This window comes from Enoplosus armatus, chromosome 8 (assembly GCF_043641665.1).
Source record: "Enoplosus armatus isolate fEnoArm2 chromosome 8, fEnoArm2.hap1, whole genome shotgun sequence".
Taxonomy (NCBI): Eukaryota; Metazoa; Chordata; class Actinopteri; order Centrarchiformes; family Enoplosidae; genus Enoplosus; species Enoplosus armatus.
The window spans coordinates 15,977,413-16,049,501 of record NC_092187.1 but is presented as its reverse complement, the minus strand read 5'-3'; the positions used below and the strand labels follow the sequence as shown (position 1 = coordinate 16,049,501).

The window sequence follows — 72,089 nt, the reverse complement described above, 5'->3', positions numbered from 1 at the left end:
AGCGATGCTTGTAAAATATGGTTGCAGTGTAATTTTTGTCCCTTTTATGTTTTGAAATCAAAAGACTGTTGAGAAAACTAATAGAACCACATGCTACGCACAACTAACCAAGCACTATATACAGATTATGACTTTATTGAAGGACTGCAACATCTCCTGAGTGATCTCATGCAACTTTATGTGTTGTCAGATAAGCCCAAGTAGCTCATAGCAATGTATTTCAAGTAGGACTGCAATGATTAGTCGATTAATCAATTCAACTCGCTTGACTGAAAATTTATCTGCAACTATTTTGATAATCAAATAACCGGTTTAGTAATTGTTCAAGCAAAAATGCCAAACATTCGCAGGTTCTAGCTGCTCTAATGTGAGGATTCAAAGCTTCTGAATATCTTTTTTACACAAAGCATTTAAACAAGAAAATAATTGACAGGTTAATCAATAGTTGCAGCCCTAAATCCAAGTCCATAGCTATACGTGCATGTACAATATATACGTACATGGACATATAGCTAGTGAGTTTAATAATAATAATAATTTATATGAACAGCTAGATGCTGATGTTAGCCTGACCAAAGGAAGCAACATGATTTTTAAGTTCAATTATCTAGTTGTTTCCACGTTTTTTTTTAGGTCTGGTGCAGAAGATGATGTTAAAGCCTGCTGTTGAGTTGAATTAACTGCTGAAAATTACAAAAAGCTTATCCACCACTCATGCCTTGCTGTTGAGTTCAACAATGGCAACAAAAAAAATATCTCCCCCTGCTTGAATCTGGTTTGAACAGTTTTGAGACTGTTAGCATTGTCAGTGAGAAATAGTGAGCTCTAACAAACTACCAAGAGCATTGAGACTGAGTAGCATCACACTGACAGTCAGTCCAACCACAGTAATTATGCCATTCTTAATATTTAACATCACTCAACCAGGCAAATCATGAAACTTATATTATGGCTTTCAGCGTTAAACGCCACCTATCATTTTCAGTGCAGCAGCAGGCATTCAGCTCGATCAAATTAGTCATCTGCGACTTTTCTACAGAGTCAGAGGCTGCGAGTAGCGTAATGGATGAGCAGGCGTAGTAACTTGGCAGTGGCTGCGCTAGAGTGGAGGTGTGAGGTAGGTGGCCTTGGACAAGAAGTGTAAAGAAAGGCAGCATGACTCACCTAGAGAGGAGCCTGCATACTCCATTGAGAAGCAACCCACAGAGCTCTCTCTCTCTCTCTCATGTCTCCGCTCCATCTGTGGTGCTATGTAGGATAGTCAGAGAGAAAGAGAGGGAGAGTGATGGCAAACATGCATGTAGGTTAACATTTCAGAATTCACCTGGGGTAATGGCTTTTCCATAAGCCGCCATTGTTGAGGCTGACCTGGCTTTTAAGACTGAATAAAATCGATGGCTTCTCTGTCTGAGGCTGGGAGGAGCAGGGCAGCCTCTTTCTGTCTGCACAGCCACGATAACACTGCTCAATGGGCACTAACCACCTTTCAAATGGAAATGGAATATCCAGTGAAAATTAGACACAGTCATCTGGATGGTACTTAGTGCTGGGCCCATGAATGGGAGATGGTAGCGTGACGGTTGAGGGGTGTGTCGCACTTTGTCTTTGTTGTGTCAGAGCTTAGCTTTTACAGAGAAATTGAGGTTGATGTTGTGCTTTTTTTTTCAGGGTTTGCTAACATTTACACACCCAAACGCACTGTGTTGCATATCAGGGGCTTGTAAGATTGGATGCAAGCTTGCAAGTACAAAGAGTGACTCACCCAAAACCATGGGGGCGTGTGTTACAGACAGTATGCTAACTTACAGTATACACTCATCACAGTGCCAGTTCGTTCTTCCTGTGTCTCCCCGTCTCTCTCTCTCTCTGTCTCTCTCTCTCCACCTCTCACTCCATCCCTCATTAGCTTGCTTGCAAACACACATGCACACCCAGACAAACTCAGGCTAAGGGGGAGGATTCATAAATTGCTGACATAGAAAGCGAACGCTGTGATCAGATTGAGTACTGGCTCGGTCCCGTAAAACCCCTGGGGAATGGTTTAAAATAAATCACTCATGGATTCTGCCTGCCTTAAAGATTAAAGTGGAGGGAAGTGTGTGTGAATGCATGTGTATGTAAAGTGAGACAGCTAAGTTAGTCTGTGTGTGTGTCCTTGTGTTTGTGTGAATTTACAGCACATGTACACAGTCTGTGTGTGTCTGTGTGAGAGTTACAGACTGTAAAGCCGATGAAAAGAGCCACTGGGTGGGTGTGCTGTGGTAAATGGTTGCATGGAAGTGTCGACATGTGTAACTGCTCCAATTGGCTCCTCAGAGTCGTCCTCAGGGAAATAAGGGCAGCGGCACAAGCAGAGATAGACTGCCACTGAAAAAGAGTTATGGGTCTGTCGTGTATGTGCACGTTTTCACTTGTTTCAAGTCAAAGATTGATGTCAGGAGACGCAACAAATGTGCAAAATGTGCAGATATAGAAATAAAATTCTTCCTATAAATTCTGTTTGTGCGCATGTGTCTGTGTATGTGCATGTAACTAGGTTTAAATGTTTGTCTTTGTTTACATGTACAGTGTGTGCATATGTGGACGTGTGTGTGTGTGTCTACAGGCTATGTGTGTGCATGTGTGTTTGTTCAGGACTTCCTAGGACTCCATATGGTGTCAGGGGTGATAAATGTGCTCTGAGGGCAGCACTCGGCAGCTGTTTGTGGACTCACGGCAGCACATACTGATCCACGGCCTTTACACTCTACTGTGTAAAGGATCTGCGGATAAGTGGGCGTCTACCCACAAACCCAGCGTGGATCACACAATGCACCGACTCTGTTGTGGGTTTGTATCCACTCAAGTCACCACCTCACTCGCACATAATTCCTTTTCTTTCTCCTGTCCTTTATGTCTCGTCTTTCTGTACTTATTGTTGAAACAATGACTGGCAAGAAGGTCATGAAAAAGAAACAATGCGTGATATATGTGTGGGAATAATAACAAGAACGCAGCATCAATAACAGACTCAAAATGTTACGCTTTAGTTTCAGACCACAGGAGCAAGGCTGTAAGTGCTTAAAAAGCCCTCTTGTGCAGAAAGGTTGAGCGCCACGGTAGCTGAGTTTCAGTTTTGCTGGTAATTCAAAAAGTCTTTTTCTTTGTAACCGTTTATTGAGCTAGAGAGGATTGGAAGGTGCACAGTTGGCTTAGAGAGAAGATAAGGGAACTAATTCCTTCCCTCTTCTCCTTCTGCTCTTTGATCCTCACCTCCCGCTTCATATCTCTTTGATTGCCATGTTTATGACAGCTCCTTTTCCTTTCCTCCTCTTGCCTCTTTCCTCTCCTACTGTGTGGTGTGGCATGTCAGCGGTTCATCTTCTGTTGGAGGTCTTCTCGCACACGCTCGGATGCATACATAGACATGCACGCGTGGAACACACACTCTGAGCAAGACACCCCCCCCCCCTTCCTTATAGAGGTAAAGTGAGTGCACCAGCATCCGCGATGAATAATTGAGTTATCTGGCTCCGCGCAGAAATAGCAATCTCCCCACACAAGTGTGAAAACATCACTCGCCACCCGAGACCTGGGAACTGCCGCTGCCATGTGGGTCTACACGTGTGTGTGTGTGTGTGTGTGTGTGTGTGTGTGCTTTTCTGTTAGCACCCATGCTTTTGCATTTCTGTTCTATGTGAACATTTAAGAGGGGGTGTAACCCAGAAGTCATCAGATGTTGCACTGAGTTTGTGGATCTAAGCTACAAACTGAAAACTTAATGAGGCCATGACGCAAAAATACCCTTAGAAACTGAAAAATCTAAATATTTGCTAATTAAAAATAAGGGGACACAAACTAAGTCCCCCTGTCACATGTTTTTTTCATCGAGTTGAGTTGGGATTGTGATCCCTGTGGGCAGACATAAATGATTTGTGGGAGCATATGACTCTGGGATGCTTTTGAGTTCATCCTGAGCAACAGAAATATATTGGTTTTTGATCACTAAAAAACTGTGCACGCAGCCTGAAGCATAGAAAATGTGTCTTATATATATTGAGTTAGTTTATTAGCTACAGCTGTACTATTCAATGCAATAGGCCTGCAATATACCCTACCTTTGTGAAGCTTATAATGTATTTTTTGACAATGTTAGAGTAGTGTTGGTTCAATTCTGTGATCATTTTGAGGCCATAGTTAGTGGGGGTGCTGTAATTTTAAAGGGTGCACAGGGAAGTCATTTTGTTTACGTAATTGTACAGTATGTTAAGATTTAAAAGAAAACAATTTTTCTGCAAATGCATAGTGCATCCTCAATATTAAATAGTTTAAAATAAATAGTCAATGTGAAGGGTGAGACCCATTTTCACAGCCCTGTTTTATTGTGGTGACAGCACCTTGGGGGATTACCATAGCTGCTTAAAACCTAATAACTAGTGTTATTGGTAGACCTTAAGCATTCTGTCTGTCTCTGTAAAGACTGACCCGATGTAAATCAGCTACGAGGCCTGGCATATACTCTCCATGTGAGTGACTCCCAGGAGCCCTCTGAAGCAATCCGAACGGTGACACGACAAAGCTGAGGGAGCAGAATCACAGCAAACTGACAAATAAGGCCAAATCTGACAGGCGAATCCTCAGAGCAGCTCCACAGCTTGACAGATCCTTCAGCAGAGGAACGCGAGCCAACGCCCTTCACAGCAGCACCATTCATTAATGCTATTTCATAACGCTACAGTAGAAATGATCACACAGCAGCAAGGCTGCGTGAAATAATGAGCCCAGCGCCGCATGTAAGATATGATACAGATAGATATTATTGTACAGTATTAGGTTTAATAGTGAGGTTAGTGGGTATCCACAGCCAAAGGTAGCCGGTTAGTCCTCTATGTGGTGCAGTAACGTGGGCTTGGGGGTAGACGCAACCAGCTGTTAGGTCTAAAAGCTCAGAGCTCCGTTATGGGGAGATGGTGGCAGATTAAACAGCAATCCTGCTGATCCAGCCCACACACTTACCCTCCCCACACCCCTTTCCTGTCATACACACACACACACACACACACACACACACACATCCATCACGGTGAAGAGGTGCTGCTATGAGTGACCACTTTATCTTGCTAGGCTGTGATGTTAAAGAGGATCTGGTCTGTACGTATGACAGCCTGCTGCCATAATAGGTAACAAACCTGGAAAGAGGGCGAGGATGAGACGGGAGGCTGAATGCGTGGGGTTAAATCTGGGGCAGGCTGTCCCAGGATGGACAGCTTCACCAGCTGCCAGTGTGGATGTGGTTGACTGGGAGGGGTGCTGGTAGGATCCTGACATTATCAAGACACTTGAGATTAGAAAAAGATGACGAGAGAGCGTGTTATACATGAACCAAAATGGTTGTTCCTGGCTTCATCATGCAGTTACCAAAGTGTATGACAGCATGCTCGCGCTGGCATTCATACTGCAGCATGCGCGACTGAGATTTAGTAACAGTGCGCAGTTGGGTTTCAGGCTAAAAGAAGTCAGACTCATGGTCTTTGCTCCCTCTGTGTTTTTCGACAGGGTTAAGAGTCTTTAGCATGGAAATCGTCATTAATCTGCTCCGCGCAGACAAATCAGGCAGAGCTGGGAATATCAAAACATATAGGGAGAAGTCTCCCTGGATCATTTGAAATCCTGTTTGGATGTTTCACTACATTGCATCTGAGAGATTGAGCCGTTCCTGCTCCCGCTCTGTCTCACTCACTCACCCTGTTCTTTTGTTCTGGTGTGTTCCTCTCCCTCTCCTCTCTCTTTTTCTGTCTCTCTCTCTCTCTGTCTCTCTCTCTCTCTCTCTCTCTCTCTCTCTCTCTCTCTCTCTCTCACTTCTCCTCTTTTTGGTGCTAGCTGGGGGACTGGGAGGGTTCCTCCAAATTGGCACACAGATGAATAATGCATCTAAAGCAAAAGCAGAGAGCTGGGGTTGGATATATCTGTCTGTCAGACTCTTTCTCTGTATTACAGTTATGTTGGGAGTTAGGCTGATACTTCAGAGGAGAAAAAAAGATGTTCGTCGCTCTTTACCCAGCTTCCCATTTACTTTTCCTTCTGTCATTAACTCTTTTATTGTCAGTAAATGTGTGCATGCATGGTCACATAGCTCTGTGGGTATCATGCAACTTGCACACTGATTTGTGCTGTGAAAGATTCTTGGATTTTGGAAGTTTTTCGACAAGGCTGCTAGTTGTTTTTTGCTACGACACACATACATAATGCATGTGTGGGATTTTGATTTCATTTGATTCTCTGTCGCTGTATGCATGAGTTTGTGTGTGTGAGCGTATTTCTTGCTATTCCCAAACTGCAGTGTTAAAAAGCAAACTGCACTCGTGAGCATAAGCTCACACTATCGCCATAATTAAAGTAATGAGCAGGAAGTTAGCACTGAAGTCAACCATAAACAGAGAGAGAGAGCGGGAAAGAGGGAGAGAGAGATCCCCAATCCCATAAGGATAAATCTTAAATCCTGAATGTTGCTTCTGACTCATTCTGGTTAATTAAGTCGAGTCAAGTGAGAGGAAAATGGGGTCTTGCCTTGCCTTGAGTCTGTAGGATCAGCACTATACTGTATTTGCAGCTTATGGAGTCTCTCACTGGAACTGTCCTCTGTGCACTCAGAAAGCAGAGATAGAACAAACTGTATCTAGTCTATTCCTCCTATTTTTATTAGCTTGACCCGCACAGCCTCTTTGCTCATGGAAATTCTCACACACACTTCCCCTCAGGTTTTAAATTTACATACACACCAAGAGTAAATGCTCCCATTCAGCATTGGGTTTCAGGGTATGTGCGCTAACAGAGTTTTATTTATCACACTTTAGCCCCCGTTTACGGTAGATGTTATTTGCTTTGGACATCCTGCACTCAGCAGTTAAAACACACACACACACACACACACATACATACATACACACACACCCCGAAACTCAGAGAAGCAAAGAAATGTGTCGAGCAACCTTTGGGATTTTCTTTGTTGTTTTATGGTGGAAAGATTTCGCCATGCGACACAGGATGAGGCAAACGAGTGAAATGTCAAAATCCTGTGTAACTCTAAAAATAAAACAACACAAGAGGTGCCATTTGAGGACATCATAGGCACACGATCGGGTGTGGAACAGATAAAACAAACGGTTCTTTATACCCAACAGCAACCAGAGTGGAGCTGCCAACTGTCCTCTGCTGAGAATAGAAGAGAGTGGATTTTACAAATGTTTATGTGGTTAACATTTTAAGATTATGAATCTTTTTTTTCCCCCCTCCCCATCGTCATGCCAGTTATAAATGTGGCAGACGAACAACAGGAGTCTTTGCTCTTGCAAAAATAGCATCACAATCACATAGCAGGTCCAAGTGCAGTCATGTATAATACACAACCTATAATTTATTCATATACAAATTACATAATATTTTCTGACGATGTAGTACAGGTGAAAGTTGCACAAATGTTATTTTTAATCTTGAAATGTGCTTGGGATGCATTTTGATAAGGAAAAAAACCCCAATGTGATTTATATTTAGTGCCTGATATCAGTGCCAGGATAGCAACTCTCAAAGGATAAGGATAAAGATAATTATTCTATATTTTTCTTAATGTCAACAAATCCCATGAAAAGACTACAACCACAAGCACTCAATCCATCCGGTTCTACTGAAATATTTTATTATATATTATTTGGCATTTCTTCCACAAACAAATAGTTTCTCCTTTTTTTTTTTTTTTAAAGATCAGTAATTTCCTAAAACTGTTGGGCGCTGTAGTTTCTAAATAGCACATTTTTTGTGGACAATTTTCAACAGAAGATTAATACACATTTGGCTAGAACACCAAATGTCATGAGTATTTACAGAAGCAGGGCGGTGTAAGCGGGATTGACTCAAAACAAACTACAGTCCCGACTCATGGGAATGAAGGAACATGTCACCCAGTGCAACAGTGATGTGGTTTTTAAAGTTTGGACAACAACAAAGAAGAACATGCTATATCAGGTACTGGTCTTCTCATGGGATTTACTGACGATAGAATATAGAATATCACCAACCTTATCCTTGAAAACATGCACATATAATATAGTAACACTCTTGTTTAGAGATAACCCTTCACTTGTCACTTAGTACTGTCACTCATTCAGAGAAGGATGCCTCCTAAAGCTTTGAGCAGACTCCAAATCATATTCTTGTTTATGAGATTAGAATGTTAGTCCAGGACAAATGGCTCAGAAGGTTACGTTCACTAGATCTGTTATGTGACCGCTTGTAACAGGTCACTTTGGGATAGGCACTAAATTGCAAACTGAATTTCCAAGTGCCGGTACAAGGTCTTAGTCCACAGTGGGTGTGGGTGTGTGAGGCTTAGAGATAGGCATTGCAGCTGATGGCTGAAATGTCAGAGGGTTAAGCTGTAACCCCTCCCTCCCTCCCTCCCTCCCACTGTCTCTCTACCTCCCTCTCTCTCCCTTTTTCCTTCTCTGTCTCCCCATCACTCCATGTTGTTATGCACAGTGCAGTGGTGTCCCGCGGGGCCAGAGATTGCCATGGACATGATGTGATTTCTCGTCTCCTCTCAGATGTAATGTGCTGTAGTCCAGGCCCTCTGATGAACTTGCCTCGCAATGTTTGGAAGACGCGTCGTCCTCTACACACCTCCTCTTTCTTTCTATCAGCGCCATTTATTTCTGTCCATCACAGATTACGTGTGCATCGATGCCTGATCTTCAGATAGCGTGATAGATTGATTTGCAGGTGGGGCATATAGAGGGCGGGCTGCTTCACAGGTTGATATCCAGTTACAGGTCGGTGCTGAAGAGGTGATGTAATTATAAATATTTCCTGCTGCCTGATGAGGGTTGTTGAGCCTGTAACTGATGTCTTGGTTGTGTAAAGCCTATGAAGTGGCATGTGCTTAGTTAATTTAATTCATTTATTGTGCGTCGTGCTTTACACTCCCTCATCCACACACAAACACATGCTCATGTGCAGCAACCCTCATATCTCGGGGGTTTACTCTATTGTTGCCCTTGATAATAATCACTTAGATGGATTTGTCCTAATGTGATGACAGAGACTGAAAGCTGCGCTCAGGAACATGACGGGAACATATCGGCCTTGTGAATCTCTGGCTACAATTAGGAAAATTGCATGGATGCTGGCTTTGTAAATCTAATGTGGAGAGGGAAAAGAGGCTTTTTGGGGAGTGCAGGCAGCTTTGGGTGGGAAAGATACAAGGGACAGTGACCAGCTAAGTGTGAAGCTGAAGTGGAAGAAGTTTGCTGTTCTCAGGTGATGAGGAGCACAAGGACATATGGTTCATATTCTGACAGGTATAGGCTATATAAAGGCTGGTGTGTATTGTCGTTGTCCGACAGTGCTGGAGGAAGTATTCAGATCCTTTACTTAAGTAAAGTAAAAGTCCTGCATTGAAAATGTCACTAGAGTAAAAATATGTTAGTATAATCAGGAAAATGTACTTAAAGTATTAAAAGTAAAAGTACTCAGTGCAGAAAAATGGCCCCTGTGACTGTTATACTATTTAATATTATATCATTAGATTATTATTACTCTTATCAAATTATTATTATTACTTGAGGCGGAGCTCATTTTTAATTATTTTGTATAGGACTGCAACTAATGATTATTTTCATTATTTCCATCAATCAATTGATTATTTCATTAGTGAGAAATAGTGAGAAATGCCAATCACAAGTTCTCATAGCTATAGCTATAAATTCAAAATGATTGAAAATACATTTAAATTATTAAAGTAATTAAAAGGAAAAACAGCTAATCTTCTCATTTGAGAAGCTGGAACCATGAAGTGTTTTTACATCAAAATCAGTCGACTAGCTGATTAATCAGCTAATCGTTTCCGATCTACTTGTATAAACTGTTGGGTAGTTGAATTTAAAAGGAAACATCATATTTTATAAGCTTTTCACATGTTTCGAATGAAAATGTTTAGTTTGTAAAGTAACTAGTAAGTAAAGCTGTCAAATGTAATGGAGTAGAAGTAGAAAGGGACATGAAAAGAAAAGATTCAAGTAAAGTACAAGTACCTTAAATGTGTACTTAAGTACAGTACTTGAGTAAATGTACTTAGTTACATTCCACCACTGTCTGTCAAACATGTGATATGACTGTTTTACTATGAAATGAACTCTTTCTCTCTCTCTGTGAGTTGTGTGAAATGTAACTGGTGTAGAATCATGCATAAATTATGTTTTGGTAAAATTAAAACCTCCATTACAGTGACACCTTAAAACTCTCAGCCATGTGATGTGACTACACTGAAACTGAGAAAATACCAAACTTACTTCTGTGGAAATTCTAGATTAGTGAAAAACTGCATATAGTTCAGAGGAACAGATTTACATTGTGTTTGATCTCTAATGCATTGACCCCTTACACAGTTACAATGCAAATTAAAGGTGTCAGTTCACCCACATCAAAAAAATACATATTTTCTCACTTACCCAAAGTGCTGTGTAGCCATGAGGCAGATATTTTCTCTTTTATGTGTTGAGGTTTTTGAGATACCAATCTCTGAATTCTGCCACTACCCTAATACAAAGGAGATGAATGGAATTTCATTTGTGCTTCTCAAGGTTGTGAAAAACAACAGCAAGTCCTCACTGTCAACAGTTTTCATAGGGACTATTTAAGTAGTTCCAATTAAAACTTTTCACATCGACGCCGGTGGGTTATGTAAGTGAGTAACTGGTGCATTGTTTCAGAAAAGAGATGGAATTTTGCAAAATTGTTAAATGTTTTGAGCATCTCTATTGTATTGAGTTGGTGCCAGACATTTGGGGGCTTTGGTGGATGTAAACAGGTAGTATAACAATACCAGGCAGTTAAAAGTGTGCCGATTTAGCTATGAGCAGTTCCTGTTTGTAATGTACCCATGGATGTACAGATAACTACCACTGGATTACTTTGATACTGAAGAAAACTTAAAAACGAGATGATTCTCAGGCAAATTCTGGAGTTACATGGAGCATCTTTTTGCTATGATTTCTAAGCAGACTTATGGACGTTTATCTGTGATGGACATCAGCAGTAATGATACCCTCGGAGAGTGGAAGTCATACTGAATCTAAAAATATATGTATCAAGCAACCTCTGCATTAGTGGTTATAATTTTGTAAAAACTGTAATGGGGTAAAAAAAAAAAAGTTAAGTTCACTCCTGGGAGAAATGCTGCTCTTGTGTTGTAATTTTACACGTATTTTTTGACTCCTTAAACCCTGATATGTTTTGTTTTTTTTACTCCCACATGCAGTGCGGTAACAACCACACACTTGATATTCCAAAAATTATCTTTGATGCAGTCCGTCAATCAGAAGTCAGAGTAACTGTAATTGTGAATTGAGAGCCTCCCAGTACACAAGGACGAGAACAGCAGCTGCACAGATTTCTTTAATTTTAGATGACTGTAGGGAATCACCTAAGAAACGCTGAGGTTAACCTTAATATACTTTATATACACTCAGTCTCCCAAAAGCAGCCCAGTTTATGCTTTGTACAGCATTTGGCTCTGTTGTTATTGAAGTCAGTTCTATTCAGTTGTTCTGCTCTTTCAGTAAAAGCTATCCTACAAGGAAAGCCGAAAAAAACATCTGACTACTGAAACCATTAACAATTTATAACAACTCACGATGTAATTCAAAATGTAACTGTAAATGTCATTCCTGAAATGTAACTGAAATCAGGTTATGTTTATTTTCAAACCGAAGAAAAATGTCCCACTTTTGAAGTAGTACTGCGATCCAAGAGACCCCAGTCAGATATTTTCATAGTCAAATGCGTTGTTCATTAAACAGCCTCTTGAGTGATTAATTACTCATTGAAATATCTAATTAAACAGATGACACATAAAAAAAATCTGTAATATGCATTCATTTGCACGAGAAAACCAGCATTTTGTTATTAGGCTCTGTTGAATCCTGTTACAAGAAAAATGTTACCCGATTTTATGGATTTAATCGACATGTGCCGAGGTCTGACAGAACTGTGAATGATAGTTGCACTCTTTAAAGGCACAAAGAATTCAAATGAAAGAGGGTCTGTTCAAGCTGAGAGCTGGAAATTAAAGATATAAACCTCTGATTGTTTTTAGGGCACATGGAAATTCAGCTGGTTTTCGCTTCAACAATCTATTTTAAGCATAACCAGGAGTAGAAACTACAATTAGCTTTTGTTGGGTAGATATTGCATAATGAAGAGGCTGCAGAGTCTGTTGGACCACAGTCGTACATCTGAGGGTTAAACAGCACGTCGGTTTGACTTTTCATTGTAAAGCGATTGTGTAATCCAAAGACTGTAGTTAGATTTGCAATACAACACTCCCGCGTTTTATGCTGGTGTGCTTGTGTTTCGTTCTGCGTGTGTGTGTGTGAGATCTCAGCGACTCAGAGGAAACCTTCCACCCTGTGGTTGCGCTGCACTGCTGCATCCTGCTTGCTGCTCTGCCAGATCTGCTGCCTGCATCCGCCCCTGAACACGTCTTCGCAGCTCTCAGTTTGACCTCATTATCACCGTCATTACCATCGTTATTAGTAGCTGCACCCATCGTCATCATCGTCACTGACATCTTTATTATAATCATCACCATCATTCTCAATATGCTGTTATTATCATTGTCATCATTTTACTCATGAGGTTCTAAAATGAAGACAGACGCTGGAATCAACATTCGTGCACCCTAACTGTGTGTCATTTGTCGAGCGTGCCGTCAGGGCGTTCGTACAGAAACTGCCACTCCTCCTCCAGAGTCTTGTTCACCACTTGTGAGCTTCACATACTGTTAAGTATTCTGCTAGACATGTGCTCCCATCCTGCATTGTGTTCGCTGGCGGTTCAGAAACGCACCCCCTTGTATGTGTTTCTCCTCTGAATATTTTAGAAGGGGGCTGACAAAATGCAGGCAGAAACAGACCACTGATGACCTCCTTCTCATCGCCTCCTCCTCCTTTTTCTTTCTCTCTCTCTCGCTCTGTTCCCCCCTCCCTGCGCTCATCGCACATTCTCCCAGGCTTCCCCGCTATTTCTCTCACTGTCTTCATCTTCTTCGTCTCATCACTCTCTTTTCTCTCTGCCCTCCCCCACTGTTTATCACACCCTCCCCTCCTCGTTCCTCCTTCATGCTTTAAGTGTGCTCCCCTCTTTCTCTGCCTTCCCCCGGTCTCTTGCATCTTCTTCCACCTGTCTGTCCTTTCATCCTACTCATTTGCTTCTGTGTCTCATCACCTCTCTCTTACCCTTCCCTTTCATTCATCCTCTCCCTCTCATTTTCTCCTCTCTCCACGGCATTGTACTCTGTCTACCTGCCTGCCTGCCTGTCTGTCTATACCATAAAGGGCTGTCTGAGGCCTCTGCTCTGCTAATTCATTCGCCGTGCATCGCCTCACATATCTGCAGGGTCAGGCAGACAGACACAGAGAGAGAGAGGGAGAGGGACCAAGAAAAGAGGACATGGGGGAAAAAAGAAGATGCAGTTTTATCTCCAAGAAACAGAAAGCCAGAGCCAGATCCTGTGGTGGTGTATTCCACAATCTCTCTCTCTCTCTCATGCGCACAGTGTACAGTAGCTTGCCATGACCTCCTTCTGCTCACTGCTTGCTTTGTCATTTGGATCCCCAATGTTCAGCTTTCTCTCTAATCTAATACTTTCACCACATTGCTGCCATTGTCTCTGTTTATAAAGGAATGTACAGCCTATGTAGTGTATTCATGTGTGCATTGTTGTGCGTCTGGGAAATGTGCAGAGCAGTGAGTGCAGGTATTGACAACGGCTCCAAATTCCAAATGTCTTGTGCTGATAAGTCAGTGATTGTGAACATATTTGTTCCTCAAACTGAACATATTGTTCAGGTGACATTTTGGAGGCTCTACGTCAGGAGCCAGTTGCACCAGTTATTTACAAGCTCAAACTTAGCCTACTTATAACGTAGATGTTTTCCGTTTATGTATGTCGAATTACAAATTACAAATAGCTGCTGCAACTCAATCCTGGACTCCTTCATTTACATTAACAATAACTTTGTTTAAATCAGGGCTAACCAGAGTTGGACAACATTAAAAACCTTTACTTTAAACACGCCAATACTATATATGAATACTCCACTGAAAGTAAAAGTCCTTCAATCAAATGTTTTTTTATTTAATATACCGAGGTATTTGCAGTAAAATACAGTGCTCAAATATCAAAAGTAAAACTCCTCATTATGAAGGATGATTCCTTTCATTATTTCATTGTTGCAGTCTGTGAGAAGCAATGTTGTTAGTTGAGACTACTTCATATCCTGCTGGCCAGTTTAAAGGAATAAGCCAACATTTGGGAAATACACTTATTTGATTTCTGTCTGAGAGTGACATGAGAAGATTGTACCTCGAAAGAAGAACAAACTGTCTGTTTTACATTTCTGTTCATCTACGGATATAAAAACAAAACAAGAATATCATGTAAATAGAACACTTTAGAGGTGTTGGTAGGTGTATTTTTTTGCTTTGGACAGAGCCAGGCTAGCTATTCCCCCTGCCTTCTTTATGCTAAGCTAGGCTAAACACATCCTGACTCTGACTGTACTTTACGCACAGATATGAAGTTGGTTTCTAACTTCTCATCTCACTTTCAGAAACAAAGCAAATATGCTTATTTCCAAAAACTATTCCTTTAAAACTCTAACAACACATGGTATTATATTAGTGTGCTGTATATTAACTGCAACTGTCATATAAATCCAGTGGAGCAAAAAGTAATGTTTTCCTCCCTGAAATGTAGGGGAGTGAAAAGAAATACTCACAGAAATTAACAGAACCATGGCTCTAACTCATCTTAACTACCAACACAGTTTATGTAGAAACCTACAAAGTTTTTATTCTTACAATGCTTTGAAATTGTTTTTAGAAGATACTTTCAAATAAGTATACAAATCTGTCTTAACTAATCCAATAGTGTAGGAACAGCATGCAAATCTCCTCAGGGGTAATTTTGTTGGACATGAATTGAGTGTGTGTGTAGTTGTGGAGGGTTTATTTGCCCTTGTGTGTCAGAGAGGTAGAAGGACTTGAGGTATAACAGAGGTGAAAGCACTACCTTGTTTGTAGTACAACACTCATTACAATTTGTACCGCTGTTGGAGCCACTGTTGATTAGAGAAAAAAGCAAGTGTTCTGGCAGGAAATGAAGTGTAGCAGCAGTGAATCTGGTCGTTCCGTCAGTGAGACACTACTCTGGAGGGGGGCTCAGTTGGTTTTTCCTGTTAAACTAACACAAGAATCTCTCTGGCTAGTCAGATGAATGTTACGGTATCATTTGATCTTTTTTTAACAACAAAAAGAAAGAGTGTGATGAAACCTTTTTTGGCATGCTCGTACTGGCTGCCTTGTAAGGTGTTCTATTTTCTGTGCATTATTCTCCTAGTGAGTCAAAAATAGAAACTGATATGTCAGAAAGAGACAGTGACAAAAAGCCAGAGGCAAACCAAGCACACACACACACACACACACACACACACACACACACTATTTCTCACCTCGCTCTGCAGCATTTCTTCAGTTTGTTCTTATCTCTCATGTCACTCATATGTTGTATCTTTTTCTTTTCTTTCTTCTTCCGCCCATATCTCTGCAGGTTTTCCTGAGCAGACTTCTGTGTGGCAGAGTTTGAGCTCGAGTGGAAGTGAGTGAGCAAGCGAGAGGTAGTGGGTGTCATGGATGACGGTGAAGGGACAAATGTCGACCCTACCTACCAAAACTTGCTGCTCCTGGGAGCCATCGCAGCAGCATCCGCCTTTGTGGTCACCATCCTTATTGTCCTTGTCTGCGTTGGCTGCCAAAGGTAAGAGGACGATCACATTACTTGAATTGTGAAAAGAAAAAGTAGGGGCAGACTGAAATAAAAAAAGAGAACAGCCAGAGTTTTGTCATCTCTGCTGCCAGCTTTCCGTGCCGTCCCAGATCACTCTCATCATCCACTCCTTCTTTTATGTGTTTCTACTTCTTCTGAACTCTTCTCCACCCTTCTTTCTCTTCCCTCCATCCGTCCTCTACGTCTCTTTTATCCCCTGCTCTGAGCAGAGTGGCAGTAATGAATGTTAATGGCTGTGAGTGTCAGATCAGATGAAATGATGTTTACAGGACACTGTGGAGACAGGCCAGAGTCAGAGCAGCCTCACGTCACCCCTAAGCTGACTCCTCAGCAGGCAAAAGCAATGGAACATCCCACGGTTTAAAGAGGATCAGACTCTGAGCCAGGCAAGAGCAATGGAACGGCCTGTGTTTTTTTTTTTTCCAGAAACCCTCAGGGACCAATCAGAGGCTGCACTGTGGCTTTGTTGCCATGGGATACACAGATAAGGATGTAGAGAAATGTCAAACCGGCTCATGTCATGGAAATAAAACCACACTATTGTTAAGATCTAAAGAATGAAATATACGCTCCCCACTGGATGTCGGTGATGTTGAGGGGCCGAGTGTTCAGCGGTTCACCAGTCCTAATTCACTTTGTCATGTACAAATACCATAGATCTTAGAAACAGACATCTACCACTATTGATTTAAAAATACCCCTCCTGCACTGGTTCGTTTAGATGCCAAGGATTTCAGTCTAAAACTTGCAAAATAATTGGTGTAGTTCTTTATACGTCTTCATGCCTTATTGACATTTTTGCCTTAAACCTGCTACCCTCGGAGATATTCATAATAACATGGCAAACGAGGAGCCATGTTATGTCTGTTCACCTTCTCATGGTCCCCTTGGGGTCTGATGGCCATATGTTTGTACGAATAGGATTGAGTTCCAGCTCACTGGAGGAGACAATAGCTAGTTCCAGTGCCGTGGATCTGACACAACTGACCGTGGTACTTTTTATGTTCCGTTATATTTCAAGCATCTTGTATAATTACATGATACATGTATGATTCCTGCGCCTGTTATTGCGACTGCAATTGTGTTTTGCAGTGCGGCAGTAAGATCACACATTGTGTCCGCAGATCCTCAACCTCCAAAGTGAGAGAAAAGGGATGGGGGTTGAAGAGTTCTCACATTCACACCTGCACCCAGGAGCTTTCGTCTTCTTACTTCATTTCGTCACTCTCTCACCATATCAACAGTTTCCTATAGCTACCTCCAGGGATCCACAATGATGCATAACACTACACTAGATAATTTGTTGCACAAGTCAAGTTTATATAGCACATTTCATAGGACAGGTGTAGACTCAGTGTGCAGGGAATAAGATTATTACTGTTATTATTACTGTTATTATTATTATAAAGGGAATAACAATAATAACACTGATTCTAAAATAGAAGCTTTACCCGTTAACCACACACCATGCACAAGACTAATGCCAGAAGGTAGTAAAGTCAAATGGCAAAAGGGGATTAGGGAAAGGGAATTAGCATGAAGGAAACGACAAAATAATCATTGTGAGTTTGCTTGGTCTTATCGTGAAAAGACCTAGAAAAGAAAAAAAACACACAAAAGTTTCCCACTGAAGGACATCCTCCGCTTTGGCAAAAACCTGAGTCACGCTCCACTCACTGTTTGACTCGGCTCTTGTTATTAACCAAGGACTTTTATGCCCTCGCCAGAGTCGGTTGCTGATAGTATCTATCTGCTCTGAGTGTGTGTATGTTCTCTCTCTGTCCACCGGCTCCCGTTGACCTTCCTCACTTTGATGTTGTGTCAGAAAAAGCAAGAGCAAGCACCCCCCAGCCGGAGAGAAAGGGACATCTGTAAATATGGTGAGACATGCTTTCATTTTACTCCCCCCACCCATTTCTCCATCTCCTGCTGCCCTTTTCCATGTACCCTTTCTCCCTGAATAGCTGGTTGTATGTACAGATGCACATACATATGTTTGCATTTTTATGCCTGTATTAAGCTTTTCATATGTGTGTGTGACAGCAGGGTTCCCTCCGACATCCAAAACTGAACTCCATGAGCAAATCTGACACCAGGCTGCATGAGATCAATCGCTTCCCCTGCAATGGAAACTGTAAGTGATGACTGACGGTTTTTATGTGACTATATATGATATACAACCCTGAGCTGTTACACAATTTCAGTCCTGCCCCCTCTTCTTTCTCCCCCTCCTCTCTGTGCAGCTGTTAGTAAGAGCCGTCCAGCCAGTATGGACCTCCTGCTCCTCCACAGTCGGCGCTCCCAGACAGACCTGAGGCCCTCCCATGGGCGCCAGCTTCCCCAGATCCCCACCAGTCCCCAGGGATCTGGCCAGGGGGGAGGAGGGGAAACAGCAGGAGATGGGGGAGGAGGAGGTGGAGGAGGAGGAGGAGGAGGAGGGGAGGCTAGAGACCACACCTACACTGAGGTGGGCCTACGGAACAACCCCACCCCCACCCACTGCTTGGATGACGGCCTGTATGAAAGTGTAGGTGTCCGGGAAGGCGAGACGGGTCCCAAGGTAACCTCTGCCCCGCCAACCACATCAGCCAACACTCCGGCTACAATCAGAGCTGCCCAAAGCCCCCCAGCTCAGGCCAACGGAGCTCGCAGTGGGAACGGGCTCGGGAATGTACGTACACACACACACAGATGCAAAACTGTAAACTTATATCATGACTAAAATGTGAAGCACCCCATGGGACTGTCTTGCCACTCACACAGCCAGTGATTCACTGTGCTGCCTACAGAAAAGGAAATTCATTTTTGCAGATGTAGACATGTTGATGTCACAGAAAAGCTTAATATTTACCTGCAGTTAATTGGTGTAACAGCTATAACAGTTATTGCTTTGTTTGCCTGTGGATGGCATGCAGCATCAGCTTGTGCATGTAGGTCTGAAGGGCTGCAGCTGTGCAGTTGGATGACATTGGCTGGGCCTTGTTTGGGGTGCTTTGCATCAAATTCTGTTTTTTTTTTAGATCATTTGACATCTCTGGTAATACAACTTTTTTTGTCTTTTCTTTCTCACAGGGTGGCAGAGGGAATGGCAGAGGGAATGGCACCATTAACGGGCCGATAGCAGGAAGAAGTAATGGTGCTAGTGGGGTCAACAGGTCCCCTCTGTCTTCTGTCACCTCCCTGGCCATCCAAGATCCAACTGCAGCTGCAGAGTATGCTTCTATACGGAAGTTCAGAAAGGTAACAATACACATACATTTATATCAGATGTTTTTCAGATGGTGACTTGAGATGAAAGATGATGCTTTTCTTGTTGGTTCAGTTAAATGATCAGTTTGGTTTCATGGAAAATTGTAGCTTGTCTGGCTCTAAAAAATATTTGCTTTTAGGTGAAATATTTGTAAATAATAAATACCCACTAACAGGTCTAAAATACTTCTCTGACATGCATGAGAAGTCTAAAATGAACTGGATTATGTAGACTTTTTGCTGTGGTCTTTGTCTGAACACTTTCAGTGTGTAATGTTTTCACTGGTGATTCAATACCTCAAGGTTGACAAGACAAACAGGAAGGAAAATAACGGAGCTGACAGTCAGTCAGACAGCCAGTCGAGTGTGAGTGATTCACCCTCTGCGGCTCCTCCTCCACTACATCGCAGTCAGGAGTTTCTGCGCAAGCCACTGGAGCCGTTTCACCTGCACTCCTTCCCAAAGGTACACATCCCTGGATCAATACTCTGTTCTATATATCAACCTTACCCAACAAGCCGCCTTACCAAACTGTAAGTCTGCCTGTTTACCACCAGAGGGCACTCTCCACACACAAACAGCTCTTTATATTCAGACTTGAGGACAGATATTATTGGATTTTACCACACATTTAATACTTTATCATTATCATTAATAGTCAGTGAGCATATCCTTAGCTTGCAGAAACTTGATCAATTTCACAAACTTACTAACTTACCAACCTTAATAACTCGTGTTTTTAAGATTTTGTCTTATTTGAATGTTTTAATCACATAATAGAGTTGTGTGTGCCAACTGGGATGTGTTTATAAACAGTCAAGGCCACAGTTTAGGGCACTTCTGTGAGGGAAATAGAGGGACAATGATCGGATGGTGATCAGCCTTTCCCGTGGGTTTGCTGGCACACATCTCCATTTTTCGTGTGTGTGTGTGTGTGTGTGCTTGGCAGAGCATAAATCGGGTGACTTTGTCTTTTGTGTTAGTGATTTAAGGAGCTTGATAAGGTTGATTTAACAATTTTGTCTTAGCTGTGGTTGCCAGCCCAGTTGTTGACCTGCACTTTTAATCTGCGCTTGCTAAATCCTTGGTAGTGTGTGTGTGTGTGCGCGTGTATGTGCATGTGAGTTTCTTCCGCCCCTTTGCGCTGTGCTGCACAGCACGGTATTAGAGTGGCCAGAGTAAAGAGTGGAAGGATGGATTATGTAAGAGCTTGGCAGGCTGCCATGTGTTCCCGTTGAATCTATCAGCAAGTCTATCTAGAAATGGCTAACAGGTAGCCAGCAGCCAGTGTGGGGATAAATAATGTTCACATATTGAAGCCATTTACTCTACCCGGGCTACTATTACTCACTCTCACTGCACAGGAGGAGCATATAAAAGTTTAATCCTCCTCGGTCGCATGTGCACACACACCACTACATTCTTTCTAATTGGTTTGTAATTAGTTTTGATCACCAACAGTGATAAAAATTAACAAGAGCAGTTACTTGTTTGGTTATTGTTTGATTATGTCCATTTTTCAGTAAATACACTTAACTTAAACTCTTAACTTAAATTATAACTGACTATTTAGTGTTTGTGAAATGTATTAAGTCAAGTTTGAGGAGGTGTGATCATTTTGTTGAACATGGATTTATATTTTCTTCCCTAAAACTCTGAACATCAGTGGATCTGTCTGTCTGTCATCAGGATATCTTTGACTGAATAAATTTGCATAAAACCTTGTGGAAAAGTTGGTCACAGAGCAACAAGGAACTGATTAACTCTTGCCGACAATTCAACAACTGCAGCCATTCCTTCACACTTCCATAGTACGAGCCATCAAGTAATATGGCTTGTACTATTATTATTATTTATTTTTTATGTATGGTTGTTTTTTAAAAGTTCCAAGCTTCATTTTGAAAGGAAAGTCTTAATAGCAAGGAAGTTAGGAACTGGTCTCAGAGCAGCTGCCAGCTAAAGGGATCATTTCCACCGCCCACTCTCTTTTTGACAGGGCCACTTGCTGATTCGTTTGTTTGGATCTTGACATGAAAGCTTCCCTTGGAGAGCATAAAGGGAGTGTAAAAAGCCAGATCATTTAACATAGTTGGATATTGGAGAATAAGAGACATCTATCATTAAAAAGCTTAAGAAGTGACACTTTTATGACCATAACCTTGTTTAGTCAATAATTTTGTTTACAGCAGTACTGACCAAATTTGAAAAAAGCAGCCCACATTAATCCCACAGTGCAAGTGTGTCATCCATACCTCTGACCTTCAAAAAACTCTCTCTCTCTCTCTCTCTCTTTCCCACATGCACTGTTCACTCACGCTGTGCAACATGATTACTGTTAACCTATTCGGCAAACACAGCAAATAAAAATGTTTACAACTCACAGGTTTTAGGACAAACACAGATAGCAAAAAAAGAAGAAAAACCCCACACACAGTCAGGCACAAAACAACACAACTTTCCTTACATGTAAAAACATGTTTAATTGTGTGATTAACTTCTGCACAAAGACTTCCGGATCGTAATTGCAATACTTGCCTGAGCGCCTCAATTTTGTCTACCAGGAGGCTGTGTTCATGGGCAACGGGGAGCAGTACATCTGGAAGCCTCCAGAGGAAGATGAAATCATCACCTTGCACCCACCCCCACTCCGCGGAGAGAACGGACAGGGGCACCCATCACCCCCAACTGCAAAGGAGGTAGTATACGTATATGTGTGTGAGTGTGTTGGGAGGAGGAACTACTCCACAGGGGTCTGCAAGGGCTACAGGCAGACGGATAGACGTACATGTCTCTGATTTGTGGCTGCTGTGTTTACCATTGGGGGCACCCATTTGATTGGGCACGCCGTCATAACACCGCTGCCCTGTGACCTGCCTGTCATACGAGGTTTCTGCTTACAGCCAGAGGTTACGTTACATGGATCCAGCACGCCCAGCCCCCTGCCTGAACCCTCACCCCAATCTCTCAGCCCCCTACTCTTCTATCTGTGTCCAACGCACAACTCACCGGACGGACCGGAGATCAGTATCACCTGCTGCCGAATAATCAGTATCACTGCATTCATAGAGATGTTTGTTAAAGGTTAGCTGTTGTGCTTCATCAGCCTACGCAGACAGAATGTGATCAGGGATACAGGTTACAAACTGACCTATATATGGCAGAGTATGTCTGGTGGTGAGAGGAGGAAGTCTGCACTCGCCAATCGTGTCACATACCCCACCACATGTCCACACTCCACCCTGACTTCTCCACTCTCAATCCCCCTTTCTTTGCTCTCAGCTGGACACAGTATAACAGTTACAAGCGGTTGGGGAAGTTTTGTCATGCCTGAGCAGATGAAGGTGCGTCCCTAAAATAGACCACTGTCTATTATTAGTCTGTGTTTGACCAAACTTCTCTTTTTCATTACCATCTTCATCAGTTCAGGGAAATATTTTTTCCATGTCGATAACTTTAAGTCTGAATTTTGACACAGAGACAAAACTCCCTGCAGTTTGTGCATTAATAAGTCAGAGAATTAATGTGTTGTTCACAGGATGTAATAGAAGATAATCTAGATGAATAAAAAACAGAAAGGATTGTTTTATTTATTCTGGGAAGCGTGTAAAGCTGCAGTCCTGACAAGTTTTAATCTGTCGGTGAGTTTCTGTCTAAGCCAGTGTTGAGCCAAAGAGTTTGGATGCTGTATGTGGAGATTAAGGGGTTAAGTCCCTGCTGTTTGACTCATGAGTTAAACTCCTCTGCAAATCAGACTGGTACACAGAGCAGCTGGCCTTGACTACATTCTGCAGTCTCTCAATTTCTTTTTCTTTCTTTCAAACTTCCTCTTTTGTTTTGCTTTTCCAAATGTTTTCTCTCCTTTAGTTGCTGTGTTTTTCCATCTGAGAGTTTGTTGTTGCCCTAACATGCCCATATACTTTTTATCCTCTGGAGTTTCTCAGTTGCAGCAGTCAAAAGGTGTTGAGTTTCCACTCCCACCTAAATCTCCTCCTCTCCTCTGGCGCTCTCTCCTACAGCTCCACTCCCTTTGTGGCTATTAGGAGGCGCTGCCCTCCCCAACCAATCACGTTGCACAAAGCATGTCTTACCAGATGAATATTGACTGCTAGCAGACCGTTTGGAAACCTGTGCCATATTTGCTATTCATAAAGTTGATCACACACAGATGCATCAGTCATGCATATTGTTGTATTTCCATGGATAAAGAGTGTATGCTGAAATGAAATGTTACTTCTCAAAGCTTCAGTGTGAGCAGAGAGCTAAAGCAGTATCAGAAGAGACACAACAGAACGGAGCACAGGCAGAGGGGAGGAGAAAAGAAAACATACAATGCACTGGCTTCCTCAACAGCTGCAGCCCAGTTTTGAAATCCCCATCATCTTGTGACTTCCTTCCTCTGCTGCACAGAGCTGCAAATTCTGTGTGCACAAATGCACAAACGCACACACTTGCACATACACACACTGCATGTTGTGTGCACACACTTGTAGCATACGCCAGGGTCTTTGTTTATCCAAAAAGGTCACACAAGAGATTTGTGGGGGCAGGGTATATGTGTCGCTTGAGTTCTGTCAGAGACAGAAAGAGAGAGAGAGAGATTCACAATTAAAGTCACAGTGGTTTGCAGTTGAATTATATTTCCCCAGCTTAACTAATGTTATATTTTCTCTTATGTTAGACATATAAAGTAAAGGCACCATGAAAGTAAAGGCAAGGTGAGCGCACACACGGAAAACAGAGTCTTGCCCATTGTCTCTATGCTCTCAGGTTTCAGTTTTTTGGGAGCGGAACAAAAACAAGGCTAATCTGCAAGTGTGTGTGTGTGGGAGAGAGAGCCAGTGTTTCTCAGGGCCACTAGAGCAGAGCCGCTGGTCTGGGTGTGAACACGGAAGGCAAACATTACAATGTCCCACAATCCTCTGCTCTTGTGCTATCGCTTGTGGAATTTTGACACAGAAATGCCAAAGGTCACAGCACTGGTTTATCCGAATTCCCCACAAGACCTCACACATGCCTTTCAGGTGTGAGTCCTAGATATTACAAATCTTACATGCTTCACTGTAAGCACACACACATTCAGTAAAACCCACATGCAGATACTGTGTGTGTATGTATTTACAGACATATGAATACACTTCAGTCACAAAAGCATGTACGTACGCCTCATTCAAAGCAAATGAGATGTGAGCAAAGTCCATCAGGGAACACTACTTCGCAGGTTTTTTTAGCAAGCTGGCTGTCGTCCATATCATTCACACCATACCCCGCTGTTCTGTTGCCAAAGCAGTTGTGGTGAAATTTTAACAGGTCCATCCACTGCAAAGCTAACTCTTCCTCTCTCTGTCTCTCTGCCTAGACCTCAACAGACTGATAACACAGTTTACTCTGTCTTATCCTACCCTGTCAAAATAGGTCAGGTTACAGCACAGAGCGAGCTCTGTCAACACATGTGCAAACTACGGCGCACACACCCACACAATCCATGCTTACAAGTTCATTTGCACACACCAAATTAGCAGCATTATATGTTTACTCTCATGTTAACATATTGTACCTTTATGTCTGGCATACTTGCAGACAGAAATACATACATACATAAATATAAGAAGTACTCATAGCTAACTAAGGAACTTGAGACTTAAAGGAGGGAAACATGTGATACAGTGATTCATTTAAATCTCAGCACAGTACAGCATGTGTAGGCTAAGAATCAGTTGTAGTTATAGATATGCACTTGTAGAAACACCTTGAATGAGGCAACACCTTCTATTTCAGGAGCTGTTACGCATCGACTGTGGGATAGAGTTGTTCAGTGTCATTAACTGACACCATACTCTGCTCTCCTCCTGTGTGTGTTCTCAGATTGCAGACACCTACTCCATCGTGTGTAAAACCCAGAAGAAGAAACCTCCTATGGAAAACAACGGAGCAAAGACCCTCCCACGCTCCTTTGGTGGAGAGAGAGGAAACGCAGGTTCTAGGGGCAGAGGCAGAGGAGTCCAGGGCCAGGCGCGTTCCCAGGAGGAGCCCTGCTATGAGCCAGTAGGAGACAGGTCCTGGTCCACATGTGCAATAGCCGAGTCTGACCCTGCGTATGCGACTATCGACACCCACCGGAAACGTGAGCAGGCGGGAACCAATAACAGCACAGCTGGGGGTAATGCCACTCTGAAGAGGAAGAAGCAGACACCGCAGCAGCCGGCAGCACCAGCGGCACCTCAGGGCTCAGGACCCACTGCCCTGCCTGCTAGAGGCATGCCTGGTGGGGAAAACTTCTATGAGACCATCAGCGATGTGAAACAAGGGGCCAACAGCTCCAGCACCACCACCATCTTCACCTTCAATGATGGGATGGAGATGTACGTCACTGGCCTGTAGCTGGCTGACAGGCAGAAAGGGCCCAGAACCCACTGGTACAGAGTAATGAAAGGGACCCTCCTGTTCACCGGCCAACAGGTTGCTGTACATAAATACAAGGCCCTCTATAGACATAACAACATCAGGATCCATTTTGTGATGACATCAGGTACAAACAGGGTCTCAATCCAGGTTCAGACTTCCCTTGATTGGTCTGTACTTCAGAACCAGCCTAAATCTAGTCCAGCCCAAATATGGACCAAATATGTTTTAACTTAAAAAAAAGAAAAAAGATAAGAAAACTGGAATATACATCTTCAACCTACTGTGTCACTGAACATACTCACATGTTTGTGCATCATTTTCCATAATATCTTTATTTTTATATGAACACTGTACTCTTTAACGAGTAAGTAACACACAACTGAGAAGAACACACTTTATTATATATATTAAAAAAATAAACGTGCATGCAGTGTGCAAACACACACCTGAAAATAAACAGTAGTAGCAAGGAAACTGGGTATGTTAGGAGTTTGAGGCACAATGTTACCCACACACACACACACACACACATGCCTCATCTTGGGGGGACTTATGTAATATAAGCAAGTGGATGTCACAGAGATTTGCGGTGCTTAGCTCTCCCTAAGCAAACATCTGAAACAGGTTCTCCGTGCGCACTGGCCTGTTGCCTGGCAGACAGCATTGTGGTGCTTTGTTCAAACATAGGCCCGTAAGTCTATAGTTAGGCTAGTAGTAATAGTATAGGCTATGGTGCCCATTTCACAAATTACCATCAATGTGCCCTCAACTTATAGCAGTTATCAACAGTCATCATGGTAACTGTGAAAAGTGAGTTTTAATCAATGATGTAAACTTCACATCAATTATGAGATTATTACAATCACAATGCACTCTCAGATTTGACAAACATCTGTAGCCAGAGGCATGATGACACACCCCAACACACCCCCACACAGATACACACAAGGGTAAAGCTATCAGGTCAGGGACGTTGAGTGGGTTGTGCAAGAATTTCTCCAGAGTGAGATGGGTGACAGATTTCATGATACAAGACCTTTACTGTATTACTATAAATGAATATAATATAAATATAACAAATGAGAGAAGAATATTTTCAAAAATAAGGAAGCGAAAGAGTGTCCAAAATAATACAGGATGCTTCATCCTGTGCATATAGTACGTCTTGTCCTTTGGGCGCTGTAAACATCTGATTTTATGACCATTGTAATTTTGCACTGGACAGCTGCAGGACTGGTTGGGTTAATTCCGAATTAACATGCTGTAAAGGGCGTTTCTGAGCACAGTTCTGATTTGCTCTCAGGTCTCAAGTCAAAGCCAGAGCTCCCCATAGCTCACCAGACTTAAGTCTGGTGGTTGAAATAGCAACAGAGGGCTTGGAATCCAAGAAAAATAAAGAGCTGGGCATAGAAATTACCAGCGAGTGTCCTTTGGAAGGTTGCCCCTCGCCCTTTCCCCACCCTTGTCTCCAGCCCCTGCACTGAGTTCTCTTCCATTATAAACAGTGTCTTTCCCATGTAGCTTTGGGGAACATTAGAAAAGAAAGAACAAAGGAGGAAAACAAAACATGCGAGGCTTAATAAATGGGCATAAAGATAAGAGGTGAAGAGGGATACAAACTGCTCACAGGCTGAAAGATGAAGGATTAGCATGAGCTCGCTGTGAGACAACCATGCAAAGAGAAGACGGGTTTAGAAAGGGTAGTAACATACATTTATAAATGCTACTGCGTCAGAAAGTATGTAAAAACAAATGCACTCTGTAGTTTAATGCACTGTTTATTTTTTCTTACCTACTGACAATACCATTGGTTGAATAGCTCATGCCACTGCCATGAAAACAATACGTTTATGTTGTTGGTGCAATTTTTTCCTGCTTGATCAAAAAAGTGCATGCTTTGATATATGGAGATGAAAACAAATATTGTGGTACTTAATTGATCTCTTGTTTGTTAATCTTTTCTGTTGTACTTTTTGTTTTTGCCAAGTGATGCAAAGCAGCTTTCAGTTTTTTTTTTCCAAAGTAACAACTTGGAGGAGGAGGGGAGAGAAATGGGGAAGACACAGAGAAGCCATTGGGAGTTTAGTGCAGAGCGTTGTTTATCCTCCGCTCTGGGGGAGCAAGAAAGAGTGATAAGGGGTGAGGAGGGAGAAGAACAGCCAGAATAAAGCTGGACGAGGATCACTGCAAATGGACACAGACCCAAAAGACCCTCCTCCCTTCTGATATGTGTTTGCGTGCTTGCACACACACACACACACACACACACCGGCAGGCACACACACACTTCAACATTGAGCCATGTGCGTTTCCAGTTTAGGGGAGGAAGCACATTTTGCTTCCACTTGGTCAGGCCTTGCATATACTCCCTCCCCCGGCTGTGTTCATCCTCCAGTAACTGACACAGACCTCTCTTTTCTCTGCTTCACCTCTCTCCCTCGCTGTGCAGGGGAGGGGCCTTTCATGTCCAGTTCTGAGGGACTCAGGGAACGATATGAGGGTTGGGGGAGGTGGGGGGCAGAGGCTGTGGGTCAGGCCGACCCCAGTCTGGTAATAACAACGCACCAACGGCTCAACTACTGCCTGATATGAGAAATGGCTAACAGCTGAGACGCTTAACAAGCTCTGTTGAGGCTTCTCTTAGACAATGCTGGCTGGAAATCCCTATCACACTTAATCCTTTTTCTCTTTATGTGTCACATTTTCTTTATGCTGAGAGAAAGCACTGATCTGATATTTTATTGAACACTGTTACACACTGATCGAGACAGATGTTCATTGCACAAACAAATACAGTATGATGATGTAAATGTGTAAAATACTCTGTTGCTGTTCTGATGTTGTTCCAATGTAACATACAGTATACAGTATATTTGTTAAAAAAAAAAAGATGGTTATCACAGACACATTGTACTTTGTGGATGCAAAATGTTTCATGCTTTCCATGCAGATACAGATGCTGTTTGTTAATTGTCTTCAGATGTAATTATGGGCCAATACTGCTGTGACAGCTGTAGCCAATGTTGTATGTTCTTAAAGCACAGGGTTTAGTTTAAAAAATAATAAATATAATAAAATATAGTGTGACAGTGCAGATATGCAAAAGATTGTAATGTTTTATATTAACCTTCATAAAATATTAAAGTGAGTTTTTACTTTTCTAATAAAGTGGCACATTATAACGTGTGTTTGTCTTTTGCCTGTAGTCTTATTGCTTTGTACAGGGTATCAAACTAGGCAGCACTACAGTGTCAGTTGTTAATAAAGCTCTGTAGCAGCCTCACCGCAATAACTGTAGCTTGCAAAAGATGCAGCTTGCAATAAAAATGTGTTTGTGTAAAATTAAGCAATAAACCAGAAGTGTCTGGGCTCTGTAGGCATTTTAGAATAGGTTAGATAAAGAGGCATTCAGTTGCCTCCACTGAAATACAATTGCCATAACAATGCAATGCAAAAACAGGGTGTCTCTGTTATTTTGTCTACCTTATAATGCAATCAAGACAGACCTCAATATCATCATAGACTTAAATCAAGCACACTCCTGTCACAGTCTCAAGAAACTGAACCTTGTTTCATAAACCTCAGTATTTAATGCAGAGGTTCATGTTATTGTGTCCAGACACTGTTTTATTCATTTTACATTATAACAACTACAGGATATGAATAACTTACACTTGTCGACAAATAAAGGGGTTTATAACTTTAGGGAGAGCAAACAATCTGACTTAAGATGTTCATTTCATCGATAATAACCCGCTTGTAAGGTACGGTTCGTGCGAGTAAAACATGACCCGCTAAATCGCCATTTGATAAGCAAAAAATATAAATGCGTAGTTTGCTACTGAGGCCTGCAGGCTGTTTTTTCTCTGCTCTCCCTAGCTTGCCTCGCCGGCTCTTCGTCGTCGACAAACACCGGCCGGTAAACTGTAGGACACGCCCCCTCCCCTCTTCCACCCACATTACTTGGATTAGAAAAACAAATGATTGACACCGTCAAACTGGCCAATCAGAGGCCGCCTCGCTGTGGACGCGTGCCAAAGTGTAATGTTTATGTATGCAGCGGACCAATAGGAGTGAAGTATAGGGGGCGTGGCATTCTTTTGGAGGAAAGAGGCAAAACAATCTTTTATCCTCCTGACCGGGCGGCTTTTTGGATATCCTGGGTAGTGGTGGTGGCGGCGATGGTGGAAAACTTTACATGTAGACTAGGTTAGAAGTTACGACACAGACACTCGCGACAATCCTGATAAATGTATCAAACTCCAGCAATTTGCACTAAAATCTATAGAAAGCTGGTTTTCTTTCTTTAGTCTCCACTCGACCTGTCTAAATATGGATTCCAGATATATTTTGGAGAAGCCGGCGGTTGGGACAAGGGTCGGTGGTGCGGATTTTAACTGCCGGGCAGGCCGCTCCGTGCTCCGCGACACCCGGGTCCCCATGGTGGAGGCAAACGGTCCCATACCGGCGTACACAAACGGGCCCGTCCTTTACAAATTTGTAATGGACGGCGGCTCAGCGGCGGAGGTTAAAAGCGAGATAACCTCTACTAAAGGGAACGGACTTTCTCCGGGTGGTCGAATATTGCACGACTTGGAAAAAGTAAGTGCCGTTTATCCGTGTTAAGTGTGTGCGCACGACTCCATTAGCCGGTAAAGCCAACTGTACGCCCAAGTTACAACACAGATAATAACAAGCGTGTAACGTTAACCTGTCATTACGCTGTATAATGAGAACTTGCACCGGTCTCACGCCGTTATTGCGTTTTAACGGTTAAAATATGCGACCGTGAAGCTCACACGAGACTGTAACCACTGTATATTGTGTATTGAGTGCCACCTTTATAACTCTTAACCCACTTTTTGTATCAGTAATTTCACCTACTGCTGTCAACGTTCTTCGTAGGCAATTTCGTCGTATCAAAGCTGCTTTAAATGGCGGCTCATTTTGTGTACAAAGTTTACAGAAAAGGGGGGCAGGGACTTCAAACTATTAGCCATACCCCCTCCCCCATAACTTTAGGGTGGAGCTTCAGCCAGGGCTTCCTGGCTGCACAGCACGGCCCGGCTACTTGCTCCTCTCAAACCACTCAACTAGTAATGGTACTTTTGTTGTTGTTTGCAGGCATGTGATATATTTTTCTTTTTTTTCTCCGATGCTGAATTGCATTGCATGTACGTTTTTGCATTGCATTTTCAGGATTTAGTGGCCCGTGTGTGTGTTTCCCTTTGCAGGGTCAGTAATTTAATCATGTCATATAGTTACTAATTGAACCTGCAACATCAAATATGCATAGATGGCGAATTGCCACACCTGCCTTTGAAATGGATCAGATAGCATTTTATTCAAATAAGTTCAGTGAATTGCTGTGCCTATTTATTTCAAAATGGCAGTGTGATAATGGCAGTTAGATAAGCTTCATTGTAGATTTTGTTAATTTATATTTGAAGGAACATTTTTTAGAGCTGCAATTAGTCGATTATCAATTAGTCAAATTTGCTGCTTTTCTTAGTCATACCTGATAGTAAATTAAATATCTTTAGCTTTTGGACAGTTGTTCATAAAAAACAAGCTGAAGAAATCACTGTGGGCACAAAGAAATTAGGAATTTTTTCACAAATTTTATAAACATTTTATAGATTCATGGACATATAAAAGACATATAATACACACATACATATATAATAATCAGAAGATTAATAGATAATGAAAATAATTGTAAGTTGAAGCCTATTTTTTTATGATCATATTTCTCATTTAAGGTTTCCCGTGACTTTTACATACAGAGCAAGTCATTCAATCAGTCAGTCAATAAAAATATAATATGATAGCTGTAACCTCCTCCATCACACTCAGAGGAAAGATTTAAGAAGTGGCTTTCCTTTTCTGCTATGATTTGAACTAGTTGAACCCCAATAAACACTGCCATGCTGATGAATTCACTTCAGGGTTTCTGTGATCCATCAAATTCGAAATCTATCATTTAAAAAACAAAGTCATGCAAAGTCATCTAATTTCACTTGTGAAGCTTCAAAATGATACATCGACTTTAATGTGTCACTGCTTTATTTTCTAGACTGGCCTGGGGGACCAAAAAGACACTGGTTCCACTGGGATCCTGAAGAGGGCCAGTCCTACTCACTGCCCAGGCATAAACGGGCAGTTGCCAGGCGGCTTCATGCACTTGGACATCAGGAACCCAGGGAAACAGGCAGAGCTGGCCAACAACTTCAGGGCAGCGCAAGGGCGGCACATACCACCAACAGAGAGACAACCCCTCCCGTCCTCTCACATCCCTGTCCCCAGAAACAGGTACAGAGAGACTGATGACATCTACACTCAAGAACCCCTGTTGTATCTTCATATTTGGTTTTATTCACAGTGTTGCATGTTAAGTGAAGGGGACAACACTTCCAAGCAATACTGTCATTTGATGTGATTTAAACTTTGTCTTGGCGCCTAAACATGAGCTTTTGACAGATGTATAATCAACCCCTTTGGATTCTGGTACATTGTTAACTATCAGCTATATTTTGTGTGCAAGGCTCTTGTTTCTATTCAGTTCAGTCCAGGAGCTTATTTTACACTGAATTTGAGGTAATAAAAATAATCAACATAGGCACTTTTCATACTCTACTCCAAACTTGTATTCCTTAACAGAGTCTTGACTAGAAGTGGAATTCAGCCTCTGGCTACAACTGCACAGCGGTTTGGGCATGAATGGTGTGGGGGCGTACTGGTCAACTGACCACATGTTTGGTGTTCCATCCAGAATAGTTTCGAAATATGCCCTGAGAGAGCCAGAGCTGGAGACGAGGGCCAGGATTGCCCAATGACTTGACAGAATGAAAAGAGAGAGAAATAATGCAATAGTTACAGTTGGTGTTGTTTATTGATAAATAAACTGCATTTGGGAAAGTCAGTATTAATCAGGCGTCTCAGTGTCTTGCTTGACTGTGTCCAATTCAGTGCTATCCCTGTTGACCCTCTTTAGACAGGCCAGGCTAGTGGAAGTATCAGTGTGATGTGCCCACTGTGTGTCAGGCAGAAAGATGAGCTTTGACTGTTTTGTTTGATGTTTCATGTATAGTGCGGTGAATTTTTGCTACCATTGTTCCACATCATTTCCAAACACAGACACATGCTAATTTGCACTCAGGACATTTTTTGATTGTCCTACATGCACATACAGACTGTTTCACACAGAAGAAGCCTAAAATGCGTCCAGGGACGATCCCAATGCACTGATAAGGGTCTATGCAACTGTAAAGAGAACTGGGAGAGGCTGTAGGCGGTGCCTAAGCGCTCATTCCTTCATTTTACATAGCTATTGGTTACTGTCGCTGCCAAGACGCTGTCTGTCTGTCAGGCGGCGCTTACACATTAACAAAATGCCCGGTGGCAGTACAGTACAGTCTAAAAGCTGAGCAGCTCTTCATTAAATCTGCATAGAAACATGAGGACTTTTTTTCTGAGCCTCTGTAAAAATACATATTATAATACTGAACATAGATTGTAAACTGATTAAAGTCCACCAACACAACAATGTGCTTGATAGTAGTAGGGATTTGCGGGTTTAAACACCACACTTCTTTGCTTCTTTCTCTCATCATCACATGAACTTCTCGTGCCGCTGGTCATATATGATGTGAGGGAGTCTCTCTGGGGATCATGCAAGAGTGAACATGCTTTTAAACCAGGGTGATGTGCCTGCTTCTTGTGAGTGCATGCTCGAGTGTGTATGCCCACTACAGACAACAAAGTGGCTGTTCTTACCTCTCAGCCCAGGTCTTTACCAGATTTTAAACATCTCTTTTCCACAGCATGTTGATGGCTATCTCAGCACACTGCTACCACAATAACAAACTCTGAGTTGACACTACACAGCCGCTAAAAGAGGTTGCATAACATTATATAACTGTGTGGTCATATTAGCCAGGCCTCTTTGTTGCTCCATTGACCTTTCAGATTAACTCCCTGTCTTTACCCTGCTCAAATTGGCTTTTGTTTTGCAGTTGGTGACAAGAAGCTCTTCTCTCCTCTCTCACCATGAAACAAGCAGCTTTCTGCTTTTCTATTCACATTTTGGTTTAAACCGTTTTAGTATTCAGTCTCTTTGGTGAACAGAGCTCACCCCAGCTCTGTCTGCAATCCAGATGTATGTGCATGTGGTATTCATCACAAATTTATGAGAGCAATTTGAAAATGTACTGTAGTTGCGATGTGAATCCACTAAAGGTAATTCGGTGTGAACAGTGGTTTCACAAAGTTATGTAGTTGTACTACACTGATACACTTTTGGATTACAGTGCGAGGCACCTATTTTTCTCCAAGTAATGGTCACAGTGGCAAGGTTGTGCTTGTCATCCCAGTATGTGGGTGTGACCCATTGTGCATTTGCTGTATTCTGTGCCCTGCTTTGGATAATGTCAACAAAACCATTAATTTGCATTTACCAGTTTGGGTAATACTGACATTGTGCTACAGGATTAAATATGTTTAAAGAGACCTTAGCTATAAAGCTGTTGCTCCCCTCTGTGTGTTTTACATTAACTACTGTATCAGTTGCATATTGTTTCTCAGATACAACTTAGTGCTTTCACACCTTGTCTTGTCAGTTTGCAAATGATGCAAAGTAGGTCACAACCCTTTAGACAAGCCTGGGCAAAGATCTTGCTGGAAGAAAGAGGAGGAACCAATACATTCACTGGCTCACACATGTGCATATTCATCTAAACGCATTCAAACTTACGCTGTATGTATTTAAACACTCCTTCTTGTCAATCTTGCCTCTATAGTGTGCATGTGTGTCTCTCTCTCTTTTCCTTGTTCTGTCTCTGATTAAGTCACTCACACCCTAAAGCAGACCTCGTTTTACCTGTCAATACTCATCAGCATGGGATCCAGCGCACTGATAACGGAACAAAGGACCGTTTGAATGAACAAAAAAAAAGAGGTCTGACGAAATGAAGAGGGGAGGGGGCGTTTTGTTTTGATGTGAAAAGCTTTTCTTTCTTATCTGTCCTTGGTCAGGTACACTGTCACCACAGTGGGGTACCATGAATAGAAAACACTGATTCCGCATAAACAAGACACCAGAGTAACCAACTGCAGTGGTGGTGGCGGCTCTGTACATAATTACTGCCCTGTCTTTGACTCAGTCTGGTACGAGTCACCAGGAGGGTTTAGGCAAGGCAGGCAGACCGGCAGGCTGGAGCATCGTCCACCACCTCTCCACCCCCCTCCGACCACCCCACCACCCGTCCTCTTCTCCCAAAGGAGACATTACAGCCGGTTGTTGAAGGTCAGAGTCAGAGGAACAGCTACCCGCCCCCACTCTTGTCTGGGATGTCTAACCCACATCCAGACTGCTGACATGGAGTAGTCTGCTTCTTCTCAGGTGGTTGTTTTCTTTTATATTTCCATATAAACCATATTTGCATAGAATATATGTTTAGCATGTCAGTATTATCATTTTTTGCAAAATTCCTCCCAAATTTGATGCAGCATTTTCATCCGTCCTCTTAGCATTTTTATTTTGTCCCTTCCAGACCACAAGTGGTTAAGGCTCTTGCACTGACACAGGCAGGGGTGAAAGGTCATCCTCAATGAATGGAGTCATGTGAGAGGGGATGGTCAGATCAGGACACGAGCAGGCATCTGTCACGTCTGCCAGGTCAGCCTCAGGATCTGGGTTATGTGCTGCATAGACAAATTATAACCACAGAAGATTGTAGCAGACAACTCATCATCTAACATTGCAGCTTTACTGTCTCCTGACTTTGAGGTGTATGGAGGAGTGAGGATCTAGTATCAAAGTATTTTTATTTAATCTGCCCTTTCAGGGTGCAGCTCTGCGGCTGGCTCTGAATCATTCACTAATGAAGGCCTCTGGAAGACTCTCTGGCTAATGGGTGAAACATGAAGTGTGTGTAAATCATCGGCTGTTATACAGTGAAGAATAGAGGCAAAATCTGTTTCATAAGTGAGGAGGAGAGTAGGAGGCATGAAGGAATGTTTTCTGCAAACAGTCTGCTCTATTGCAAAAGTAATGCATCACAGAGTTAGAAGTGGCTCCAAAATATCATGCGTCAATATATATGTTACATTATGAACCTTCACATACTTTTTCATGTCTAGTAGTGTATATGTTGGTTGTATACTGTACATCTGTCCTCCAGCAGGATGCTTTAGGGACAGGGAGAGAAAGAAACACTTATCAAGAGGGAAGGAAACTCCTGTTGTGCAGCTCTGGCACTGCTGCAGTAAAATGTTTTATCGCTTGCTCACCCACACTAATAGACACTTACATAAGGCCTGCTGCTCTGCCTCAGTAGCATTTGGAGATGCCACAGTCAACTGTCTTTCCCCTCTCTTCAATCAGTTCTTTCTGTCCTACCCCAGTCCTCATACCAACCAGCAGCTGCTCTGTGCCTTTCCCGTCAGTCCGCCAGCCTCTCCCACCTTTCTCATCTTTCGTCATATCCCTCCCACAACGTTTCTTGATCTTTCATGCAACTATTATCACTCCCTTGACATTCTTCCCCCTCTGTCTTTGAGTCATTGACATGCTCATAAAAGTGCCTAAAAAGTTCATGACAGTGAAGTCAGACTTTGCTGGTGTTGTTTATAAAGCTTTCTCAGTGGTGACGCTGAGCTCCAACAGTTATATTTTAATGCACAGTTTATACAGTAAAAGACAAAATTGCTCCATGGTTTTTCGCCTGAGATGTAGCAACTTTTTTCTGCTTTGTAAAATGTCTGCCTCCCTTTTTATGAGTTTTATCTGTTCCATACATCATATTTTCCGTTTCTCTTGGCCTCTTGCCCTCTGCTCTTTTGTCTGAAGGACAACCGGTTAATCCTATTCAAATCCAGAGGAGATGAAGCCCTCTGAACAATGCAGAGTATCTCTCTGCCAGGAAAGATTATTCCTTACTCCTAGAGAAAATAATGTCAGTTCTAATCTGTCTGTCATGTGTTTGTCTTTACCATGTGTCTCTTTCTATCTAAAACACTCAAACACACATCTTCAGCATGTATGTGATATTGTTTAATTTCCACCACTTTTCAGTCACTGTATCCATTCATAAGGTAGAAAAATGTTAGCATACTCATCACTGGAATGTTCTCAATGTTTCTATTGGCACTGAAATCGCAGATCCGCAGACATTACACTGACAAGCCAAGGGTTGATTTTGGTTAGAAATATTACTTCACTGTTTAGCAAGTTCAAATCTCAATTTTTCTTAAAACCACACAGACTGATTAGACAATGTAATTATACATTACAATTATACATTAACTGTAGATTGTAACGACAAAGCTAATTTTTTCCTGTTTTATTGCTTGTCACTGTGGCAGATTAATTGGCACAACACAGCAGGAAAATTTTCTGAATGTACTATGTAATGAGCCAGTGAATATGCAAATAGATTCCAAAACCAGGTCCTTGGTGGCTGAGAGTACGCCCTTTAAAGTAAAGTAAAATGTTCTGTAAGCCCTTAGTTTCATGGGTTTAGTGTTCTTCTGCTCTCAATCACTTCACTTATAAATATCCTCACATACACACACACACACACACACACACACACACACACACACACAAACACAGTGTCTTGCGCAACTCATAAGTCATATCATAAGTCATCCCAGTCTGCTGATGACAAGCAGTGAAATTCAGTCCAGACTGCAAACAGAGAGAAGCCTGAGAAACGCCTAACACTTTGTACTGTGCAGAGCTGAGTATCCTGCATCTGTTTTAATGTCTTTTGACTTTTTAACAACCACTCAGCATTTAGTTGAATATGCCTTTTCTTCTCTTTCTCTGGTAGGAAAGTTATTTTAGTCTTCTTTCTCTGTTAGGAAATGTCTAAAATACCTTTCTCATTCAGGCAGCTTTTTTTCCAATAAATATCTAGCCATTTTAGAGTTTTATGTAGTTTATATGTTTATCATTTTCAAATATGATAACAACCCTTTGCTACATCAGTAACCCATGAGACATCAAGACGACCTTCACCTCACTATGGCAGTAACAGGACATGCAGTGCTGGCTGAGGTTTCTGACTGCATCCTGAGGAACATCAGAAGTCTGCACTCTCGCTTGTAATTAAAGTATTATCGACAGCCCTGTCTTTTAGTTTAGTTGTGGAGGAGAGCTGTACTGCACTTCTGGCAATCCAATTGATTTTGTGTTGACACAGTTAAATAATGTGAGCATTGACCTTTCAAAATGCCTGGGCCTGCAAGGCATTGGGTAAATCAAAGTGTGAATAAAAGGCCCAAAGCACTACTATAGCAACTTCATTCAAATACATTTCAAAGATTCAGCTTGAATAAACTACTTTAAACAGCATGCCACACCCATGCTGCTAGAACCAGTGGGCTTAGTTCCTCATAAGCTCGTAGAAACCCCCTATGCTCTGTGTGTGTCCTTAAGTGTGTGTGTGTGTGTGTGTAGACTTGCACGTCCTTAACAATAGAGCTGTGTGGGCTGGGATGATGACTCGTGCCCTCAAACGAATGGTGCTGAAGGACAAGACAATCGATCAAGCAGCTCTACAAGTGAGCAGATTTGTGTGCTTTCATTATTTTTTTTAAAACCTATTTTGCCTTTCGCTCTCTCTCACCTACATGCATGCAGTTCGCACACACATTCAATCTGCACCCGTAGTGAGGTAGTCAGGTTTCATTTAACACAGCTCTGCTAATAACACTGTTCTCCTGACACCTCCTGGGTATTGCATCATGCATCAAAGCACTTACTATGCCGTGCTGAGTCAGCCAGCAATGTTAACACATACGTCGACTATAGCCATATGCACAAAGACAAACCTCCAGAATTACGTACTTTAGGTGACTCCTTATGTGCATGGCTGTATCTGATGTTCATGAGCTCTCTTTGTGGAGTAATACAGAGAGAGAGAGGAGAGGTTGACAGCTTCTTGCTTTATGTGCACAGTGTTTGTTTTTTCACCCATTAGCTTGGGATCTGTGGTCTCCTCCCTGTAGCTATAAACTTGTTTATAAAGATAAAGATAGATTTTCACATCCCTTTTTGGTTGGCTAAACCTCACCAATCCTGTTGTTTAGTATATATGTGGGGCATCCACAGGTCCTTTAAAAAAGACTGAGGAGAAAAGTTAAAATTCTAAGTCTAAAAACCTGTGATTGTAAATAGGTGTTTAAAGGTGTTTTAGGCAAGAGAGGTTCTTTGAGCCGAGTAGTCGCTTTAAACAGACGCAGACACACACCCCTGGACTCCTTTGACTGCTGCCAAGATAACGTGGAGATTTCCGGCTTGGGAAGAGGTAGAAAGTATCCCTGCTTAATCGTAGCGGTGGTGGCTTCCAGCACCAACATGCCACTGCACAAAGCATTGAGTGTGTGAGGCTGTCCAGTCAGGTGCAGAGCAGAGCCCCCGGCCACTGCCCAAATAACCCCAGAAACTCATGTAGCTGTTCCAGGGCATGGGAATACTGAGGGATTTTCACAATGTGGTAATTCGCACTCCTCTGATCGGCTGCATTTCCACCCACGCTTGTTTTTCATCCAAAGGAAATGTGCACTTTTTTTTTTCTTGTTGTTTGGTTGATATGCAATAGACATTGGTGAAGTTCCTTCGAGCCTGACATATTTCATGAGGTTTGTGTTGTTGTGATTTATGCAGAGGGCAAGGCTGATCTCTCAGTCTCTTGTCTAACAGCTTTTCCTCGCTCTTGTCCGATCTGCCCCAATCTGGTTTGGACCAAGAATCAACACCATGGTCACAATATGTATACTGGCTTGTGTTTACACTGTGTTTTGTTCACCATAATTACACCATGAGGAGAAGATGGAAGAGCAAGGGTGGGAGAAACACAGAGACAAAGAGAGAGAAAGGGAAGTGCATAGGCAACCTAAAGGATAATATCAGCAAATTTAAAAATCTCCTTCAAATTACTACGGCTGGTGTAGCATTAAGATATCAGAGCTCGCTGTCCTACTTTCAGAGGAATACATTTGCTGCCCGTTCTAGATAGTCCATCATAAAAAAACATGCAACTTAATTGGCTTCATCAAAATTTCCGTTGTTGTAATTATTCACTTCACACTAGTACCGTTATATCAGTTCAACTCTTTATGCTGTGCTTGCCGTCAGTCATGTGACATGATCCACAGAAAGACATGACAAAATCCCTTATGAACACGTTGCCCTGCAGATTTGATCGACACATTCATGTCTTTTTATTTGCGGTCTTGTTTTGGGTCTACAGCAAACAAGTGTTTTCTTTTTTTTGTATTTTTGTATTTGTATTTTCTATACGGTATAGATATGATGTTGGTAGTATAGTAGATGGGCTATAACTAAGTGACAACAATATTGTCCTTTAAAGATTAGTCAGATTAAGACAGAGAAAAAGGGGAAGTGAAACAGGGAAAAGTAAGGGCATCTATGTACTTATATGAGTATAGGGGGACCAGGGAATATTATACATTTTATAGGCATGCTGAGCAGCTGTCTCTGTCTCTGGTTTCACTTCAGCCCTCATTAATGGGGGGGGGGGGCTCATGTCAGCTCCCTTACATTTGACCAGATTTACTAGAGAATGTAGATGCACCAAAGGGGACTTGAAGTGCCAAGTACGTGCATGTCTGCATGTCTTGTGTGTGTGAATGAATGAGGTGTAGTGGTATGTTGGTATTTCTGAAGCTGGATCTATTATAAGCCTCTGAAGCCTCACTAGCTTTACGCAAGCCTCCTGTCTACTGTCCAAACAGTATTACCCAGCCTTTAAGCCCACCTAACTACTGTAGCTGCCCTAATTAGTTACTTTCTAGCTGTTGATGTTTAAGATCAATAAAGATCAAAGATGAATGCAATTGGTGAGGTTGCTACATTAGCCAGTGATTTATTGCATAAAATTTAGATAGACACTTTGAATTGTGACAGTTCATTTGTGACCTTTGGAACACCAGCTAACAAAACAGTCTCAGCTAAAGGTTCACTTACTCACTTATTCTGCACTTTCTGACCATATTACACCGTCATCATCAGCAGATTGAATTTGCCCAGTTGCCATGGAACTGTAGGTGTTCAGACTTTCATGCTATAGACCTTGCCAATGTGTGCCATTAATACACAAACATTTGTTGCATTAATATAACATTTCCTAAGTCAGCAATTTAAGATTTTGCAATCGTCAGTAAACAGAATCTGTGTGTATTTGGTTGTGTGTGTCCACGAGTGTGAGAGTGAAGAGTCTTGGCTGTAGACGGGCCTGACTGTTCGACAGAAAAACACTTCACAGCCTCACAAGGCATGACTTTTCCTGGGCCAGGGCTGCTAGCTGTGTCTGGCAAGCTCCCCCATCTGTCTGTTTGTCTGTTCAGGAGGAAGAGTCTGCCCCAATGTGACCATTGCCTGGGTTTGGCCTCGTTAGAAAAGGCACAATTCTCACAGGGAGATCGGCCTGTTGCGTCCAACTAGCAGGCATTCTCATTCCATTTTGTGAAACTTGGCCATCATATTTCAACATGTTTGTAAACGCAAAAAAAACTAGCTGTCTGGTCCAGGAAAGGAGTCAGGGATTAATATCCTCTCAGATGTCTCATGGAGGAGCAGCTCTCTGTCTCTCCCAGATGTCTGTAGGTAGACGCTCTGTTTTAACATCATCTTCTCTCTAGTGTTTCCATGATGTGCCTTAATTGCCTCCATTCGTCTTATTAACTATCCCATTGCTGGCATTGCAGGGTGATAAAGGGGCCATTTTCTTTTCCTTATTCCCAATGGTGTCACAGCCTCCTCCTGTAGGATGTTGAAACGCTGATAATTTGGAGAGAGGTCAATGGCTTCTGTAGGCACAGAGCCAGGAGACCAGCCAGGAGACTTACATTTTTAAAGATGTGGTTTATAGCATTTTCCTTTTTTGCTATATCAGTCAATATTTAGTACAGTCTGACGGGGCCTGTGGGGGCAGAGGATGGGGTGATACACTAGGGCTTCAGTCACATCATGAAATTAAAGGCTCTCTCACCACCACCACGAAAATGTGCAACACAAGAATATCATTTTTAATACACAGATACAACACAGTACGTGTATGTTATTAATATTTTCTGATACTTTAAATGGTTGTGATGTTTGTAAGCAAGTAATTGTTTTTTTTATCAATTTGTCATATTCTTTCAATATTTATGTGAATATATGGTAATAAATATGGTCCTAAAAATTGCACTTTTGGCCCATAAAGACAGAAAATATATATATTTTTTCAAATCCTTGCTGTTCAGCATGCAAATAAAAGCAATAATAACCAGCTTGAGTTTGGCAGACATCAATGCACTGGAAAAGCTGTGTCAAAGTTGGAGTGTGCTGTTTTGAAATGCCTCCTTACATTAATGATTTGCTCTTACTGCACAATAAACTCTCAAGCTTTGGACCAACAGGCACACACTGTTCAGTGCACTCACATTTTAAATGCCCGCTTCAAATTCCTTTTTTTTTTTTGTTTGAGTTGGGTGCATCGCTTTAACAACCTGGCTTGGTTTGGTTAGAAGTGCAGCTTCCAAGAAATGCAGAGAAAGTGGACATATGGCCTCACCACAGTGTAGGCTATGTGAATTGCATTGACTGTATGACAGGTGATAATACAAGTTATCATGTCAGTTAGTTTTCATGATATATTGTAGAGTACATATTATAGTGTAGAATTAAAATATATATATATATATATATATATATTATTTATGATATATATATTTTTTTAGTAAGCTGTTAAGATTCAAATGGCATCCTTGAAATGGCCTGATATAAACTAAAGGTTGCAAACTGGATTCAAATTGGAGATGTTGTGAGTACATGATAAGTATGTCAGACCTTTGACACACTGAGGTGCTAGATGGACATGTCAGTTTTTGTTCATAGCTTGTGATAATGCAGCTCGGGCATCAGATATTTAAGTTAAAGTAATAGTGCAAGCTGGATTATTTGCAGTCCTACTCAGTCATGGCTGAAAACCAAACAATTGAAATGCTTGTACCCTTCTTTACCCTTTTTGTTATGATTGTGCTACACATTCCTGTGTACAGGGAGAGGTAGATAAAATTGGGACGCAGGTTTTGAGGATGTGAAAGGTCCAATGAAGGCCTATTTGTTTGATTTGTTCAGTTTTTCTTCAAATGTTTTCATCACTATTTATTTCTGCAGAGTTTACGACAGAATCACATGCACTAGAGGCATGTAAGAGTGCTTACTTCTCTTTCTCTCACTAGATTACAAATACCACAAGTGCTAGCCGTTATGAATGTTTACGTTTACTTTTGGCACTGCATGTCTGGGTGGGAGGAATCTGAGAAGAGTCAGCTCATCCACATACCTCATCACACTCCCCCAAAGTCTGCAGCTATTCTTCCACTAACTGCTTCTTTTCTGTTTTAGCCACTGTCTTCCTCTGAGCTCCAGCTCCCTCACTTTCTCTTTCTAGAAAAAGATACTGATCAGTTTATTTTACTGGCTGGAGTCTTTGTCTGTCTGATGCTGCCCTGCAGATATTTGGCTTCATGGGAGTAAGTAGAAGAGAGTGGCTTTGGAACAGCATTGGTTTGCTTTTGCAAAACACAGGAAACCAGGCAAAGGCCTGCTCTGGCTTGTGATGGCAGAAGGGTAAATCTCAAGAGCAGGCGAGAGAGGGAGTGGGAAGTGAAGAATGAGGAACAAAATAAGTTGAGAGTATGAGTGCTGCAGAAAGAGGACTGACCGCTCTGTTCAGGGCTCTCCGCCATTTTAATATGTGTTCCAAGTCTCAAGACATGTTTCTTTCTGTTTACTTTGGTTCCTATCTGATATAAAATTCAAACCTAAAACAGGCAAGAAAAGACAAAGTTTGTGTTGTGACTTTGTCCCCATCTTCTCCTCCCGAACAGACTTAGTTGACGCAGATAGAACTTTTCTTACTTGATTTGATCTGGTTTCCCTCAACATCCAAAACTCAGTTGTTCGTAGGGCTCAGGAGATGACATGCCTTTGTGATTCTGGAGAATCCAAACAGTCTACCTCAGAGTGGTTTGGATTATTTAGACAAATTAAAATATGATTTGGACGGATGTCGGACAGGCATAAAAGTTGTTTTCAGGAAGAATGTAAAAAAAAAGCAAAAAACAACCACTCGGCTGACTTCTCTGGCCTGCTACATCAACTCATGACTCAAATGAAAAACGACAAGCGTTTTGATAAGGAAGCAGTGTTTTCAGGCAGAAGGGCCAATCTTGTTTGCAGTAGAAGGGGGGGGGCACTACTCAGGAGAGACAGCCCTGCATTCCCCTAGCAGGAACACTGTTATTGGAGGGGACTGACACTGAAGTTGTGAGCGTTGTGAAGTTGCTACAGCTACAAGTTAATCTTATCTAGCCTGAAGTGACGGTGAGGTAATAAAGTAAGGTGTTGTGTATTAAAATATTATCTACTCAGCGAATGCTCCATCTATAGATTGCTAATCATAACTGCACCTCTATCTATTATCTGATTGACACCAACGACCATGCCATGTTTCCCCATCCCAAGTGTGTTGGCCAGCACTGGCCTGACCTGTGTGAGGCTCACAGTGCAAACGTGATGACCCACAATATCTTTTTCCACAAGATGTGGGCACGGCATGCATGTCAGGTAGTGCGTCATGATCCGCTCTCTGTCGTCAGCCAGTTTAATTGCATGTGCTGTTTCAACATTTTCTCTCTGGGGAACTTGCGTTGCAACCACGGCTCTGATCTTAAGAGGGGGTGTCCATACAGGTTGCTGCACATGGACCAACCCTTTTCCACAGACGTTTAACTTGCAAGTTTGGTGTTAAAGGGCAATATGTACATCTGTGTATGGTCCTGTCTGTGTAGTTTATAACTTATAGTTCAGATGTGGCGAGTCAGACACCACATAGGGAATCATGCTTTTTACTCCGTGTCTATCCTCTATTATTTTGCCAGAACAAAGCTATCCGTTGTTTGTGCTTGGCCCTAAGGCTACAGATTGCATTCGAGGATCAAGAGACAGACAGAGAGGGCTTTTTGTCCTAAGACTGAATAGCCATTACATTCACAGCCCACATTAAAGCGACACGGCTCCTGCCTAACAGCCTCTCCCTCTCCAGGGGGTTCAGAGCCTCAGGACTTACGTAAGGGGCAACAACTGCACAATCATGGGTGAATTACGAAGATGCTAACCCTCATGTTTATGTTAATAGATTTGTATTCATTGTGTATTTACAATACGTGCAGCATTGTACAAAGATCTCACAGAAAATGCAAAACAGAGAAAATAGAAAGTGTGAGTGATCATTGCAGAGTCAGGGGATCACAGCTGTAGACATGAGGGGCATGGGCTTGTGTTGGGCCGGGGGATACACTGTTTACTGCCAAGCACGGCCATCTGCCTGCAGAGCGAGCAAGGAAGTGAGAGAGAGGGACGAAGGACATTACGTAATACAGTGGAGTCGAGGCAGGATGATGAGGGACGGAGGGATGGAGAGCAGTGGGTGTTCTATTTATAGGGGGTATGGATGGGGCAGCTGTCGGGGCTGCACAGCGGGCAGACGATCATCAACACCACCAGCCTGGTCAGTTCTGATAGCCTCAGTTGTCACCACGTTACCTCATTATACAGGTTATACCAGTTTGACTACATCATACCCTTCCCTGCCTTGTTTTTTTTTACTTTATATGTGTGGAACCATAAGTCACATTTTAAAAAGCCTTAATCTACATCTTCATTTATGATTTCTTATGCTTTAGGATAGCACACACTGGCTCATCTATATAACCAGTGCAGAGTCCAAATTCCCCTTAGAGCCAACCAGGATCGCTTGAGCCTTAAACAGGCTGAAAGGAAAGAGGAGAGAGATGCATATCGGAACACGTGACAGAATAATGTATGGTTAACAATGCTCTTGTGGTTTTGTGGTTCCCATCACTGCCTGTGTCAGCCTCCCTCACATTCTCTCCCTTTGAGTGCGTGAGGATGAGCGATGCGAACATATGTTTTAGAGATGAATAAATGAACAGCTTTGCCTAAGGAAAAGTCTATCTCAAACACTACTCCTATTTTTGGTGTACATATCTCTACTGCTGTGTGCATTTGCATTTGTTTGTGTTCGAGAGAGATAAAGAGAGGAACAGACTGAGACAACAAGCAACATGAAAACACGGTCAGTGTGTTTTTGAATGTGCAGCCTTTCTCGACTCTAAACAGAGTGCTGTTTGAAAGTTGATTTTGTTTACATGTGTTGGTGTGATAGTGTTTTTCGACTCTTATACTGCCAAGGTCATACACCAGTCTCCATGCCAATCTGAGGCACTCACAGCTGCTTTGGATATGAAGAAGCACACATGCGTACGCATACAGTACATACAGAGACGCACAAAATACTGATGCCTGTTTTGGGGATCATGATTATCACATGATCACATTGGATGGATAAGTGCTATTTAAAGCAATGGGAGCTGAGAGGGAGATGAGAGAGGATTGTTGGCAGTATGCAACCCCAGTGAAAAACTAGACCTAGCATACTGACTAGCTTTAAATCATCCTGATTTAAAACGAAAGTGGTCAGCCAACTCAAAACAATGAAATCTACTGATACTGCCCAGTCCCTTCCGCTCTCTCTTTTCTCTTGACCTTCTAAAACCAAGAAGTCTGTGTGACACAAAGTATTTTTTCCTTGTAAACAAGATAGACCTCTAGTGTGTTGTCCAGGCCTTAAAGTGATATTGGTCTTTTGAGAATGAAACAATCACCCCCTGTACCCGTGCAGGGTTGCTGCAAAATGTTCATAGTTTGCTACTTCACAGACAGCACAAGCTGTGTGTAAGAGGGGGGTTGTGGGAAGTCGTGTAGATAAGGTTAGGCAGAAACACAGAGATGAAAACCATACTACATACCATAGGAAGATCAATATACCACTAATGAACACGTCAAGTTTTTATTCAGGTGCATGGTCTTGTTGGTTTTCAACGTTGTTGTGTATGTTTTGTGGCAGTTGGCTTGGACCTTAAGTGGGCTTTTACTGAGTACAATATGCACTACAAACCAGGCATATCCTGGGGATTTCTACTGTGCTGGTAACTGGAGTAGAGGTGCTGGGTTAAATATAGAGGGAAGGCCCATTCGTCTCCCCAACAACAGCAGAGATCCCACTATAGTGCCGGATGGGGATGGGGGATGGGGGGTGCCAAACAGCAACACGGCTGTATCGCATCACCATTTGCAGTATCAAAGTCCAAGTGTCCTCTTAGGACCTGGTGTGGAAATCTACTGTGTTGGAAGTTGTCTTCCAAGTGCTTCCAACTAATAAAAAGTTAATCTTGAAAATCCTCCCACAAAAATACTCTGAGTCTGAGCCTCGACTCACTGTAACTTACTGAGATGATCTGATCTACAAAGCGTGTCCGTTCATTGCACACAATACACAGATACACACATGCTTGGACACACATTACTCTGCCCCTTTCTGCACTCCAAGCTTGTTGTTGCTACTTGTGCCTTGGCTCAAAGCGGTAGTCCCCCCCCTTCTCTCTCCCCCTTCTCTCTCCCCCTTCTCTCTCCCCCTCTCTCTCCCCTTCTCTCTGTATATGCCTGGGCCTGGCTTGTTGACTTTAGCTGGTCCATGTGTTGTGCTGCCGCCAGAGGGGATGGTTCTTGGCCCAGCCAAGGCCAATACAAGTTGAGGGAGGAAGGAGGGTAAGAGAGTGTGTGTGTGTGTGTGTGTGTGTGTGTGTGTGTGTGTGTGTGTGTGTGTGTGTGTGTGTGTGTGTGTGTGTGCGTGTGTGCGTGTGCACATGTTTGTGTGCGTGGGTGTGAGAGAGTGAGTGTATGGTTTTGTTTGTGCATGTACTTGCATGTACGTGTGCCAAATGCTCCAACCAGAGGCATCCACAAATGCACGTACTACACGCACACACACACACACACACACACACACACACACACACATGCTAGTACAGTAAATGGGGTTAAGACATTGAGGGATAGTACCTGTCTCATAAAACACACATTTGTCAGTGACAGGTCTCGTAAATTTGACAGCTCAGACTATGAATGGTGTCGCTACTACATTACATTAAATACCTGTTACCACATAGTGTGTGTATGTGCCTACACACGTTCATCTCCATATGTGGGGGAGAAGTGTTCTGTTTATCATGTCGTCATGAAATTTACTGCATGCTATAAATGCGCCGTGGTTGGACTGAAAGGCTCTTGTAAACACCCAGATTTGGGGAGTCAAAAACCAAAAACCCTTAAAACACCCTTCCCCTCCAAACACACATACATATACCACAGACACACACACAGCCCAACTTTGTTGACAGCGATCTCTGCTCTCCAATCAACTCTTTCTGGGCACTAAATAAAGGCATCCCCAGTTTAACTTGCCTCTCATAAGAAGCAGACAGATTTACTGTTGCGTCTGTATAGCAGCTCTTTAGCCTGTCCTCCACTCCCACCAAGTTTAATGGCTCCATAGTTATTTCACACACAGACGAGAAGTGATAGAGAGAGCAGCGGACCATGTCATGTAGAGTATCTGCAGGCGCTGATGTACTCATCAGAGTAAGCGACGAACAGGATTGGTGGAGCTGTTATCTGTGCGAGCTGGTTTTGTGATGGCAGAATGCGGCAGCCATCTGTTTCTAACTTTGTGTAAACATTGATACCAAAGTCAGGCTGATAGCAACAGTAGACTAGCTTCACAACTGTCAGCATGAATAAGAGTCAATCGGCAGTTGGCCCTCAGAGAAAGGGGGTCTAACACATGCCATTAGTGTTGTTTATCGCTTAACACATGGACACACAGACACACAAACACTTGCACCAGATGTAATGAAACTGTGTGTGTGTCATGGTTCTGCCGGGAAGCAGAGGAAGGGAAAAGCTCAATGTCAGGAAATCAGAGTGGGTTTTGGGAGGGGGGGTATTAATGAGGTCTGGTGTGTGTTGGTATTCCTCTGAGTGTGTGTGTGTGTGTGTGTGTGTGTGTGTGTGTGTGTGTGTGTGTGTGTGTGTGTGTGTGTGTGTGTGTGTGTGTGTGTGAGAGAGAGAGAGAGAGAGGGATAGGGATATCAAAGTTTGAATTAGCTCTGGAAGTAACTAATAGGCTAGTTGTCCTTCCAGTTTGTGTTTTTTGTAATCTGTGTCACTAATACACACACACACACACACACACACACACACCAAAAGCAGACACGCATGACTCAGTGGTATGCTATTAGTATACCACTTTTCCACACCATAGGCAGGCCAAATGGGACTCCAAACTCACATTGTGTAGGATTGAAAGCACCATATCTTTAATTCCAGAGTCAAGCTAACAACACGTTGTCCATGTTGGCAACAAATTGAGAAAAACAGCACAGAAATGTTATTACGATAGAGACAGAGGCCCATAAATCAAAAGCGTGTCCCTGGTTGGCCCTGTTTAGCGCTGAAAACAAGGCTAATGACTGAAACAGGACACAGCTAATCTTGTTATCTCTTTATCTCTCATCCAGACTGTGTGTGTGTCTATGCGTGTGTATGTGTGTGTTGTGAATATGTGTGTTACCCACCTCTCCTCTGGCTATGTCTTCTGTTTTAGTTGTGGTGTGGATATTATTCTTTGCATACTGTGATTCTTTCCCATATTGGTATTTTGTAATTATACACAACTGTTTTGCAAACTTCCCGCATTGTATTCAGAGCACACAAACGTTCACACACACACATACACACACAGATACATGTTTTGAGATGTTGAGAAGTAAAACCAGCATGTTTTGTGTGAATGTCAAGACTGTCTCCGAGAGATTCCTTCATATCTGGTACATTCCTCTGCGATCTGTTTGCTCCCCATCCAACACATTCTGATCAGCGTGGGAGCTGAGACACTTTCTGAACTTTTTCTGTGTCCATAAAATGTTTTAAAGTCTTGTCACTTCTTGTGTGTGTGTTTGTGTGTGTGTGCGCAGGTGCATGCAAGCGTTCGGATTCACACTGTACTTTTGTACGTGTTTGTGGACTCCAGAGTGAAGTTTTTGCGCTGAGTATGTGTGTGTGCAGTGAGACTCAGAGTGGATCTCTGCCAGGGCTTAGGGCTTGGCTGAGAGAACGCCTCAAACCAGTTTACTCTGGTTGTGTAGTGGAGAAGTCTGGGGGCGGGACAAGGACCTCTTAAAGCTGCAGACCATGTGTATCTCTGTCTCTCTTTGTGTATGTATGTGTCTGTATTGTACATCTGTGTGTTGTGCATGTTCATATACTAACATTTTACAGCATTTGGATTTGCATGTTACATACATACAATACTGGATATATGTTCACCCTGTTGTATTGGCTTTGACAGCTCGCTTTTTTTCTGGATTTTACATGAGAATTTGAATCTGTTTATGTGTGTGCAAGTGTGCACAAGTGTGTGTGGGTGAGTTCTTGGACCTGCATTAGATAATTTTCCCCGCATTTTGCTTTCAAGGACAGCTAACAAAAAGGACCAGAGAGGTGAAGAGTGCAAAATCGAATAGATTAAGAGAATACGTCTGCGTGAAGCGGAGAAGTTTGTGCTTCATTGCAGGATGACACAAATTACTGTTGTGCTCGGTCACATTTTTATTAGAATGCCAGATGCCAAAGCACACTCCTTGGGTTCACTGTGCGTGTGTTTATAAATGTGTACTGTGTGTAAGTGTACGTTACAAGTTCAAGTGGGCAGTATAAATACGGTTTAAGCAGAGGGTGGACTGCTCAGCATGGGGTGTACTGAGCAGGAAGGCAGGAACAAACATCTCTCACCCGCTCTCACTAAGCGATATTGCACAAGCTGTGCAGAGACAAACCACAAAACCCCTTTCACTGTAGAGGCCTTCCATTACATCCTCATATACACACACATGCATATGCTTAAACACACACTCAAACAGTAAGTTTTACTCTACATATAATCATGTATCTCTCTGTGCTCTGGCTACTTTTGTTGGATTTGTTTACTGCGTCATCCAAATTTCTTCTAATATCACTGTTGATATTTTTGGGGGCTCCAGAGATGTTTAGTTTTCTCTGGCCAAGTTTTTTCTTCTAAAATAATTTTCCATTACTCAGTCAAAACAACAAAATGTTTTACAGTGAGTATGGCGGAAGTTTTATTTGTTCCAAATGAAGTGGAGACCGCTGATAATCTGCACCTGACTTTTTCCTGTGAGGTCAATCTATATTTGCGTGTTTTGCAGGAAGCCCTCAGGTCATGCTGATAAGGAGGTGATGGCTGCCACTGTCCTGACCTCGCTGTCCACATCCCCCTTGGTGCTCAATCCTTCCACTGCACCCACAGGTAACATCACTGCATTAGCTGCATTCTACCTGCAGTGGAAACTGCTCCATCAAATACTGACTTGTCCACTGTATTAAACATTGAGGTCACTCACTTTAGATAATGCTGAGGATTGTTCACTCTCAATCAGGTGAAGCGGTGGACAGTGGGAAGATAAAAAAAATAATTTGATATTAGTTACCCTGACACAGACTGATTTATGTGTTAACCTGTATTCATCTAAGGGTAGGGAGTCTTACTGGATTATTAGCACTGTTCCCTTATCTTTGTGTACATGCATGCTTACCCAAGCCCACTTAACTGCCAACAGCCTTGACCATATCACCACAACTCCTTTTGCTGTTACTAGTAATGCGCCATCACCATGCCAACCATGCCAGACAGTCAAAGTCCTGTTGGCTTTTTTTTTTTTTACCTCAGCATTAAACCAAGGCTACTGTTTTTGCTCTTAGTACTGTAGCAGTTCATATCCCATATCACCCCGTTTGACACTGTAGTACCAATTGGGCAAAGTAGAAATAAATCTATAGCAATCAATTTTATTGTAGAATTCAGCAGTTGTTAGTTCTTGTCAGAGGATGCTGTGGCTTTAGGAGGAGCTAAGTATTTGAAACAAGTGTTGCAGAGAGGGGATGTTGGTTGATATCTTTAACTTAGCCTCATGAAAATGTCTGTGCATGCGTTCAAGTTAGGAGTTTGCTCACATTGCTCCATTATGTGTACTATGTCCCAACACCACTCCCTCCACACCTCCCGACAATCCTTAAAATGCTAGCTTAACCCTTAAAATGTTTTTTGTGCGATTTATGTAGCTTGACATTAAAAATTTGTGATAGTACTTCCCCATGTTGTATCTTTTAGGAGTTGAAATAGGACTGACCATGCTATGTTTGCTTCTCTCGTATGGGGGTGACACATGGTCCACCCCAGGGCCTCAGTAATTCTGTGAAATAGTACAGTAATCCTCACACACAAATTGATCCATGCTACATATTCAGATGAACTGGGATTCAGCTCCTTACATTTCTATAGGAAATAGTTATTGGTTGGTAAGTTAATCCTCAACGTGCATGATATTAAGTTCTTCTCCGTTCTGGGGTTTAGGTTTTGTTTGTTAGGATTTTACTATGTTTTTCCACAGTGAAAGTCAGATCAAGCTGGTGCGATTATCAAGTCTTACAGATTAAGTATTATTGGACTGGTCAAAAGGCCAAAGTGTATAGAAAGGGTTTGTGGGTCAAGAAATAATATAGTATCCTGTCCAGGAAATTAAAGCTGTGTTGGGCTTAATGGGCAGAGCTCAGTGTAGCTAAATGATAAATGTTAGGATGGTAAAATATTATAGATAGTAAAGTACTATATATAAGATATTAAAGATATTAGAACTTATGCATCAAACATGAATGTCATGATTTAGGGCTTTTGAGAGATTTTACATTTTCATTTCCATTACAGGGTTAGGATTTGGGTCAGGATTGTTATGCATACTGTCCCAACATTATGTTGCCAATATGGTTTTTATTTCCGGCCTTTAAAGTAGTGCGCACTCATGTTCATATTCGTCCGTCTTTGCTTGTGTTCAAATATGAAACATCTTCCTTTTAGCCATGTTTTACCATTAATCTGAAATGTACCCGTGTGTTCTTTAAACTGCAGTCCCAGAGCCGGCCAGCAGGGCTTGGAAAGAGGTGCTGTCAGCTAGCTACAGCAGTTCCACCAGTGGCAACTGGAGCTGGGATGCCAGCGACCTATCAGTGCCCTCCACACCGTCCCCACCTCTTTCCAACGATACCAACAAGAACTTCCTGCTCTCGTCCCAGGGTGATGATGTCAATGAGGATGTCACAGAGAGCACGCACTTCCTGTTTGAGGACCCCATACCTCGGAAGCGAAAGGTAAAGATGGATGTTCATGTCCTGCCGCAAGAAGTAGAATAAAGGAGTTCATGTGTTTAATGTCATATCCCATCATGGCAAATTTTGTAATGCAAATAGGGTCAGTTGTATTTTTAATTGACTTATTTTCATATATTGGAGAATATATGTGTTTGTCACATTTTATGCTTGTGACATTCCTTGGGAAGCTAATGGAGCAGAGATCTGCTCAGAATATGTTTAACACAGTCAGTACAGTTTCTTGACTCCGCTAGTTGCTTGACACAGCTGTGTTTTGTGGTCATCACAGCAGCCCCAGATGCTGTCCACTCCACTTTTAGCTAAAACCAAAAATTAGCGCACGCTGAGCAATATATCAGTGCCACCATTTTAGAGCAACAATTCTGATGTGCTTTTGTTAGTTCTATCAAGTAGTAACAGGGAGAGACCTTGGTAAATCCACTGGAAACATTCAGAAAATGTAAGCACCATGCAGTTTAAAAGCCTCTGACATAAGGCCTGTCGCTTTCTGCTTGTGTGGATGATGGATTATGTTCTCTCTTTCACTTCTCTCCCTCTCATTTTTTTACTATAGAAACAATCCAGAACATCAAAGTGTTTTCACTGTCAAGTAGCTTTCCAGCCCCTTTTTAGTCTTTTCATGGGGAGATGTGGGAAGGTTTAGTAAGAAGGAAGGACAGGGGAGGGATGAACAGCAGGAAGTAACAAAAGGTTTAAGGGATGCATAAAAATGAGGACAGTCATACTCAAAGGGTGTAGAGGAGGAGAGGAGAATTGACGCTTGACGAAGGTAGCAACGAGAGGAGAAATGAATCACAATATTTCCTCTAGCCATACAGTGACAGAGGAGAGCTCATATACTGTTCAGCATGTGGGAGTTTGCAATTCAACCTCCCTGGAGTGGGGCAGCAGTGAAGATTATTGAGCTGGCGAATGTATGAAACCACAAAGACGATGCTGCCAGAGACCCATGCCATACCATAGATGAGCATGCAGGAAATGAAGTAGGATGTCGCTGGAAGGAAGATAAACACACAAGTTGTGTGGAAGAGGGCTAAAACGTATGCTAACCTCCCGGTTGGCTTTGTGTTGCAATATAGCTGACGCCAGCCCCAGAGGTCTAAACCTTCAATGAGCAGCTGCCCCTCGAATTGTAGGCTGTTTGATTTTGTGCAGGCAGTGGGTTAAGAGGATTATTAAACATGGCAATCACCAGTCTTACTGTAACAGTGTTAAGATGTAAGAAAAACGCTAGGGAATTAAGTGATTTGTGATTGTTTGTGGGATTTAAAACTAGCTTTGCTGTGTCATTTTTTATTAGGAGAGTTGTTTTAAACAGCATGGTAAGGAACATGCTTATAGCCGGCACCACTTAAGCAGTTTAATGACATGTTGCTGTTGAATAGACTGAAAGGGGAGGGACAGTCAATGAGAAATAGTTCAGAGGCTTAGTGGTGTAGGAGAGAGTTAACATAACCATTGATAAAAATCTGTTCTACTCTCACTTTTCTCGCTCAGTTTCCCTCTTTCTGTCTTTCCTGCTCCCTCCCTCCCTCCCTCCCTTCTTTTCTTGCCCTTATTTCGCCAGAGGCTGTTGAAAGGTAATGAGAGTACACACCCTCTGTCACCAGCAGTGATGCAGGTCCCTGCCTGCACATGGTACAGCTGCCAGCCCCAGATATGCAAAAGAGAAAATGAATTGGAAATAAAAACACCCACTCCATCTATCCATCTCCTCACAGCTTGTTCATAATCAGCGAAAGTTATCCTGGGTTTAATTTATAAATCAGATTTGAGGAGGATCAGATATGAAAAGCGTTTACAAATGCTTTTGATGATCAGAGGTTAAAAAGAGGTCAGCGTGGTTTTCACAGGTGTGCGCGGGGCCTTGTATGTTGTGTTAAACATTAGGGGCTCCCCCAGGCTCTGCACCTTAACACCAAACTATTTCCGGTAAGACAGATCTTTGCCTCACCCCACAACATCCACAGACAGCAGGAAGAGATCAGAATAGAATAGAACATTTATTTTGCTCATCAATCTGTCAGTGAACATGAAAGTACTGTTTCATTGTCCCCTCAGTGTCCCTGTCTTTTTCTGTCTCTCTCTTTCTCTTTTACTCTGTATGTGTCTGAACTTGTCACATATCAGGTTTCTATTTTTATAGGCTTGGTGCTCTAATAGCTCTCTAATGAGGTGTAGTGTTTGGCCCCTTGTAGAGTGGCACTCAATCCCCCACGAAGGCTTTTCTATTGAGGCTGCCAATTAGATCCACACAGAGGAACATGACAATACATGCAACATAAACCTCTATTTCCTATGAAATACTCATCAGTGTTCTGCATATAATATAAAATATATGTTAATGACTTCTACATTGTTGTTGTCCAGTGATGAGAAAACTATTCACAACTCACACTCACAACACAATGTTGTGTTTATAGTGACACTTGAAGGTTCGTCCAAATCAGTTGTCTTCTGACTCATGTTGCTTTTGTGGTGAACGTTTGTTTTAGAACTCCATGAAGGTGATGTTCAAGTGCTTGTGGAAGAACTGTGAAAAGGTCCTCAGCACCTCCTCAGGGATCCAGCGACACGTCCGCACTGTCCACCTGGGGTGAGTTGCTAGTCAGATCAGGAATACCGAACACACACAGTGCTCAGTTATTGTCTCCTGGGTTTCAGCCGTCTCTTATAGATGTGCAGTAACTTGTTTAAAAAACTGATATTGAAATCAGAATATTTTAGGTTCACTCCCATAGTCCTTTCTCCTTAAAGTCGTCTCTCTTGCTGATTAGTTGTGTGTATTACGCACTTAGCAACAGTTTTTGTCTTAACTGAACTACTACACACACACATGCACCACCACCAGGCATGATCTCTATGAGTTACATAGATGATCTCCATTGTGACACAGACAGGGTTTAAAAGTTTGTTTTTATTTGTATTCAATCTTTATTCAGACTCAATTCTGTAAATGTGGGCATTGATACTGATGATGTGTATTTACTTTATAGAACTGCAGGCTTTGTTTTTCACTTTAATAAAGACCTTCACTGTGTAGGCGTCACTTTAGTAATCCTGTTGCTACACCTTCGTGGTAGTAGTGTTAAACTTTGTCATTTAAATAAATTAAGACAAGAAGAAAAGTGGCACACAGCTTGGATGCTGTCCATCTGCCTGCCTTTACATCTGACCAGCTGAGCTTATTATTACCGCTTCTTCATACATATATCTTGTGCTTATAGGTATATTGTCTGTTAAAGAAGAATGGAACTATTAACATTTCTTAATCCATATCAGCAACAAATATACTTTTGTATCACAATGCAAGAAGACTGAATGTGATATAAATGTGGTCCAATTTATCAAAAATGGGTGAGGTTTTTAACAATACAGCAATATAGTTTACATCCACTGCATTTTATTAATGCAGCAGGTACATTGATATATAAAATATATATTAAAAAAATAAGAATACATTTGTCACCCAGTGAAATACAAAGTAGTAATAACTTTGAGTTTGCATAGATGGTAAGATTTTAAAGGAATTGCAATTATGATGATTTTATAATTCAAGGATGCTTCAAAAACTATCCTCACAGTTATTGTCATTTCATCAACTGTCCGTCTGTTTGAGGACTTCAGTCTGCAGCACACTGGCTTTTACTGCCCCCTGCTGCTGGGAAGAGTAACCACTTCCTGCACATTTTTTAGGTCATATATCTGACAGCTGTGCTTATGTTTATGGTTGTCAGTGGCAAAATGGAACATCATAGGGAAACACATGAGCATCTTTTGTGACCACTACGATCAATATTTAAAAACGTACCTTAATGTTTTGAGTCTTTGAGTCTGTTCACTATTGTTTGTATATTTACAACTTATCATATGTCATAAATATATGAATAGTTGATGTATGTTTGGTAAAATGGTAAAATAGAGGCTTTATTGTTTACTCTGGGCAAAGTTGTTAATGTTAATGGGGGGAAAATATTCCAGTTCTCTAACTAAAATAAAAACAAATCCAAAACCATTTTCCAAAACGATACTGAATACTGAACTAACATTAAAACCTTCCACAAATGGATACAAAATGGAAATAAACATTATTCACCTTTTATTTATTTTATTTATTTGTTTTAGTACACGAAAATGTTTTCTGCCTGATTTCCAGAGAAATGTGAGCGTTTAACTGCACGAAAGTAATGTGTTAGATGGCAATGGCAGTATATCATAGGCCTACTCAACCAGCCGCTTGCACACGGCAACAGTCTTTAGGCTAATGCTCCTCAGAGGAATGTCCATTTGAGATCATGGACCCGCGCCACCACAATTATTGGTTTGTGTGATTGGAATAATTTCAAATGTATAGCATTTTCTGGCATCTGTGTTTATGAATTTAAAATGAAAGGAAAAAACTGAATTACTTTCAGAATATACCTGTACTACCTACATAAAGATGTGATCAAAGATATTGAAAAGAGAGATGCTCAAAAGAGAAAGAGTTTATAATACCAAGCATTAATAGCGTGCATGGCCAATAGAGTGTAATGCTGTGCAACAATAAAGCTGCTGTAGTCAGAGCAGTTAGCAGTACAAGAAGAGAGGGGCTACATTATAGCATTAAAGTTCGAATCAGGTGTCTTCAAAAGCTGCTTGACCCAAAGTTAAAGAAGTCCAGTGTTTATTATCACTTCAAAGCTGAAACTGAAATAAAAAATGGAGGTAAAATAACCTTAATTTAGGGAGATCGAGAAGTGTTTCTAAGTAGTTGCTGTTCCTCTCCTGCAGGCGAAACAGCGACTCAGACTACAGTGATGGAGAGGAGGACTTTTACTACTCAGAGATCGAGGTCAACATGGACAGCCTAACAGAGGGCTTGTCCAGCCTCACACCCACCTCGCCCACCACAGCCGGTGCTCCGCCCGTCTTCCCTCCACCACTCGCCGATGTCCCTCACTCCGAACACATCAACATGAACGGTTCGCACAGCCACGTCCCGACACTGCTCAGTCAGTCAGCTCCCTCCACGCTCTGCCACATCCGCACTGACCACGCCTACCAGGTAATTCACAAGACAGACTTTGAATACACACACATTACTAAATTTAATATCTGAAAATTGATGCTGCTGCAATGCCACTGAAAACAAGACAAAACGTTAAGCAGTCGGAAGTTTGGAAGCCACAAAGTTTCAGATCTCTATCATATGGAATCTGCAGAGGCAGTTTTTAAGATTGGTGTGGAGAAAAAGCTCTGGGGTCTGTGTGAGTTACTTAACTCCTACACAAGTGTGAGAGTATAGTACATCAGGAAGAAAAAGAAGAAAAACCTTTTCGCAAATATTAACATTAGGTTCAAGTTCACATTAAGAATAAAGTCAGAATACTTTTTTAGTCAGAAAGATTTTAGTCATGAGATTTAATTATGCTTACATTCCCGCTTGCAGGCTTTATTTGAACTGCTTTTGAAGTTTGGGTGCCCATGCCTCCTCCCTCTTCGTCTCCTTGTCCTTCCTCTTCTTCTTTTCCTTTCTCTAACTGTACAAATTCATGTGCACTCCTCACTTATATGCCCTTGGAGGTAAAATGAAATGTTTTCAGCTGGAAGAACACATTCGTTTTAAGTAGAAATCTTTAAAATATTCAATATTGAATTCAGTCCTTCGCAGTGGTTTGAGGTAGTATTGAACATTCAGTTGCCATGACAACACGAAATGCACACAAAAATAGACTTAGTGTGCTTACGCAGTGAAACTACAATGACTACTTCTCGTTTCATTTTCTCTGTATTGCGCTGTACTCACACGCTTCTATTCAGTACTGCTAACTTCATGTTCTCTCTGCTATTCGTTATGCTGTCCTTCCTGTATTGTTTAACTATAATCGTAAAACTCTTACATTTTCTGCTTGTGTAAAATCCCACATTTTTGTGGTAGGCACTTGTGTTCTTGATCAGAGTGGGTATGAAGGCACATTTGAGATGTAGAGGTGGAAAAATGCCTTCCCAACTCCTTATATGATTTTTTCTTTCTGTATTCTCATCCCCTCTTTCGCTTTCTGCACTCTTCCTGTCCCTCCTCCTTTCTGTCGTGTCCTCTCCCGGCTATGGCGGGGTGGTTGTCCATGTTCCAGGCCACTGCTCCAGTGAGTATCCCAGTGGGTCCTGAGCTGGCTGGGTTAGGCAATAGTAATGGCACCGGGCCTGGAATTGGGACTGGGAATGGCATCAGTGTGTCGTGGCAGTCCCCTCCTGTCATTTTCAAAGGCGTCCCGGTGAGTGAGACTTTGTCTCACGCCTTTTTATCTTAATCTTAACTTCTCCCCTGCTGTTTCTGCTTGTTGCCATTTTTTTGTAGCTTTTTGTCACTCTGTTTTTTTCACTCTCCCTGCTTCTTAACGCTCATCTTTTTATATACAGAGGCATCAGTCTTTCTTTATATAGCACAATTCATGCAAAATGCTATTCAAAGTGCTTAACATATAATCAAGAGAAGAACACAAAAAAAAACAAATGTGCATGCAGGTGCAACATTAAATATGTTGCCAACATCATATTGTATGTGTTTCATTTAAGATTTATGCAATGAAATGGTACTAAAAAAAAGTAAAAGATCAGGATTAAAAGCAATCAAACTATAGCAACAATACAGGGAAAACATTTAAAGTATACTCTGTAACATCCTCAGGGCCTCTAGTAGGTTGTTACAAAGGCTGGGGCCATAACGGCTGAAGGCAGCATTACTGTGAATCAGAGTCTGGGCTCATGGCACAGCCAGTAGACAGCCAGAGGACCTGAGGGATCTAGGGGGCACATATTGTATCTTAAAAGCACATCAGAGGTCCTCAGGCGCAGAACTCTTTCAAGATTTACAAACCAATAAAAGGATCTTAAAATCAATAATAAAACTGACAGGCAACCACTGCGGGGACACAAAATTATGTAATGTGAGCTCTCCCGGTTGTAGATAAAACATGTACAGATGAATTTTACATGAATTGATTTTGAACTGTGGCTATTTTTTGGCAGACAAGAGAGTATTGCATCAAGATAGTGCAGCCAGCTAATGATGTCAGCCATTCCGCACAATTGATCTCTCACCAACTCTCGCTCTCTAGTTTTTAAGTGTAGAAGAACAGCCTTATATAGGCATAGAAATGGAGATTATGGCCCAGGATGACACCTACAGCAGGTATTTTATCCAGAAACTAGTTTCTCTGTTTTGTCATGGTTGTATTGCAGAAAACTTTAAGCTAAATGTGTGCCAACATCTGAAACACATTTATGCAGAGCTAATGCAGCTTGTGTCATCAGGAGCTACAGCAATGCAAAGTTGGATGTCATCCATGTAATTGTGATAACATGTACCTGTCTCCTGATGACGTAGGAAGCTTATAGAAGTCGCACAGTTTAGCTGTGCTCCTCAAGGTGTTATTGTGGCTCTTGTTAATCAAAAGCAACACAGAATTTGCTGCCAGTAAGGTACCTTAGGAATGACAACAGTGACTTACTTCCAAAGTCTGTCTAAAAGAATAAAATGTTAAACAGTATTTAAAGCTGCACTGAGACCGAGAAAAACTAGACAAACAACACTGATCCTTAACTCGTTCACAACTGTTACTGAGGCTGTCTCGGTGCTGTTAAACCCTTGGGGCCAATCACATCACCGGTCTCATCGCTCTGAAACAGCTGTGCTCAACAAATGAAGAATCAGCTTCTCCAGGAAATCATGTTGTTGTCAAACAGGACCACAAATCTGCAGATGGTGCAGGTTTTTAACAATTAATTAATTAATATAATTAATTATACTGTGCTTCACATTGTTAATGTTTGCGACATATCTTAAAATGTGACACAGCATTGTTTGCTTCATAATGCATCATTTTTATTTTTATTTGGAAAAGAGGCTCAGTAAGCTCTGGTATTCTGATGTCTCTCGCATAAGTGGGCAGAATACCAAGTTATAACTGACCAGTCTGATGCGTGCGGAGGTGTGCGGGGTTATTTTGTAGCAGCCTGGTGTCATTTGCATGTAATTAATTCGAGCTAAACACAGTGGACGCCATGCGTAATGGCACTGCGCTCTGGCTCTGCACTTCTTAAATCAGAGGCTGCCGATTAGTCAGCATATGTGTCCTGCTGCCTTCAGATGGCTACAGGGATTTAATGAACTGAAGGAGAAGCTTTTTATGCAGTATAAATCAGCTGTGGACAACAGTTACTCTTAAGAATCACTCATATTCATTTATTGATAAATCCAGACTGGTACAGATGCTTATAATAGTTAGTTAAATTTGTATAAGTTGTACTAGCAATATAACATTTTTACAGGGACAGAATTAAGGTTGTGCCTTTCTGTATATCTGTCATTGTCATGTAGAGTATAGTATTGAGTTGTATCAGTATAATATTGAGCAATGCACTAATGATGTCTTTCCACTTTTGCAGGGGCCTGTGACTCATGTCCGGACAGTTAGCATCGGTGAAAAGCGGCAGCCAGCAGCCAGCACACACACCACAGTTAGCAAGAACCATGCTTTAATAACCCCGGCCCCTAAATCAACACCAGGAACCAGGTATGCATCAGCGTGCATGTGTCCGCCTGATTGTGTTAGGTGTGTTAAATTAATCTGGTTTAATCAAGAAAGTGGGGCTAGTTTTGCTCGAATTATCTCTAGTGATTCACAAGTATGGGACTGGGTTTAAGAAACATTTTATCTTCCTTTATCTTTCTTTCTTTATTCTTCTCTGTTCTTTTGTCCTCTGTATCACAGTAGCTTGAAATGAGCTGCTTTCCCGTTGGGACTATGGTTGTAGTTTTAGTGGAGTCCATGCAGATTAGAAGTATTTACTGCAATGAATTGTAAGCGGTCTGGGGTTAAAACAATTGCTTGATTGATTAATCAATTGACAGAAAATGAAAACTATTTTGATAATCAATTAATCATTTGAGTAATTTTTCAAACTAAAATGCCAAACATTTACTGGTTCCAGCTTCTCAAAAGATTTGCTACTCTTTTGTTTCTCAATGATAGTAAAAGGAATATCTTTATCTGCATTCTGGACTATTGGTTGGACAAAAGAATGAATTTCTAAATGCTACTTTGAGCCTTGGGAAATTGTAAGGTGCATTTTTTATTCTCTAATCGATAAAGAAAATAACCATTAGTTGCAGCCCTAAAATGGTCATGCATTCACACTAGTTAGATGCCATCAAATGCTGTGATTGTAGCTCTGTGCAGGTTTTAATTCCTCCTTAGGATTTTGTCACATTTAACACGTTAAGTGGCTTATATATTTTTACTGCAGAAATAAATGTACTCAACAGCAGTTAATCCCACAGTATGAATGTAAAACAAGGACACAGGGACACTTCATGTCATCATGCTAATGTTAATTAGCATGAGAAAACCGTGCGCTGAACTATGCACAGCCAAAACCCTGAGTTGCTCTTTGTGGTGCTGAATCGCATCAGATATCAGATCACATAAAAAATAGCAATTGCAGTTGCATCAAATCATCGACCTCTTCAAAGATGGCTTCCCTGTTTGTAACGTTTATATTGACTTGTTCTTGTGTGTGTTTTTATGTGTGTGTGCACCTGACCCTTCCCCTACATGCGCCTGTACACATTTATGTGCCTTCGAGTGCATTGCACATATATGTGTGTTTTTATGCCCGTGTGGGCGTCTGGATGTCTGTGTGCATGTCCTTATGCTGTCACATCTGCTGTTACCAAGGAAACCCCGTGGGGAGGCGAAGAAGTGCCGAAAGGTGTACGGCATGGAGAAGAGAGACATGTGGTGCACAGCCTGTCGCTGGAAAAAAGCCTGTCAGAGATTCACCGACTAATCCAGTCCCCTTCCCGTGTCCGTGAGATGAGCTCTTCCTCACTCGGAGTGACAGCTAGATGGACTCTTCCACTGAGGAGATACGGGGGAGATTTCTTCACGACGGAGCTCTCAGAGCTGCTTCCTCCAGCCCAGCAGGGGGTTTGCCTTCTCTCTTTTCCGTTTCCAAATACAAAGAGAAAATAAAACTGGTGGGTAAAAACAAACAAAAAAAATCAGCAAGAAAAAAAAGAACTTGATGCAGGTTTGGAGACTTTTTCTAAGACTGAAACATTTTCACTCTGTTGATGAATGAGGAAAAAAAAGAAACCTTTAAATTGGATTCTGAACCTTCTGATTTGATTTTTTTGGTTTTCACTTGTCGTTTTTCACAGCCTCAACTCAAGGCGATGTTTAAAGACTGCAGATAAGCTTTTTGGTATTCTGTTCACTATAGGATCATCATGTAATCTACTGTTTAAGGGGTGGATCATGACTCTTTTTGGAAGTTCAAGGGTTAACACCAGATTTGCTTGGTAAGACTTCTGTAGCATCTCTGTTCTTTGTTGTCACTGTTTAAGGGACTTCAAACCTACCAAAGGCAAAAAAGCCAGTTCACTTACACTCAACAGTTTAGGTGAATCTCAACCCCGAATCTAGCATCACTGTCTTCTGCAGCCTTACTGGATGTCGACTGTGTAAGTACATATTTCGAAATCTACTACCTGTTCATTAAGCAAATTCAGTACAGCCAGCTATACTTCGTGTAGTTTTGCAAAGATGCACAAAACCCTCACACCAAGTGGTACAAAAATGTCTTTTTGACTTTCCAAAATATTTTTGAGAGATGTACACAATATATGAAAAATATGTCCCTCTCTTCTTCTACGTGTCTACGTGTACCCTAGAGATATGCACCTTGAAGAAATAAGTTGTCTTTTAGAGTATCACTGTAACCACAGCGCATGCCTGAGAGATTTCTTATATAGAGTTTATTTTCAGCAATGACTTGCTGAAGCAACTAGCAGTGCAATCAGCAGAATTAGAGCATTTAATATTGTCTTTCTCGCTTTCTGGTTGTCATTGTTATTAAGGTGAGTTCAGGCTGACTTTTTTTACTTTCACAGCTGATGTTCTTAAAGATTGTTTACCACAATGAATGATAACTGCCCTTTGAAACTTTAACTTACTGTCTGACTGATGTAAATTGTGTGTGTAAAACAGAGATTGTAACCCGACATTCACTACCTGATAATAAGTCAGGCAGTCTAATTAATTTCCTGCAGTTTTAAACGCACAGGTTACCCAGTCTTTTGTATTTGGAATAACTATCATTAACCAGCATTGCAACATTTCTAGTTATCAGACCTAACTTCACAGGAAGACGTTTTCCTATGTTTTTAGTAGATGTGTTTAACCCTTTAGAATGATCTTTCACTCGGGTCTAACATTTGAAAATGAAAAGTGAGAATCAAATCAAGTCAGGGCAGAGCAGTGGCGTAGGTGGTCGGCTGTATACTGATTGATAAAAATGTTTTACCAAAGTGGAGTTGTTCTTTTATAGAACGGGCCTGTAATACTAAATGGTAGGCCTGCTATTCCAAGCTTTAGATGAAATATAAGTGGTAAGTTTTTAGATAGTTAGAAATTGTAATTTGTTGATGTATCATTTTTATCTATATTTAAAAAAACAAACAAACATACATTTTCAGCAATATTGGCCAATCTAAGAAAATAGCCCCCTCTAATTTTAAAGTTAATTTTTGTTTCCTGTTTTGTATTTCTCTTAATTATCCAAGATATACAACAAGGAAAGAAAAAAATGCAAAGACAGAAGAAAGACAGACCTACACACGAGTAGTCATAGTTAAGAACTTTTCAAAGTAATCCCTGCATCAGAGATCCCCAGAAGAGTTTTTTCTTTTTTATCTTTCTCCTCATTAGTAACGCATATTCGTTAACTTTCTCTGAGTCGACTCAGTACATTTTTAGATAAAAGACAATATTGATCTTTTCAAGATGATAACCTGCTTCCCATAAATCATAGTCAAGTTAAGTTATTTATGTATACAGCCCAAAATCACAAATTTGCCTCAAAGGGCCTCACAATCTCTACAACATGTGACACCCTCAGACTCTCGATTCAAAAAAGGAAAAACTCCACATTAAAAAAAAACCCTGGTATTTTTCTGATCTGCTCTCAGAGGCGGAGTCAGTAGACGTGTATTTTTTGAAGAGATTCACACTTATGCTGTTCATTAGCAGCTTTTTGAATGTAGATTCTGCTGTGTGTCCTCTGCTCACTAAGCCCTCCTGACACTGACCTGACCTGATCACCATAGCAACGTATGACAAACACACACACAAACACAGTGCCTTTCTATATGCTATATGAGCAGACTCCTTGACTGAGGTACAGTACGACTTCAGACCTCTGTCGCCATAGAAACACCTGTGCTGTCCCCTGTCGCCACAGGGTCTCGTGCTGGCGGCTGATACCACGTTGTAGGCGACCAGTTGTCACCTCTTGATGAAAGACTGGAAGCAGATGTTTGACTGTTAATTGGTTGGCTTGAAGTCAATGGGAAAAAACATATTAAGCACACATGTTAGCCATAAGAGTAGTTAATAATATTCAGTCCATGTTCTAAAACACCATTTTGTTGTTTTAAAAAAAATCCTGCCTGTAAATTGTTTATTCCAGTGGCATCCCAGATAAGCTAGAGGTCTCCCTCTCTCTCTCAGCTTGTGAGAGCGGTCTCTGCAGGCCTCTTCGGGTCAGAAACTTCACAAAGTGCCAATGAAAAGAACATAAAAAGGAAAAGGTATACTGACCTAATGAAATTGCACTACGTTGCACTGCGCAAAGACATGTTTTTATACATGGACATTTTATATACACAAATTTTGAAGTGAAAGGATTTTCTTCCTTTTTTTTTTCGAGTAGGTGGGAAGGGGTGTCGTCACTGCCCGGTGGAATAAATGGGGTGTCAGGGATAGGGGTTCTGTACCTCTGGGGTCCCCCATTGTTAGCAAGTGATCTTGACAGTGTGACGTCTTGCTCTCTGTGTCAGATTTCTTGTACTAAACATAGTGGTGCTGGCTGTTTCAGAAGTGTGGTACTGGGAGGTACAGTGTGGTACTTAGGTAGTCCGTCACTTTGCCTTTTCTTGGAGTAGTGCCAAGGGCCGAAAGCAGCACCTGCCTTGTCTCAGTTATGGGAAAACACCAGTCTCAGTCAGTGGCTGCACATTATCGTCCTGATAACAGATGCTTTTACAGTGTTCTATTGCCTGGAGGGTTTTTTCCTCAATACTCGCACACTTTTTATCCATAAAGTTCATCTTTGTGCTTCCTTTACCTGTGTAGATACTGTCATTAGTGCTGGATACCACTCTTAATTCTGTTGTCTCTGTTGTTTTGGTCGTTGATGGAGTGTCAAATGCATCCCATCAGGTCTCTCTCCATCTCCTCAGTGTAAGCACTTTTAGATTCCACCAGCAGAGTCAGAGGCCGATGCTTTTGCTGGCAGTGGATGGGACTGTTAGCACGTGTTACGCTAACAGGTTCCCGCGGTTGCCGGCCACTATTCCATCCCCCCCCACCCAGTTGCACTAAAGTGGCCTGTGACGATCAAGGCCCAAGTCGTATCATTAAGAGCTCGGCTCGTGTAGTTATGGCCAGAAAGAACTTTATTGATCAACAATTTCAACTGTCACCTAGAAAATGAGGGATGGAGATTGAAGTTGACTGTTAATGGGTGTGCAGGGAAAGCAGACGCAAGACACGCAGTGACGATATAGATGGATTTGCAGTTTCAGGGCTTTCTTGTACATATGCAACATAAAGAGAACCGTGAGGCTTTTTCATATATTGTTGTTTTCTTTGTTGTTGTATCTTGTTATATGAAAAGTAAACTTTTTTTTACAGTATAGTTGCTCAGAATATTTTCTTTCTTTTTTCTTTTAAAAAGTCGATTGAAAAGCTATAGTGAACATAACACGTAAAGATTCAATGTATATTGTAGCTTAGAGGCAAAGGGGAGAAAAACAAAACATGTTGAATGTAAAACCTACAAAAACAAAAGTCTTTTTTTTTTGTTGTTGTTGTTGTTGTTATATTTGCTGGCTAGTTTGTTCTGCCTGTAGTGAACCTGTAGTGCGTCCTGATTTTGGTATCCCAAATCTTTTAACACCCACAGACAGCTGTCGCCACACTGCTATGTCATATCAGATAACACAACCATGCAGTATTGCTTTACTATCTTTCTTTGTGCAATGAGTCGCTTTATAATGGAACAAGAACTAACTTGAGCTTTTGGTGACACCTGGGCTACGCGCTCACACTGTTGCTATTTGTCTTTTGTCTTTCTCCCTGCCAAATCAAATTTTCTTCTGATTATGTGTGGTTATTTTTGTCGTGGATGTTGTTTGTGGTTGTGACGTTAAGTTGTTGTTAGGCAGGATAACCTTCGACCACCTTTGGTCACAATGAAAATTTTAACCTTGTGGGAATCTTTATCCTGCCCTGCACATTCCAACAGACAGCATGCTTTTAGTGTCTTCCACTTGTTTCCTAATAGACATATCCTTCCCCCTTTTGCTTTTCACTACAGTGATTCTTCTCTGATCACCTCGTCCTTTTTCATTTGCTGTTCTTGTACTATCCAGCTTTACTGTGGTCCCACCCAAGCCTTTACCCAGTATATTAAGCTAAACTAAACCCTTGAAATGTGCATCAGAAAAGCCTTCTTTTTTTCTTTTTTTTTCCCCACACGTCAAAATGTATGTGCTGCTTTCTTGAATGTCAGTTTTCATTTATGTGTAAACCAGCAGCAGCAAAGCCAATAGATCTCCTTCCAAATCAAATGTAATGTAATGCATTGCAATGGCAGCTCCACTCAATTCTCTGCTTCTTCTGCTCTTTTTGTTTGTCCAGGCTCTTACCCTCTGATCTCTCATTTGATGACCATTTTTTTCTCCTGTTTTGTTTTTACTGAGCCTTACACTGGCTGGTGTGAAAACTTTGCTTTCTTTTTTTTTGTTTTCTCATTGATTGATTGGTTGATTGATTGTCTGGTTGAGTTTGAGGTTGTTTTGCATGTCTAGCATCGCTCATTTTCTTTCCTCTTCTTTTTTTGTTCGGAGATACAACACTGAAGGGTTTTATGTGTTAGATTTCTCCTTTCAGTAACTGATAACCCAAGGCTGATGTACGTTTGTTTTCCTCTAAATATAAAAATGCTCATTGCAGCCTGACACACACACACACACACACACACAGCTAAAAGCGTTTTGAGGGAAAACGTGACGTCAGCCTTGGGTCTTCACTGGAGGGCAAGATTTCTCCTGTGTGTGGGCTCGGCCTCTGGTCTTCATCAGCAGTCCCACGCACATGGAGGAAGCACTTTCTGAGGAGTGGTGCACTCAAGGAGTATTTGTGTGAATGTCAAGCCTATGACTAGTGCTTGAAAAGATGGATGACCATGTATGATGCTGATAATGTGATCTATGTGATGTAATGTGATGGAAAGAAAATAAATCTGAATGGAAGAAGTCTGTCGTCAGATTCTTTGTTTATCTTGTGGATAAATGACTCCATGATATGTTTGTAATCAGAAATCTTCCAGAGATGGAAATGTACCAATGTAAGATCAATACACAGAATTCATTCCTTTGTGTCTTGTGTTTTTGACTTGTCTGTTCTGCCCCCTTGTGGACAGCAGGTGGTTATGACAACACCAGTCCCATCAGCCCTCCAGCAGGCGTAAGAAAACAAAAGGCACAGCACACATGGGTCACTTCTTTACAGCAGCAATTTCAAAATTTATTGAGACTGATTGGTTTTTGCAAATAATAGTCAAGCTAATTCTTCCACTAAACATGAAGTTAGAAAGAGGCTTGGACGGCCGCCGGGCCAGCCCCAACATCAAAACAGGAGGCTCATGGTTGGCTGTAAAAATGTTTTGTGATCAGTACTATCAACCGAAAAATATCTGCACAAGAGCACTTAAATCTGCCCAAAACAAAACAGGTGTAAAAACAGGACAGGTTTTTTTGATTATTTAACACATTTTGTTACAAACACAGGTTTATGATAATCATCAATATAAAGTCAGTATCATATTGAACAATATTCCCAATGAAAATAAACAAACCTCAAGCTTCAAGTGCGACCTTTTACAAATTAAAGACCCTCTGAAACTTGAGAGAGAAAATAAATAATATATAATAGTAATATAAATTCATATATATGAAGGTATACACACATCACTCTTAGTAGAAGAACAAAATCTAAAGTAAAAAGCGCCAAATTTGAAATATAGTATAATATAGATATACCCATATCTATGGCTTCATGATTTGCACGTGTGAATCAAGCTATACAGGCTAAATGAGGATTGCAATTTGTACACGTCTAAGAATACCCATATTCATCTGCAATAGAGCAAACAGTTCCAGTTTTGCATTGTGTGGAATGAGACAGTTGTGTGCAGATGCCGAAGACGTCGCTTTGGTATGACAAAATGAGCACAGGCATGCAGTTAAGACCACAGAATCAGGGCACAAAAGGTCACCAACACACGGTGGGAAGGAGAATCTAGTCGCCCATCATGATTTGTCTTTTTTGAAGTGTTTTCCTCAAAAAACATTTTGCACCTCTAATCTGATCGGTCGCATCTCGGTAATCTCTATCCATCGAAACAGACACATCTCTCAGAAACAAACACACTCACAAGCACACGGGTGAAATGTCATTGAGGCACATATTGAGGGGTTGATGGCAGACGTTTTCCTGAAGTACAACCCAGTATGAGGAAGAAGACATACAGTACAGGTCGTGAGAAGAGCGCAGGGCCGGGGAGTCACACATACATCCAGATGTCTCTCAGTGGTTGCAACGGCACCACAGGACAGAGATTTGTCACCGATCATGGGCTCCTTCCACACCCACCATTGACATTCATATAAATCCTACCCCATTGTCTTTCTCCTTTTTTTCTACCCCATAAAATTACAACTTTTTTGATAAATGGGTCAAACAAAAACACAATAAATAATACAAATAAAATAAAGACAGTTGCCAGACATGAAGAAAGCATCACAAATCGCATTGTACTGAGAGTTTCTCAGTGGGGGCTAATGGGAAGTGCAGTCCATGGCACCTGTAGCAGAGAGGCCTGATGTGTGCAACCAGCACTGGCAACAAAATGTTTCCCAGAGTTACTGCTGCAGTGCTCACTTTCCCTTTATGTAAATGACCTAGAGTCAAGCCAGTAAAACACTGGCAGGTAGAAACACAGCATGTAGACTGGACACTCTACCAGTCTAAGAAGAGCGTTTTGTCTGCACGCTGCATTTCTACTTGATTGTGTGTCATGCGAGGCGTGAGACAGTAGAAACTAGAAAAAAATTAAATCTGCTTGCTTTTTAAGATGCGGTCTTCTAAAATCTAGCCGGTCCTTTCACACAGCCCTTCATATTCACAATAATACCATAACATGTGCACTTTTTTTTTTTTTTCAAACTGTGACAAATAGTGACAGGTTCAAAAAAATAAAAACAACTCAACAACGAAACTGTTAACCACAACAATAAATCCAAAAAAGCACCTGCACACACACAGACTGTGAAACGAAAGCACTTCATGTATACAAGGTACTAGATTGTTTTTGGTTCGATATTAATCAATTAGTGTACATTAGTGATGCAAAAGCGTGTGCTGAATATATGTTTCAATCAATCAATATCTAACAGAGAAGTTTGACAGTGAAGTTGATTTTCCCCTTGGTAAAAAAAGCAAATACGACAGAAAAAGCGTAAACTGGCACAAGAAAAGGTTGATAAAAGCCCCATGGCTTGCTGTCCACAACAAGGCAAAGTATAAAAGCTTTTTTTTCTTATACAAGATATAAAATATCAAAAAAAGAACACACAATAAAGCTTAGCATCCAGCACTTAATAATAATTAATAAGAGTAACATCAACAACAGTAATCATAGTTCTGATAATCATAATAAGAAGACATGTCATCTGCCTCACTTGAATTGTCAATAACATGGAAATAATCTTAAGAAATCAATATAGACTTTTTTTTTGGACACTGGACACTCAAACATTCTTGCATACAAACACCCGTCCTGTTGCAGCCAACACACACACACACACACACACACACACACACACACACACACACACACACACACACACACACACACACACACACACACACAGAGAGAGAGGGAGAGGGAGAGGGGAAGGGAATGACTTCTCAAAAATTAGGAATCCACAAACAGGTTTTTCAATAAATAGCTGTTAAACAAAACAAATTAATATTACACTCTCTACGAATATCAAACTTGGAATTTCAAGCACAATTTTGATCCTCTTCTTTTAACCTTACAAAGCCGGAGAAAACATGTCACCAAAAGAAAGATAAACCATGGCAAGAGTCTGCATATTCTGTATTGAGAAACTTGGAATTACATGACTGACCAAGACAGAAAACAAGGAAAATAAAAACAAAAAACTTTTTTTTTTTTCTTTTTTTTTTAAACAAAGGCAGCTCCTCCTTCGATGAGAGAGACGTGGCTCTCAGGTCCTATCATCACAACCTCTAGAGACAGCGAGAGAGACAGAAAGAGTTAATAGTGTAGGTCATGTGGATTCACTGTGTGCTTGTGTTGATTTTCCAAACAGGGAAGCAGAACCCGGTGTCCACTCTGTGTATAAAGAGGGTTGAAACTCTTAACACACACTGTAAAGGTCTCTTTCAATCTCTCTATGTCTCACACACACTTCACTCCTCTTTTAAAATTCCAAAAATCGTATGTACATTAGTCAAATCTCCAGTATTTGTTGGAATGGATTGATAGAAACCGTGTGGTAAACTTAAGTGAAGAAAAGATTAAGGACCCCACTGAAAGGCATAGGCTATATAAACAGCAATCTGCACAAAGATTTCAGTGATTTCTATATCGTGATAACAGTCAAGAGGACATAAAGTATATCCTTAAAGGTAGGTGCGGTCACCGAGTTGTTTAGGTAAGTAAAGGTCAGATCAAAAATGTAAACCACGGGTTCAGGGCTTTGATAGGAGTCAGTTGTCATTAAAGTGCAAGTCTGTGGCAGTAGGACTCTGCATCAACAATGTGCCATCGGGCTGCCCGGTCCTCTGACACACATAGCTTTGCAATAGATTTAGACTGTCCCTTCACTCGTAGAGAGACACTTTCCCCAGGAACATTACAGCCGAGGTGGGACCAAGACACCTCCCCCACCCTCTCCCCCCTCCTGGCTATTTCCCTACACTGTCAGTGATCCTTGGTTTCCATGGTGATTGGGATGGCAAACATACAAAGTTGCAGTCTAGCATTGGCCATGTCCTTGGCAGAGTCCTCCTTGATTCCTGTTGTGACAGAGTAGAAAACTACTGGACTCTGGCCTGAACCCTCAAGAAAAAGAAACACAAAAACACTGCATCAGAAGTAAAGGAGGTAAGCAGA

General features: G+C 41.7%; 1 protein-coding gene across 1 annotated transcript; it reads left to right on the top strand.

Annotated features, from left to right (window-relative positions):
• The first annotated feature begins 29,683 nt into the window (after nt 1-29,683).
• On the top strand, nt 29,684-62,851 carry slc2a4rg (SLC2A4 regulator). Its single transcript, XM_070910595.1, has 8 exons — nt 29,684-30,130; nt 31,605-31,840; nt 50,756-50,856; nt 52,513-52,751; nt 55,268-55,368; nt 57,546-57,819; nt 61,203-61,330; nt 62,495-62,851. Exons 1-8 carry the CDS (start codon nt 29,861-29,863, stop codon nt 62,604-62,606), a joined length of 1,461 nt encoding a protein of 486 aa, XP_070766696.1. The 5' UTR covers nt 29,684-29,860; the 3' UTR covers nt 62,607-62,851.
• The last annotated feature ends 9,238 nt before the right edge of the window (nt 62,852-72,089 follow it).

Excerpts from the sequence above, each read along its gene's own strand:
- slc2a4rg (XM_070910595.1), top strand. The coding sequence starts at position 29,861 with ATGGATTCCAGATATATTTTGGAGAAGCCGGCGGTTGGGACAAGGGTC. Across the intron at positions 31,841-50,755 it reads ATCCCTGTCCCCAGAAACAG|GAAGCCCTCAGGTCATGCTG; the intron begins GTACAGAGAGAC and ends CGTGTTTTGCAG. Across the intron at positions 52,752-55,267 it reads CCATACCTCGGAAGCGAAAG|AACTCCATGAAGGTGATGTT; the intron begins GTAAAGATGGAT and ends CGTTTGTTTTAG.